The sequence below is a fragment of the Aulonocara stuartgranti genome (assembly GCF_965226115.1).
Source record: "Aulonocara stuartgranti genome assembly, chromosome: 9".
Classification (NCBI taxonomy): Eukaryota; Metazoa; Chordata; class Actinopteri; order Cichliformes; family Cichlidae; genus Aulonocara; species Aulonocara stuartgranti.
In genome coordinates this window covers 19,712,945-19,785,033 of record NC_138960.1, presented here as the reverse complement: position 1 = coordinate 19,785,033, position 72,089 = coordinate 19,712,945, and the positions used below count along the sequence as shown (strand labels likewise).

The window sequence follows — 72,089 nt, the reverse complement described above, 5'->3', positions numbered from 1 at the left end:
TCAAAAAAAAAAAAAAGAAGAAAGAAAGAAACAGCAACAACTACTAAAGAGAGTTTTTGCACGTTCATTGCACATTTGTGGGAATGTTTAAATATTTAATTTTTATTAATTACTTTTCATTATATCTTTATTTTTTAAACCACCGTGGCAATGCGCATACACTCCTGCACGCAAAGGGCTTTGGAGTTGACGTAATGTCGCAATGCATTGTGGGAGCGCAGCACCATCTTGGCAGGTCACGAATCAAAACAAGATTGCTACGAACCATTCTGAAACGTAGCTCAAAAGAAAATGACGGTATAGAGACAGATTCTGTCCAGATGCAAAGAGACGGTACTTGATTGTTGAAATGTGGACCCGTATGAAATATAGCCGTGGAGTAGAAACCCTGAAGACCAAACCGCTATTGACTTAGCATGATCTACTCTCATACCTTGTCTGTGGAGTCAGAGCATACACGGCGCACCAATTTCGCAATTATAAATCTCTGGAGGCGCACATCCAATTCACCAAGGACTGGGTACAAGATTTGGCTATTTTTAAGCCTCCACGTTGTGAGTACGCCGTCATTCAAGCAAAGGTAAGTCAGCTTGAGTACTGCGAGTAAAATGCGTTTGATTCCCCCCAACATTCAAATTAGTGCTAGTAAAAATTCATTCGTGAGGGGGAAATTACAGTGAGAACATGTAGAGGCTCTGTTAGAGGGATAACATAGTGAGTTCAGTGCATTGATGTGACATTGTCCTGAAGGATTTAGTTATTCTTTATGGTTAAAGAAATTGCCCTAATTAATTCATATTTATTATAAATAATCCTAATTACACATCTTGCACACAAGAATTTCACTCACATGTGCTGTACCAATGTACCTGCACATGTGATGTGACAATAAAAAGTGATTTGATTTGTGATTTGATTTGATTTGCTTCCTTGTTTGTGTCCTGTGTCACTAAAAATACATTCATTACATACTTTAGGTTCATTTTTTGCTGATAGGTTTCTAAAAAGAAACATGCAGATTTAGAATATAACATGCAGCGTTCTATAGATGGATACATAAAAACACTTTATTTGTTACATTTATGATAAATGGATTTGAAAGTAAATAAAACACATTTGTGTCGGACTTGGCTTATTAAAGTTCTTGTCTTTAAATGAACTTTGTCTGTGTGTGTTTTAGGTCCTGCACTCTTAAAGACTGAATTGCAGCATTGCAGCCACAGGTCATTGTGAGCATCACAGGGAAGGTTGAAGCCGCCCACTGCAGCTGTATGGCTAGAGTCGTGGAGACTTGCAGCCATGTCACTGCTCTTCTGTTTAATGTAGAAGCAACAGTGAGGATCTGTGGCACAAGGACTGTTACAGATGAACCTGCATACTGGGTTTTGCTGGGTAATATGACCAAGATACAGCCAGAGGTTGGCCATAAGATAGACTTCTCCTCTTCAGCTGCCCAAAAAAAAGGTTCTTGATCAAAACATAAACAGACCATTCGTTGTGACAGGTAAAAGAAGCCATCCTCAAAAAAGAAAAGTTCCACCTGCTACTGTGGAGGAGTTGGATCAACTGATGGGACAATATTTTTCCAAGCATAGTTCTGTTCTGAATAACCCATAATGTTTTAATTTAGGGGGCCATGTAAATACTTTGCATTTACTGAATATGTACTTACTAAATACCACTGTTCAAAAGTTGAATAAAGAAACAAAGAAATGTTTGCCTATTTTTAATTAAAAGCACTTTGTCGAACATCACATCAGTTACAATGTAGAAAAAATGTTATGTATAGTTTACAAATGACAAAATGTTCACATAAAATCATGACAGCATTTGTATAATATCACCCACTACTAGCATTCTGTAATTTACTGTCTCTTTTGAAAACTTATCACTACATAAACAGCACAAGACTTAAAAGTATTTAACAAGAGCATTTTTCCCTGGTTTTACTACCACACTGGGGCACATGTTCACCAAAACGCAGCAAACCTTTGCCATCTTATCCAGGAAGGTCACCTTTTTACCCTCACATGGAAGAAGAAATCTGATTGGCATGGTGGTATGTAGCATGTAGTTTGAAGCAGGGATTTCGTAGTGCCCCATGTGTAGTGTTGGAACCCAGTCAGGATTTGTTTCATTCATTTCATAGGCTGGTTTGTTGCAATAATGCCAAATAATTAGCAACTCTATAAATAGAAGGTAGTTCTGCATGTTTGTTCTAAGTTTGTGCTATTGAAAATAAAATTAACAGGCTATAAATAATAATATGAACTTATTTAGAACTTACCTGAATGAAAATACTGGAGCACACCAACAGATATCTGTGGCTGGTAGAGAACTGAATATCAGCTCGTCTCGCAGCTGCTATCCAGGCTAGACGCCTTCTTTTGGTAACATCCAACACATAAGCTCCCTCATGATGTTTCCAGGTGAGGAAACAATGAAAAGAGAGCCTGTTTTCAAGCTTATTCCTTTGTCGGTAGTGCAATCTAACATTACAACCGACCACACAGCAAGCATTTGTTTGGCCTGCTAATATGGCGCCTTGACCAAAAATCGTGGCTACGCCCCATCCCGTAAGATCACGCTCCAGAGCCCTATTAACGTACGGATCTAGAAAGAAGACGCTGCATTTTTAACTCTGAGGGAGATGGAGAATGAGCCTATTTCCAAAACAGTGGAGTGTGTTCCTTTAAATACTAAATTGTATATATTGTCAAAAACTAAAGTGTACATAGCAGTTGTTGTATCTTGTTTACTGTATCACTGACAGATAATTTCAAAGTCAATGAACGCTACATTATAGTGAGATATTGTGTAATGTGAAATACTGTAAGCAAGTGAATAAACAACCTAATTCGTGATAGACCTTTGACTCTGTTTTGTTTGAATCCAACTGTTTTTTGCAGATGTGCATAAAACATGTTACTTTTAGTATTGTTATCATTATCATCATTATTGCACTAAATATATTTTAAATAAAGGATACTTTGGAAATGTATTTTCTTCACCCTAAAATATGTTTTGAAATGTATTTTGGTTTGAAAGAAATACATTTTCAATTTCAAAAATATATTTTTTTGGAGCATCACAAATACAAAATATATTTACCATATATTTGAAATATATTTTGGCCAGGAAAAATGTATTTTTTTACCGTATGGGTCAGGCTAATGTTACAAACTGGAGGAGAGGAGGTTTAAATAATGATGCAATAAATAATTATTAACAACCATCTCCGAAAATGTTAGAGCACTTATGCAAATATGTGATGTCTTGATAAATCGAGCAGATATTTGAAGCTTACACAGCACCATTCTCGCATGAAAATATCTTTAAAAGTTTATTTTGTGATCCAGAAAGAGTAATATTTCAAACGCCGCCACTCTGCGTTCCTCCGCCACTGCCTCGTTTGAGTTTTGGACAAAACGGATTCTGGGAAATTGCATTTCGTCATTTCGAGCCGATTGGAGACCAAAACAGCCAATCAGATTTTTTTGCATCCATGTCTGTGATCGGCTGGTTTTGTGGCACAAAAATAACGGTGTACAGAAAGAGTTGAACGCGCACGGGCAGAAATGGTGAGAGCGCAAGCAACACATTGCGAGCAAGCGCAAATGCAAAAACTGAGCGAGAGGGGCTGCTATTGTGTGTGTGTGGATAATAGCAAACACTGAAATACAGTTTTTGCACGCAGCAATGAATTTTGTTTACTGAAATTTAGCTTTTCTTCGCTCAAAATAAATTTGTTCTCAAAATGCAACACTTGCACCTGCAATTTTTTTTACATGACCTGAATTTTTTTTTGTGCGCTCAGAATACTGGCAAAAAAATAACGTCATACTCTGATCATTAACCTATCTTTTTTTTTTTTTTTTTTTTTGGCCTGCCCCGTTTGGCTCTTTTGCCATCAGAATTGTTGTCTAAAGGCAAAGAAAGATGCCCAACGGATTTACTTTACCAAACTGACCATCCCAGCCTTGCCGTAATGGTCCATTTGATTCACCTTTTATTGTTTATTTTATTTTCACTTACTGAATACGGGACAGACTTGACTGGGGGAAAGAAGGGGAGAAAGAAAGAGGGAAAGAGAAACAGCTGAGAAGAGGGACGGGGGAGAAGGGCAAAAGACAAAAACCAACAGAACGGGCAGAGAAAAAAAATGCATATATCAATCACCTGGATCACCTGCTGAGAAAGAAAAAAGAAAGCAAGCAGAAGAGAACAAGAGTAATAGAATAAACAACATCACAATGATATATGGGAATATGACAGTAAATACTAAATGTTAAACATTATTGTGCAGCACATAAGATCAACAGAACACAGTGTGCTTTGAGGTAGGAGCCAAAAAGGGTGTAGTTTGTGGGTGTGATCACCCGTGTGTACACCTGTGAGCATGGACGCGCTTGTTTTTTGTTTTTTTAAAAGGTTCCTTCATGTAATAATCTGCTAGAGGGTGTGGGGGGGCCACAGCCCCGTCCTCCAGGGCGTGAAGCAGGTGTGGAGGAGATCAAAACTCCAGACATCCAGAGGCCCCCAGAACACAAGAGACCAAGGAAGACCAACAGAGGGGCAGCTGCGCCACTGTCCCGGAAAGAGCTGAGGAGAGTCCCAGATGAGGGCTCACTCAGCAGCCGCGGAGCAGAAGCCAGGGGGAGTTGCAGTGACGCGCCCGTGAGCTCCGCCGGCAGCCAGCTGCGCCTGAGTGACCGAGCCCCAGGCCGAGAGGCCGGGGGCACCCCACCTCCGAAGTGGCCCGAGCGAGCCCCAGGCTCCAGGCCCCGATAAGCGGCCGCCAAGGAGTGAGCCGGTGTGTACCTGGACGCCCATCCCCGGACACAAAGAACCACCAATGCACCGATGTCTGAGGGGGTCCGCCACTGGCAGGGGAAGTGGTGGTAGGGGGAGATAGGCCTCCAAACCTTGGAGGGCCTGAGATGTCCCCAGAGAGGTGGCGCCTGACACCCAACCTGACATATAGACACAGACATACAGGCACACACAGATACAAACATCCATTCCCACCCTCATGCTCTCATATGCACTTACTCCACACTCAACCAACGTGGAGACAGACATAAAGAGACGTTGTACACACGATCACACTCCCCAAGCGTACTCTACAAACCGGGTCTAGGTGCCCTCGCCCCTGGAGGGGGGAACTGCACCCAGACCCAGGTGGTGTTTCCCTTTTCCCTGCGGTGGGGGGAGGCAGACCGCCCCGACTCCGCAGCAGCAGGAAGGCCCCACACTCCAGACCGCAGTCGGACGGCCAACTCCTCCTCCTAGCCCCCCTGCTCCAGCAGGTCGCAGAGAACGGGGGTGAGAGAAGACTCCAAACCTCCCTCAATCCGCTCATTGTAATGTTGTGCATGTGTGTTCTAAGGTGCATTTAAAACCCAGGAGGGCATGGAGCTACCTGCCAGAGAGCAGCAGGTAAGCGCATGGTCCCTCCTGCTAGCCCTCAATGTCTACGTGTATTTAAAATTGAGAGGTGGGCAACGATGCCAGGGGTGGGGTGTACACCCTGATGGTACTTTGGACTCCGTGTATCGTGCCCACCCCCAAGATCCTATATGTATGTGTAATGAGAGTGTGAGTAATGTGAATGTCTAAGTTGTGGGATAAAATTGAGGCAGAGGCAGCCAGAAGGGGACAGAGGGGGGGGGGGTAGCCTCCTCTGCACCCTGGTGACATACCCCTACTCCAAGGCCCTGCATGTGTGGGTGGTTGTGGTGGAGCGGGAAGAGGGAGGCAGCTGGAGATGGGGAGGGAAGGAAGGGAGGGGCAAGTGACCCCTCCCTGGGGCCAGCTCCCCCGCTGACCCCAGTAGGCACCCCCATACTCCGCGACCCGCTTCCCATTTTGCAATAGGAAGTGATATTGATTCATCTGTTTTAGAAAGCATTCTGTATATTTTGGATAGTAATTTGGGGGGTTTAAGAGTAAGAAATTGAACCACACTTGGTGGTGTTTGTAGTTCAACTTGACCCGGTTTAAATTTCTTTTTTACTATGGATTTAATTTGTTGATATTCTAAAAATCTTTTCTTGTTGATCCCATATTGTGTAACTAGTCCGTCAAATGAAATAAATTCTGTTCCTTCTAGTATATGTTCTAAATATTTGATTCCTTTATCACTCCAATCTGAAAAGTTTATCATATTATTGTTTTGTAATATGTCAGGGTTGTTCCAGATAGGTGTACGTTTGCATGGGATTAATGAAGACGCCGTCAATTTTAGAAACTCCCACCATGCTGTCAGAGAAGAGCTGATGTTGATGCTTTTAAAGCATTCATGTCGTTGGATGTTTGAGCTGATAAATGGTAGGTCTGAGATCTCTAGATTATTGCAGAGTGCTTGTTCTACATCTAGCCAAGGTTCATCTAAGAGGGTGTGTTTTAGCCATCCTGAGATAAACTGAAGCCTGTTGGCTAAGAAGTAGTGCTGAAAGTTAGGCAGTTCTAGTCCTCCTTTATCCTTGGTCTTTTGTAGTGTTTTTAAGCTTATACGTGGGGGTTTATTTTTCCAAAGGAATTTGGACATACATGAATCTAGAGATCTGAACCAATCTTGTGGCGGTTTAGTTGGGATCATTGAGAATAAATAATTTATTTTTGGTAAGACCATCATTTTTATAGCGGCAACCCTTCCCATGAGTGATATGGGTAGACATTTCCATCTAGCCAGATCATCTTCTACCTTCTTTAAAAGTGGGATATGGTTTAATTTAGTTAGATCTGCAAGCTTGGGAGAAACATTAATACCTAAATATTTTATATTTCCCGATTGCAGTGGTGTAGAAGAGGAATTATGGAAGGAGCAATTAATCGGTAGGACTGTAGATTTTGACCAGTTAATTGAGTAATCTGATATTCTTGCAAAAGAGTTTATCAATTCAATCACCTATCTTTGACGTATTTTCTCCGTTAACGCTGTGAAAAGTGCTTCGGCATAGTGATGGGATTTCCGGCTCTTTTTAGAGAACTGGCTCTTTGGCTCGACTCACTAAAAAGAGTCAGCACTTTTGGCTCCCACCCGGCTCTTCAGGTTGTTTTGTTGCTTTAATTAATTTATTATTAACAACAATATAAAATTATGCACGAAAGGAATTACTAATGTAAAAAAAAGGTGGTTTTATTTATATATGTTTATATATAAATATATGCGGTGGCCCCTAGAGACAAAGCACGTACAAACTCCAAAACACTTCTAGCGTTAACTGAACTTCCAAAACAGAGCTACCTAGATCACTTAAATTACACAATTGAAAGCATATGTGTATTGTTTGTGTATTTATACACAAGCACTCATATATATTCAAATAATTTAAAAAAAAAAGTTCATTTACCTGTTACTACCACACACAAAATCTGGTCGTTGGTACTTCCTGGCTTGTGTAGCCACTAGGTAACAAAAAACCTCAACACTGCCCCTAGCATCCTGGAGCACTTCTGTTGTGTTTTGTACGTGCTTCGGAGTTTTTACGTGTTTTGGAGTTTTTACGTGTAAAAGAGTGAATAAGCTCATGTACACGCTAAAAGTGCCCTACACGCTTGTACCTTGGAAAACGTTTGTCTTTTTACAGAAAAGAAACAGAATGGAGAAGTCTTGAGAGAGGAAAAGGTTTAAAAAGATATTCATTAAAATCAAGAAAAGCAAGCCTTGTGTGGAGATCTCGTCTATTTGTTCGCTGGCTGTCTAGCTTCACCTGGTCACGTGTAGTGAGGGCAGCAGCGCCCCCCACCCCCGTGCATGGGGCTGTACGGCGTCAACGCGTTAAATGAGCGTTAGCTAAAGCCCACGCACAGGGCGATTCGCGGTAACTCGTAAACAGAGATTTGCCGCTTTAATGCAGTTATGGCGTTAACGTCATTTTAACGAGATTAACGCTGACAGCACTAATAGATAGATAGATAGAGAGATAGAGAGATATATATAAAGGGATAGAGAGGACATAGAGAGGATAGTGTTAACACAACGCAAAAAAGAAAAGACTTAATCTTAGAGAAGCACTTGTTGCTGCCTGTCAATCTGCCAAGGGTTATGATGCCATTTTCAAACAATTTACACTCAATTGATCAACAGTGAGAAACATTATTCACAAGTAGAAAATATGATGATTTGTACTTGCTTTGCAGCTACAGCACCTGGTCACCTTGCAGTCATTGAGTTGACCATGAACTCATCTTATGCTGCCCTCACGACACGTGACCCTGTGAGGTTAGACAGCTAGCGAACAAATAGAAGAGGTCTTCCACACAAGGCTTGACTTTCTTGTTTTTATGTAACTAGAACATGAGAAAAAATGAAAATGATTCGCTGGTTAACACACATCTTAATAACAACTTGCCGATTAGCCTAGCTTAACATGTACATTACATCAGCATACAGTTCGCTCCATGTAAACACACATAACGACTGTCTCTACACATGTCAATACTCACAAAGACGAACGTTTTCCGAGGTGCGAACGTGTAGAGCACTCTTAGCGTGAACATGAACTAGTCCCTATTTAATAACTGCCGGAGCACTTTTTCACGACATCATAAGCGAAAGGGTACATCAAAGATAGGTTAGTGAACAGGACGCTCCCTCGCTCCATTTCCGCACATAGGATACAAAGATCTCTTGTGGAAATGATGTCTCACTCTGAGCTTATTTATCACTCTGCTTATGTGGCTCAATCAGCACACACACCAACCGCTGACTTTTGACTCAAGGGCATAACACTCCCCGCTTGATATACACACATTATATCACAATAAACATCAATACAACATATTCAAACATCATCTAGCATTGAAGAATATTCATTCAGTCTCTGCAAGCAAAACAACAATCTCTGAAACTGGTCTGAGAAACATTTTAACAGTCCCATCTTTTACAGTCCGCACTTCCACTTTTCGGACCTTCTTGTCGCTGCTGGGGAATGTTTTTACTATTAGTCCCATGGGCCATTCGTTCCTGCTGGCTTGGGGGTCCTTTAGCAGGACCACATCTCCTATTTTGACATTAGGTCTAGTCTCTGTCCATTTTGCACGACCTTGTAAGGTGGATAAATACTCTCCCTTCCACCTTTTCCAAAAAGTGTCAGCGAGGAGTTGAACATGTTTCCATTGTTTCCCAAACAGCTGCCCTGATGAGAAGTTCCCAAGTGGGGCGGACACAGCACTCATCTTCTGCGTTAGTAGCACTGCTGGAGTGAGTACTGCAGGACTGTCAGGGTCGGTGGATATGGGAACAAGAGGCCTTGCATTAATAATTGCCATCACCTCGGCCATGAAGGTGCACAACACTTCATGAGTAAGACGTGTTTGTTCAGTTCGTAACAACATTGCATCCAGAATGCGCCTGGCAACGCCTATAAGGCGCTCCCACGAGCCTCCCATATGAGACGCATGAGGGGGATTGAAAGTCCAAACACACCCTCTCTCTTGCAGGTACTTTCCTACTGCTTTGTTTCCTGAGTTTAGGTCTAATTCCTTACAAGCGCCCACAAAATTCGTGCCTCTGTCCGAGCGCAGAAACTTGGCCGGGCCCCGGATAGAGAAGAGCCTTCTTAATGCATTGATAAAACTATCAGCAGACATAGTCTCTATCAGTTCGATATGCACAGCCCTAGTTGACATGCATGTGAATAACACAGCCCAACGTTTGTTCTGGGAACAACCACCTCTTGTACGACGCGTCACAATAGTCCATGGCCCAAATACATCTAGGCCTACAGTGGTAAAGGGTGGTTCAGGGGTGACTCGGTCTGCAGGCAAGTCTGCCATTTTCTGGATCTGCATTTTGCCTCGCAACTTGCGACATGTGACACACCGATGAATGACAGATGACACAAGCCGCTTCCCTCCAATTATCCAGTACCCAGCACCACGGATAGCTCCTTCAGTTATGTGTCTTCCTTGATGAGCCACTCGTTCATGATAGTGAGTTACAATTAGCATGGCGATGTGGCTGGTAGATGGGATAATCAGAGGGTGCTTTTCATTCTCTGTGAGATCGGCAGCGGAAAGACGTCCACCGACTCGTAAGAGACTGTCTTTGTCCACTACAGGATTGAGCTTTTTGAGTGCATCAAATATGCCACTGACCTTCCTTCCTTCTTTAATGTTTTCAAGCGTCCCTTTGTAAGCTTCTTGTTGGACGGCTCGAATAATGACTGCTTGGGCTCGGGTGAGTTCTTGGACGCTCGGTGTCTCACTGAAACCTTTCCATCCCCTTCGCCCACTTGTCTTTTGTGCAAAGGATGTAACTACATGAATGAGTCTGGCTATGACTCTGCAAAGAGTGATCCAGTTTGAGTACTTTTTGAAACGGTCAGAACCCAACTGTGGCTCTGCTACAGTAGTTTTCATTACTTTTATTTCCGGATGTATCTCTCTGTCTTTTTCAGGTTCGATGAGCGTGAAAGGACCAGTGTGTGGTTCTGTGTGTGGGTCAGAGTACAGAAAGGGTGGACCTGAGAACCAGGTACTGTTCTGCAGGTCTGCTGCTGGAATGAACCGAGTGGCCTGGTCAGCTGGATTTAACTCACTTGGTACATAATGCCATTGACTCGGATGGGTGGATGCTCTAATGCGCGTAACCCTGTTGGCAACATACATGTAGAATCGTCTGGAGGTGTTGTGTATGTACCCCAACACAATCCTACTGTCTGTGTAAAAAGTCACATTGTCTACTTTAATGTCTAACTCGTCTCTGATGAGCTCAAACATTTCCACCGCGAGCACAGCAGCACATAGTTCCAGGCGTGGTACAGTGTGTGCGGGGCGGGGTGCGAGTTTAGACTTCCCCATCACAAACCCAGTATGACACTGTCCTTCACTGTCAACTGTACGCAGATAGACTACTGCACCTATAGCGACAGTGGAGGCATCACAGAAAATGCAAAGTTCTTTCACTTTCGTTGTGCTTAACGTACCTGGGCTGTAGCACCTTGGTATTTGGAGGTTCTCAAGGGCTTGCAAAGAGTCTTTCCATAAGTCCCACCTCTCCTGTTTCTCAGGGGGTAAGAGTGTGTCCCAGTCTTTTCCATCAGATGACAGTTCCCTGAGTAATGCTTTGCCCTGCATTATTATGGGAGCAGCAAATCCCAAAGGGTCATAGAGGCTATTAACTGTCGACAATACTCCCCTCCGTGTGAATGGTTTGCTCTCATTTGACACCTGGTAAGTGAAGCTGTCAGATTGTAGGTTCCAACAGAGTCCCAAGCTTCTCTGAACTGGAAGAGGGTCTACTCCTAGGTCTAAATCTTTCAGGTCCTTTGCACGATCCTCAACAGGGAAAGCTTCCATGACTTGGCTGCAGTTTGATGCCACTTTGTGAAGGCGCAAGTTAGACTCTGCCAACATGTTTTGCGTTCTTGTGAGCAGGTTGATTGCTTCCTCTGGCGTAGCGACTGATGTGAGACCATCGTCAACATAAAACTGACGCTCAACAAACTGTCTTGCATCAGATCCGTGTTCTCGTTCACCCAGCCGTGCTGCCTGTCTCATGCAGTAGATGGCGACAGCTGGTGACGGGCTGTTTCCAAACACGTGGACCTTCATTCTAAACTCGACTATGCTCTTTGTAATGTCATTGTCCTCATACCACAGATAACGGAGATAATCTCTGTGGTCTTCGCGCACAACGAAGCAGTAAAACATTTGCTGCACGTCGGCTGTCAGGGCTATGGGCTCTTTGCGGAAGCGCAACAGCACTCCCAACAGGGAGTTGTTCAAATCAGGTCCACCAAGAAGCACTTGATTGAGCGAAATTCCGTCACATTCTGCACTTGAATCAAACACGACTCGTATTTGTTGTGGCTTCTGTGGGTGGTATACCCCAAACGTGGGCAGATACCAATGTTCTTTACTTAGTGGCAGAGGAGGGGCAGGCTCGGCTTGGTCGTTATCCAACATTTTCTGCATGAATTGGATGTAGTGATCTTTCATTTCTGGTCTCTTTTCCAAAGTCTTTCGGAGAGAGCAGAGGCGTTTTAGGGCTTGTTCTCTGTTGTCAGGGAGCCTCCTTCTCTGTGAGCGAAAGGGTAAAGGTGCAACCCAGCTGTTCTCTTGGTTTTGATAAACTTCACTGTCCATTATTGTCAGGAATGCTCTGTCGTCGATAGACATGGCTTGTTTGTTATCACCCTCAGATCTAACAAACACAGAGTGTCCCAAATCGTCTGTGATGCAGGTTGCATTCATAGTGACCCCATAATTCTCTTTAACGTGAATTGTGTTTGGGCAAGGCTCAAAATAGGATGCACGTCCATTATCTAAGGTGTGTGTTTTATAGACATTGACCTCTGACTGACTGTGCACTTTTCCTAGACACACCTCCCCCACAATAACCCAACCCAGGTCTAGCCTTTGGGCGTATGGTGCATCATTGGGTCCGTTGATTTGCTCACGTACCTTATGGACCCTGATGACGTCCCTTCCAAGGAGTAAAAGGATTGGGGCGTGGTGGTCGACAGGTGGGATGTTATCTGTCACTGGAAGAAGATGTGGGTGATGCTGGGCAATCTCTGGAGAGGGTATTTCAGATCTATTGTCCGGCACAGAGTCACATTCAATTAAAGGGGGTAGCTGGATGTTGACTTCTCCATCCAAAGACTCGAGGAAGAAGTTTACAGCTCTCCTACCTGAGGTTTGTTCTCTGCCAGAGCAAGTCTTTAAGGTGTATGGAGTGGGTTTGGCATTGATTTTGAAAAGGCTGAAAAACTCTGACTTAACCAGTGACCTGTTGGACTGATCATCTATTACTGCATACATTTTTATAGCTCTCTCTTTTTGGCCTGCGGGATACACTTTGACCAAACTGATCTTAGAACATGAACGTGGGCTATCACCTTGGCCACATACCTCTGTGCACTTCGACTCGACTGAAGGTGAGCTCTCGATTTGCTCTTCATTGTCGTTGTTTCCTGGTGTAGTACTCTTAGGGGCAAGAGTAGGACCAGGATGCATTGCAGATAAGTGTTTGAGGCTGTCACATTCAATACACTTAACCATTGCTTTACAGTTTTTTGCAATGTGTTGGACAGACCCACAGCATCTGTAGCATATGTGGTGCTCTTTGAGATAGGCTTGTCTTTCTTCAATAGTTTTGTCTCTAAAGAGCTTACACTTTTTGAGTGGATGTGGTTTTTTGTGGATTGGGCACTGGCGATCCGGTTCCTCCATTTTCTTTGGACTGAGATTATTCTGGTCCGGCTCTGCCGTAATGTCCATTTTGTGTGCTGACACAGTAGGTTTGCGACTATATGACCTCAGTTTTTCTGTGGGAGAAGGGACATGGGTGTTGGCCTTGGACATAGCAAAGCTTGGGTCATTCCTCATTTTCGCTTGCCGCTGGACAAATTGTGTGAAAACTGAGAAAGGAGGAAATGACACACTATGAGTCTCCTTGTACTGAGTTCCTACAGTTGTCCACTTTTCCTGTAGGTTGAAGGGAAGTTTTTCCACTATTTGCCTGACTCCTCTAGCTGTGTCCAGGTAAGCAAGTCCTGGGAGCGCGCCATCTTGTTTAGCACACTGAAGCTCCAATAAGATGTCACTAAGTTCCTGCAGCTTAACATTGTCTTTGTTTGTGAGTTTGGGAAAGTCCTCTACCTTTTTTAAGAGTGCGTCCTCAATAGCCTCAGGTGAGCCGTAGCACTCTTCAAGGCGTTGCCAGACCATCTTCGCACCTGCAGCAGGATTGAGGGTGTGTACAGCACGAATGCGCTTAGCCTGTTCGGATGATGTTGGACCCAACCATTTTGTTAACAAGTCTAATTCCTCTCTTGGAGACAAATTTAGGTCTTTGGTTGCGCTGATGAATGAGGTTTTCCATGCCCAATAGTTTTCAGGTTTGTCATCAAATTGCAAAAGACCTGTGCTGACTAGTTCTTTGCGAATTAGGTATTTTGCAAACTGTTGCATTTCACTTGATTCAGGTACACAGTTGTTAAGGTTGGGGGTGTGCTTTGTGGAGTTGGACCAATACGTGTCGACTACACCAGTGTTCACTGTTTGCTCCTGTTTCCTTTCTCTATTTACAGGTGGTGTTTTCGTCTGAGTGTTGGTTATAAAAGGATTAGTTATTTGTGTACTGTCTTGTGCATCTACTTCATTGCAATTTCCTTTAGGAGGCTGTGCTGAGTCGTGCTGAGTGTCTGGGTAGAGTAACTCACATTGTTGTTGAACATATTCGTTAGTGCGGTGCACTGTACTGATGGGCTCAGCTTCCTCACAAAGTTCTCCGTAGAGCTCCCCGCTCTGAATCTCTGCTTCTTCATAGGCTGAGGCCTCTGCTTCAGCTGCGGCTATTGCTTTTTGGCACTGGAGGACATGTAGATGAGCATCCAGTTCAGCTCTCTGTTTCATTGCATTAGCTTCCTTTTCAGCGAAGGCCAGTTGAGCTCGTGCTGCTTGAGCTTTGGCGTAGGCCCTTGCAGCTGCAGAAGCTGTTGATGAGGATGTCCGTTGAGAACGCCTTGTCGAGGTTCTGGATTGCTGCGACTTGGTGTCGAATGGTTGAGACCGTTGCTGCGTTGTAGCTGGTTGAGTGGCAACGTCTGGTTGCTGTTCACCACCGGCTGCTTCGTCTAGCTCTTCAGCAGCGTAGTCTTTTAGGTAATTTCTTCCTGAGCGTAGACTCATGTTGCTTAAAGTAGCTCTGTATGTTTGAACCCGCTGAGTAGGCGTCTTTTCCTTCGTCTTTTTACTATGCTGCCCTCACGACACGTGACCCTGTGAGGTTAGACAGCTAGCGAACAAATAGAAGAGGTCTTCCACACAAGGCTTGACTTTCTTGTTTTTATGTAACTAGAACATGAGAAAAAATGAAAATGAATCGCTGGTTAACACACATCTTAATAACAACTTGCCGATTAGCCTAGCTTAACATGTACATTACATCAGCATACAGTTCGCTCCATGTAAACACACATAACGACTGTCTCTACACATGTCAATACTCACAAAGACGAACGTTTTCCGAGGTGCGAACGTGTAGAGCACTCTTAGCGTGAACATGAACTAGTCCCTATTTAATAACTGCCGGAGCACTTTTTCACGACATCATAAGCGAAAGGGTACATCAAAGATAGGTTAGTGAACAGGACGCTCCCTCGCTCCATTTCCGCACATAGGATACAAAGATCTCTTGTGGAAATGATGTCTCACTCTGAGCTTATTTATCACTCTGCTTATGTGGCTCAATCAGCACACACACCAACCGCTGACTTTTGACTCAAGGGCATAACACATCTGTATGTCAAAATATCCTAGAGTCAAATGTGAGGCCATCTGTCCAACAACTAAAGCTTGGCTCAAATTGAGTCATGCAACAGAAAAAAATATCACGTGCACGGCAACAAATCTACAACAGAATGTTGAAAAAGAAAAGAATCAATGTTGCAATCAGTGTTGCCAACTTAGCGACTTTGTCGCTATATTTAGCGAGTTTTCAGACCCCCTTAGCAACTTTTTTTCTAAAAAGCAACTAGCGACAAATCTGGCGACTTTTTCTGGTGTTATTGGAGACGTCTTTTTGACGTGAAAGCGCGTATCTGTCATGGTCCTGGGTCGGTGACCCAGCGCTTTTGGTTTGTTATCATTTTCTAGATGATGATTGTTTAAGTTCTGTGTTATTTTCGATCTGCCTCTAAGTCTGCGTCTGTACCTGTCTGTCTATGGTGTCTCCCCATCTGTTTGTGAATCTGTCTGTTTAGTTCAATGTCTTGTCTGGTTCCATGTATCTGAGTTTCCTGTTTTATTGTGAAGGTCCGTGTCGTATGTGAGTGTGATCAGTTTACGTTTCCCCTGTCCCGTCAGCCCAGATTCCTCCCAGCTGTGTTGCCCTCCTGTCTCTCATCCCCTGATTACTGGTGTGTGTATTTAAGCCCTGTGTGTTCTCCTGCCTGTTGCCGGTTCGTCTGTGTTCCTCCGTGTCAGTCTGTATTACTCTGTGTCAGTCTGTGTTTCCACCGTGTCTTCTCCCTGCTGTTCATCGTCATCCTCCTCTGCTTGTTTTCATTCAGGTTTGTGCTCTGTAGTTTAGTTGTTTCCCAGTTTAGTTTAGTTCGAGCCCCGTTTGCTGTTTGTCCACATTCTTTTGTGTTCAATAAATCACCTTCACTCCTCTACGACTGCCTGCGCTTGGATCCTCATTTATTCCACACGGCTCGCCTCGGCAGCCGTGACAGTATCGCTTTTACTCTCAACAAGCAGCGGGTGCTGCCGTGGGCACCTCGCCCGTGCCAGAGCGCTCACAGGCGGAGGATAGTTCTCCCCCAGCTGCTATCAGTAGTGATGTGTGGATCAATCCTGACATATTGATTCCTCCGATACCAATCATTTATGTTCTAGAATCGATTCTCACATTAAAATATCGATATTTTAGTAATTTAGAGTAAATTTGTAGCTTATCATTAACAGGAACACAATGGAAAGAAACTATAACATTCAGATTGTCTACATTCAAAGGAACTACTTCCTCTTCCGCCTTTCATAGTCATGTGCGACATACGGCTGTATAAATGTCTCGCAGCCCCTTGGCGTGTGCACTCACGACAATGGCTGAGCGTAATTGTGCGAATGTATTTTACCTCCACAAACAGCTGAGACGTGGTTTACGATACATGTGGCAAAAAAGTGAGGTGTTGTGGCCATACTTGCCAACCTTGAGACCTCAGAATTAGGGAGACATTCAAAAGGGCTGTTTGGGGGGGGTAAATATATTTTACAGTGTTTATTTATCGGATAAAATATGTTAAATGTCACCGTTATTATTGGCCGGCCCGGAAACAGCGGGAGTGTCCAAATTCAGAGGCTGCTTCCACCTAAGGACCAGCCTTCGCGGTCTAAAGAAAGCCGGGTAGTACGTCATGAGTTCCCTCGGTGGAGTGAAACTCAGCCGTGTGCTCCTTGCTATCTAAAATATAACAGGATACTGACGTAAACTCTCGACCGTCTCACACTTCTATTTAATCAGTTTTCTGTTTGACGTTTATTCAGCTGTGTGAAAACCCCGGAGGAACCCTCCCGAGGGATTAATAAAGTTTAATTTAATTTAATCTAATCTAATAACTTTAATCTCAGCCAAACCGATTTGCTCACGAACAAATACAACACTAAGAAAGCCAAACAATAACATTTTTAAGTTATCAAAGTGACTTATATATCATGTTTAACCCGAGTGGTGAAAGACCGCGGGGGTTTGAAGACGATGTGTCGGTCGGCTCAGATATTTGAAGTTTACACAGCTACATTCTCACCTGAAAATATGTTAAAAGTTTTTTTGCGACCCAGAAAGAGAAATAAGAGTGATATTAGAACTAAGTAGCTGCCGTCATTGTTGGAGACTGGAATTGGCTGGGCTGCGCTATGAATTCTGCGATATGGTTTTTCAACTTTGTTGTCCGGGTGGAAAATCTGGAGAAAGGTGGGATTCTCCCGGAAAAATCAGCAGGGTTGGCATGTATGGTTGTGGCAACATCACTAACCTTGTCAAACACCTCAGAGTAAATCATATCACAGAATATGACGAGCGTATGTTGAGGCGAACTGAAGAGGAGGAGAGGGACAGGTGCTGCTAGGGTGAGTCGCTCACGGAGAGTGCTGCAGGCAGGCAAGGTGTTCAAATAGCGCACAACTTTAGTTTTTTTATTTCTATATGATGAACTCTGCATTATTAAGTGATAAGAACAAGTAATCTGATGTCCTGTAATCATTATGACGCTATAATTTGAGATACAATAAATAAAATCCGTTTTTGTACAAAGTATTGGTATCGGATCAGTATCGTCGATACCACCCTGAATATTACTTGGTATCGGATCGGAAAGGAAATCAGTGGTATCGCACATCACTAGCTATCAGGGCAGGAGATGTTCACACCTATGCGTCCGAACTGCAAATGAATCGCGCATGAGCGAAGCCGCTGCTCCTGCACCGACTGTAACGCAGTCAGTTCTTCTTTTACTGTTATGCTGTTTTGTGGGTCACAAGGTTTAAAACTACTTATAAACACACACACACACAAAGTAACTACACCAGAGTGCCTATTTCGGGTCACTTTTGCCGGTCCAAGCCCGGATAAAAGGAGCAGGGTTGGAATTGTGACATTACAAAAAACAATAATTGCTAAAATAAATTTAATTCGTAATTCTAAATAAACTGTAAATGCATTTAGGATGTTTTTTACTCACTTTATGTCTCTTCCACGATGTTATTTCTCTCTCCAACAATGTAGGTTACAATTATATTAGCATGACCAATTGTGCAAATTAGGCGATGACGTCATTTAGCAACTTTTAGGACAGCCAATAGCGATTTTCCTTACTGAGGAGTTGGCAACACTTGTTGCAATGACCCAAAGTCCAAAGCTCAACCTGACTGAAATACTGTGACATAGAATTGTACATGAATGCCCACAAACTTTAATGAACCAAAGCAACATTGTAAAAAAAAAGCGGGCCAATATCCTTCCACAATTATGTGAGAAAATGAAAAAGTCATACCCCCAAAATTTAAATACTCAAAGTAATTTCCGTTAAAGGTTATTCTATAAATTGTGTCCTTAGGGAAGCAGTGGAAAAAATGGAGATGGGTAAGAAATGGCACCCTCAATTAATGCAAAAGTCAATGGGAAAGTAATTTGACAGCAAATTATAAAAGCAATGAGTATATGGAAAATTTTGCCCACTAAATTAAAGAAAAGAACTATATATGTCAGAAAACTTCAAAGATCAGGCCATTTGTTGGTTTAACACATAAGTTTAGGTCAAAAAATTTTGTAGAAGGCAAAAGTTATGGGAAGGAATTCAAGTTAAATAAACATTGTATTGTAGCTACAACATGACAGAACAAAATATATTGGAAACAAATTAAAGCAACATTTTTATTATTCGGTTTGCAGCACCAAAAACTCATCAGTCATTACAAAAAGTCTCTTCATTTGCATTTGTAAGAAAGATACAATACTGGTAACATTTGGTTGAAATTTACCACAACACAAAACACAACAGAAGCGGTATAAAACAGCAGACATAGATAAAAAAAAAAAAAACAACACAGGAAAGCTCACAAAAAAGAAAAAAAAATCTCATAAGACACAACAAAAGTGTCTTTTGGTGAAACACTAATGTGATGAACCAAGTGGTGAAGTTACATTATTAGTAGGGATGAGAACTGATAAGAAATTAGCAATTATGATTCTGTTATCGATATCACTTATCTATTTGTTCCTTATCGATTCTCATTGGCTCTGCTTTTAGAGTCACCACTCTCACTAAGCATAATATCAAAGACGTTACAAAAAAATTAATTGCATGCTGTGTGGTCAAACATTTGTGCATTTGTTGTAATCAGTGTTGGGGTCATTAATAATAGTAAATTTAAAAAAATACTGCACACTAACACAGAAAACCTTCCTTAAAAACAGTCCACTATGTTACTTAATTACTCCCAGGAGAAAGTAATTTACTACACTAGTCATTACGTTATTTTTACATTTCTCTAAAATGACCTCAAACCATTTGACAATATAAACCTACCTACAGTCCCACACACCAACACAAATCCCTATCCTAATCAGGACATATATATGAGCTTTCTCTTACTATTTAGTTAAGAGCACAAATCCAACAGCGCCAAGCACTGCCCACTGCCACTTTAAAGCGAGTAACAGTGATCTACCTTAGAAACATGAACAGGCAGAAATGGAGATTTCATCCTAACTGCTCATCTCTTTGTTACCTGTTGAAGTTCAGGGTCGGCCTCCTGGGCTGGGGTCGGCATTCACTCAGCTTTAGCATCACTGTGGGTTCTTTGCTAGCTTAGTGTTAACAAGCTGTCTGTGCAGATACTGGATTTGGAGCTGGAGTTGTGTTAGAATGAGATATACATGAGATGTATATCTCATGTATATCTCATGCACATATCTTTCTTTCTACATAGCACTTTAATTCTTATTGTCTGCACTGAAGCACCGCAGCAATTTCCTAATGTTGTAAACCTCAACATCTGGCAATAAACCCATTCTGATTCTGATTCTGATTCAGAAGCACAGTGGAGATGTTTCTGTCTTGTATGTAGTTTGCACTTCACCATCGCGCTCTTGGCCTTTTGTGCAATAAAAATAAAAATACTGTCCATATTCACACTGTAAACTGTGTTACCATTTTCCAAGTGCAAGTGGAACTGATAATCTAATTAATAGGCAAGCAGATTAGCAATAATAGCTAATAGCAAAGATGTTTCTAAAGTATTATATATCTCATGCAATTAAAAACACATTACCTTGTATCTTTTTTTTCCTCACAACAGGAATGAATCCTCAACTTTTTTAAGCGTGTCTCAGTGCTTCAAGTGCTTTGGTTTCTGTCACTTCAACAGCTATTCTGTTTTATTATTGTTTCCCAAAAACATGTTTTATATTATTTTGTTTTTATCCAACTTTTTTAATTTCAACTTTATTTGTATACACTTTTGTATTAAAACTTGTATTTTCTCAGGGCCACTGCAGTTACCAAGCTGAAAACAGTTTCTCATGGTAACATTTGTATCTGTATGCCTTTCTGTCCACCCTGGTGTATTTTTTTTTTTTTAATAAAAATAGGTTTATAGAAAGTTTTTCTTTAACTCATACATGTGCTTTAATACCAGAGGTGCTACACTTGCAAGAAAAAAATGACAAACTCTTGTTTACTGACTGACTCCTTTTCTATAAAAATATTTTCTATGGTTCCTGTTTTTCTTCACAAATTTGATATATTAATTCCTTCAATGTTCTCAGGTGTTGTCCTATACGTCACACTGTGCACTCTGTCATATACAAATTGTTGCGTGTACACAGCTTGATGTGTGATTACAAGCAGACATGGGAGATTGCTGCAATCAAGCATCTGAGGAGAGTTGCAGCAGCTGAGCCACCAGGTAACCATTTTTGTTCTATGCATCAGCCGAACCCATTGAATAGCAAATGCTCACACCGGCACCAATAATGCGTACTCCGTATAGCTAACCTCACTGAGGTGAAGCATCAAACCCTGCAAAGTCAATTTCTCTCAGCTTATTAAATCGCCCACGGCACAATCAGCAGCAGGGTGTTGGAAAATAAACATCCTGCTGATGGTGTGTGATAGAAGGTGTTAGCAGACTCCTGAGGAAGGGATTTTCTGAGTGAGGAAACACATGTCGCCTCTGTGTTGTGACAAGGGAGAAATGCTCAACGCGGAGCATGATTTCAAAAGTATTTAGGAAGGTTTTTGTTGTTTACTGAACAGTCAGAGGCCGCATAATGAAGAAAATAAATCTTTAATTATTTTTCCATCAAATCATGAATGATTGGGCTCATTAGATGCTTCATAGCAATGCACTTTTCAAATACAAAAGTTATTACTTTAAAGCTAACCGCCACAGAAATATTCCATTAATTATTGACAACATATCATTAATGAATGAAATAATTTGATTTAGCTGAAAGACAACAGAAAACATGCTATTGCAAATAGGGATGGGTACCGGGTTCTGACATAAATGGTAGTAACCAGACCGAAAAGCAGCACACATTTCGGTGCTTTATTTCGGTGCTTTTTTCCCCTGAGATGTCATACACTTTGGATTCTAGCCAATCATTTTACCTTTCCAAGGATAGTAGGCGGGCCCAGGTACGTACGTTTTGTTAGAGCAGAGCTACAGATTAAAAATGGCCAAGGCGAAGCGGTAACACCTCGAATATGATGAAACACCTGGCGACGCACAGCGTTTTTTTTAAAAGCCGAGAAATGCACCGTTTTTGATAGCTTGCTGCAAGACCTCACACCGAGCACATCTACTGCGGGTGTGGTGCCTGTTAGCGACCCGGAGTTAGCAACATCCCCCAAGAACCCGAAGAGGAGAGTCCGGGCCCCTAGCCCTGCCAGTGTAGCAGAAATGATGACGGATGATGATGGCAGCAGCAGCCGTTCTTCTCTGGGTGAGTAGCTTAATGTTGTTTGTGTAATTTACATTGAGTAGGCTAACCACGTTATTAAATTAATGCATGTAAGGTGAACTAGGAAACACCGTCGTAGTTACATGCGGCTGTCTTCTTGTTTGATGGTAGATACTCCCTTCACCCTGGCCAAAAAGGCTAAATGACCAAAGAAAAAGTGGAAAACAGCCAAACATGACAAAGCTTGTGTTTTTTCCGTTGTTTAAGCACTGCTTCCAGCCAAGAGTGATACCATATATGCCCTATAGCTGCAGAAAAGAGTAACATTGTTATCTTTTTACAAAAAAACCCGCTAAACATGAGAGGTTTTTGGACAAAGTTTGTGTTTTCCATTCTTTCTTTTTTTTCATATTTTTATTGAGAGACAAGTGTACATTAGTTTACAATGACAATACAATCTGTTCCCCTCACATATTTGTTAGTTTTTCTTACATGAACAGATACAATAATACACACACAATTAAATAAAATTGAAAGAACAAACAAACAAACAAAACAAAACCTAAGAAGAAACCCAAAACAAACAACAAACCCCAAAACACACACACACAAAAAGGGGGGGGGGGGGTGATATTAATCAGCTGGTAGAGCGTTTAATGACTTAGTTTAGTTTACAAAGGGGCCCCAGATACGATAAAATTCTCTGTATTTGCCCTTCGCCACAAGGCCTATCTTTTTGCGATTTAAGAAATGACATCACATCTCTAAACCAAAAATAAACTGAAGGTGGCTTTGAAGATTTCCAAAGGAGTAAGATGCAATGTCTAGCCAAAAGTGATGTAAAGGCTAATATTTTAAAGTGTGTAGGGTTGGTTAGACCAGTGTTGACTGGAAGCCCAAAAACAGCTAGAAAAGGGTCCATGCAGATTTGGGTCCCAAGAGCCTTGGAAAGAATAACTGAATACTGACTCCAGAAGCCATGGAGTCTTGGGCACAGAAAGAACATATGACCTAGGTCACATGGGGTGGCATGACATCTCTCACACTACTATAACGGACATTGGATACTGCTTTCTCCCATTGCTGATCCGAACAAATTACTCCTAACTCCCGCTCCCAAGCCCTCCTAATTTTAACAACTGAATGGACATTTAAATCCATAAGTTGTTTATATATTAAAGATATAATTGACTTCGTGTTTTCCATTCTTTAAGCACCAGTTCGAGCACTGTTTAAGCACCGGCACCGTTTCAAAAGTACCGGTCTGGCACCGGTATCGGATAAAACCTAAATGATACCCATCCCTAATTGCAATCCACCTGTTTTGTTGTTTACTTTTACTAATATTTTTCCCAATACAGCCACTTGAAGCTGTGTGATTCCCTTAAACGTCTAAAGTATAAAACAACTACAATCTCTAGCTTTGCTGTGGACCCTCCTCTTTGGCAGGAAAACTCAATTAAGAAGCAATTTCCTTCCTCGAGAAAGCACCACAGGCAACTAATCTCAACGTGATGGAAATATATGTGTTTTCTTGATTAATGTGCATAAGAAAAAATATGTATTTTATATTTCATTTTCCAGTTACCATAGATTGCCCTTTGATGGGTCAAATATCTAATGCAGTTTGTACAGGTAATCACCCTGAAGGCTTCATTTTCTTTTTAAGGCAATTTGCATGAGTAGAGAAATTTACATCAACTCCACAGAAATGACCTGAGTTGATGCTTTTAATGATGGGTATGAACATTCACTTTGTTCTATTCACCAATCCAACTGCTTCCACCTGTTCAACTATTAAGGGATTAAGGGATATCCAATTAGCTAATGACATGGCAGCAGCCCAATGCATTTAGGCATATAAATATGGTCAAGATGTCCTGTTCAAGCCAAGTCCAAGCCAATCATCAGGAAGGGGAAGCGAGGTTATTTAATTGACTTTCAATGTTATTTGGTTGTTGGTGCTAAATGGATGGTACAAAGAGCAGCAGTTATCAGGGCAAAAATGCCTTGTTGATATCAGAGGTCAGAGGAGAATGGCCAGATTGCTTTGAGCTGATGGGAAAGCAAGAGTAACTCAAATAACCACTAGTTACATCCAAGGCATGCAGAAGAGCATCTCTGAATGCACAACTTTGTCAGACTTTGAAGCAGATGTACTACAGCAGCAGAAGACCATACTCTGTCCCATACTTGGTCTTTCCTATGATAGTCAGATAGAAGGTTTAGAATTTGGTGGAAACAACATGAAAGTATGGATCCATCTTACCTTGTATCATCTGTTTAGGCTGTTGTTGGTGGTGTAATCATGTGCTGAATATTTTCCTGGCACACTTTACAGTCACCAGATCCCAGTCTGGCGAAGTACCTTTCACGATGCGGTGGAGCAGGAGATTCACATCACAGAGTACACAACTGGCAAATTTGCAGCAGCTGTGCGATGGTGTCATGTCAATGGGGACCAAAATGTCAATGGATTTTTTTCCAACACCTTCTTGAACCTGTGCTGTTAAGAATTAAGGCAGTTTCGAAAACAACAGGGATCTAATCCATTACTAGCAAGGTGTTCCTAATAAAATGTCTGGGGAGTGTATATTACATCTGCTGCTTGGCTTAAGTAAAGAACCAACACTGATAGTAATTGTAAATAGAGCTCTAATTGGCACTACTTATTAGCTGACAGATGTTCCAGCTAATTTGTTTATTCACCTAGATAACATCAGGATTATTGCAGAATTGGATTAATATTGTAGTTGCGACATGTGACTGCCAAACACAGGGATTATCTTGTTAATTATAGAGCTAATGAAATGAAATCATTACTTTAGAGAGAATCGCTGATAATATCCAGTGGTACCAGGAAGTCTTCATGACTTTAGAATTTTGAAATGGTAGAAATTTGTTCAATCGGCACTGGAAAAGAACTATCATCACTATCATATGTCAATTTTTCAGCTCTGTAGCATTTTACACGTCTACCTGTTGTAAATACTCACATTTAATGAGTTTTAGTAAAAACGGACCTTTGTGTTGACATTTAAATTAGGCAAATCTGTCAGTGATGTTGCAAGGTTAACAAGCCTTATTTATTATGTACACAGCCAGCAATCCTTAGAAAGGAAGGCAAGTAATTAGGTAAGCTCTGATCCTTTCAGCCCCCCTATTACACTACAACTAGCTTGTCGAAGAAACCTGCTTTTGATAGAATACTGTATAAAATTGATTGATACTGACTGATACTATAAATAATTCTTCAAATTATATCTGTATTATGTCTATCATTGTATACACACATGTATACACAGACTTTTTCTCCCTTTTTCATGGGGCAGGTATATGCAAGTTCTAAGGAGAATTGGAGGAAATGATGCACATGGTAAATCGATAGTGTATTGAGCACAAGTCAGAGGTTAATGAGTATAAACATACGTCTTCCTACTTAATTTTATACTTGATGATTGGATTGTTATTTCATGTCATGTAGATTTAGTGGATTTTGTTTGCGTACATATATGTGTGTATTTGTATACATATTTGTACATGTATGTGCAGGTATGTGTGTATACATATGTATATGAACATATTGGTTTGTTTGTTTTATATATCCAAAATAAAAGGTCATCATTGTAAAAGTATGCATATACAATGAGTATATGTTCTGAGTATTAGATGAGCTGATACTGCTCTCTTGCAATAAGGTGAAAGCCTGTAAGCATAGCTTATCTTTAAGAATGGAAACAACAGGAAACGCTAATTATTTTATTTTAGAGCTCAATATTTAAAACAGCATATGTCATATGTGTGATATGTGAAAAGCCTAAAGTTAAAACAACAATTTCCTGTTTATTTAATGAGAATTGTGGACCTGACTGGCTTGAGGTTGCTTTGGCCAAGAAGTTCTTTGGCAATATTTAATAATCTTAATAAACTAACACTAGGCCCTGTAATAATGCTGGATTTGTTGGATCTGCATGCGGCAAAATTGTGATGTTTGTTGCTACTTAGTCAGCGAATCTGTGGGATTCACTGACTAACAGTGAATCTGTGGGATTTTTTAATGGGAGCTTGCCAAGTTGCCCACTCGGTAATATGACCTTGGAAATGATGGTTTCAAACTGTCACTGTCACTGCAGCTGTACTTATTGTTGCTTTTTGTTTTCCCACAAGACTTGGGAAGAACACCCGTTTTGCTAATTGAAAAGCAATTAGCTGATATGATAACTAATTCAGACACAAGGGTCATTTGCAGGACAGCAATCATTTTTTTCAAACAGTTTGGAGTGGACAGACAAACACTAATTCTTTTTTATCATCTGTTTGTGGAGAGGGTTGTTGTTTAATGTTTGCCCCATTTGTGGTTGTATTTATGTCACAGTTGCCACAGACACAAAGAGAATTTCCAAACAGGATAATGAATGGAAACTTAATAATTATTAACTAAGATTGCAGTTACAAACAACAAATCCCTCTCAGATGTTACACATAAAGGCCTACAATGCAAAAGCCTCAATAGAAAGAGAGAAGTTTAGTAATAGATTCTGATTAAGTTAACCATCCTGAAAATAAGGCAGCAGAGTGACACCTCTACTATAAATATTTGGATATGGGCGAGACCATAGTAACCTGGTGAAGCCCTATGTATTTGTTATGCTATAACCCACTCCACCTTTTCTTGGCCTCAAAACCTTATTTCGGACCTGACTTTCCTCTGTTTGTAATAAAGCGCCTCTCTTGATGGGCTCAGTACCCGGCAGTGAATCTCCTGGACAGACAAAGCCCCTGGCACAGATTGAAGTGAGCCAGCAGCAGAGGCATTGGAGCAGCAGACGGTGGCTAAGCCTCGCTGCTGAGTGAACAAAATAGTTTCATTTAGTTTCGGTTCATGTGAATGGGGAAAGACGCAGACACAATGACACATTCAGAATCAGCCTCTTGGTGTATTGTATCACAGTGGAGTAGCTTACATTGTTTTTAATTTGCATTCATGCACCATCCATTTTTCTATTGTAGATGGCTTTGGTTTTGTACCTCCACATCAATCTAAGGCTAAAGATGACAAAGTTAAAAACCTTTCAGGATAAAACTCTTAATAGTATATATAACTACACCACTCCAGTGTATTTCTCCTAAATACCAACAATACCTCAAGGACTTTTTATGGTATTTTTACAGCTGTTATGGTTGACCACTTAACACGTATACTACCTTGTGCATTGTCAGATAAAAATGACAGTGTGTGAATGTGTGTGTGAATGGGTGAATGACTGAATGTAGTGTGAAGCGCTTTGGGGTCCTTATGGACTAGAAAAGCACTATACAAATGCAGGCCATTTACCATTTACCTGATGCATACAGATATGCCCAGACAATGGATCCTCAATAGAGTCTTGGAAGCCTCTGTATTCTCTACTAGATGCATTGTTCTCACATTCAAGCACCTTTAACGATCCTTTGATATTTATTCTGACACCAGAATGTCTTTCAAAATGCTAACATGCTAAATGGTGTATATTACAGCATATTACAATGTGAGCACCTAGCATGCAGTCTGTCTTTACAATCAGTTGTGAAAGAATAGGTCACTCTAAAGAGTTCATTGAATTTTTGACCACCTACAGCAGTTTCCCAACCTTTTGGAGCCACTGCACACATTTCACTTTAGAAAAATCACAGGGCACACCACCAAACAAAAAATGTCACAAAAAGCAAATTGATCATTTTCAACCGCACACGTGGTATAGTGGAATTGGCTCGGATTGTCCCCAGTATACCTTTTTTGCTTTCTTCTGACCACTACTCATGCTAGAGCCACCATCTGGGTCGGAATTTTCTCCAGGACCCAGGTCACCTTGATTACTTTTTCTTTTCAAATATTTATCTATTGCTATTGCACTGGATTGTCTCGCAGCTCAACTATTATGTAATTTCTTCTTGTCTTCTAGTGATGGGATTTCTGGCTCTTTTGGCTCCCAACCGGCTCTTCGGGTTGTTTTAAAGTGAAATAACACAAAACACTGCAAACCACAACACAATTAAATATAAATTATAATATGAAAACAAAAAGAACATGCACATTCTCTGTCATATGGGCCTGCATGAATAAACTTTCTGAATCCTTTATCATCTGCAACTGAAAATAGTTGTGGATGATTACTATACCCTTCTAATGTGACGTTGTTGTCCCTGGCTTTCTTTCTCTCTCTTTCCTTCCCAGTGCAAAGCACAAGGCTCGTGTGCGGAGTGAAGTGGGAAAAAAAGTGCGAGAAAGAGGGTGAGAGAAAGAAAGAAAAAAACCACGCTCGCTTCGTTCACTTCATAGAGTCGGCTCTAAGAGCTGTTTCGTTGGCGACCAACACATCACTATTGTCTTCTTCTGTTTTACTGGCAGTTGGCAACCCATTTAATGAGAGCAGGTAGTTGTACTGCCCTCTAGTGGAAGAGAATGTAATTGTTCTGCCTGTTACTCACACTGAACGCTTAGAGTACTAATCAGGTGGAACCAGATAGTCTTCCACGGCACACCTGATCATTTCCGGCTGCACATTTGTTTGAAAACACTCTTCTGCATAATCCACAGTTCACAGTTAACAATACAAAGTGGCAGACCGTTTGGCTGACACAAACCAAATCTCCTCTGGGATTAACCTCAGTACAAAAACTGTGTACCGGGAGCTTCGTGGCATGTGTTTCCATGGCTGAGCAGCTCATGTAGGTGGCCTCGTAATTTTGTCCATATAATGTATATTAAAAAGTGACCTGTCTAGGGATTATGAATGCAAATTAGCAATTATTCTGCTTCCTTCCAACATATTCAGTATTTATTACTCACAAGGTATGATGCATTTCCTTTTTATTGATATGTCTAAATAAAAGTTATTTTGTACTTCTTGCATACAAATGTTTTTTTTTTAATCCTTTCCTTCCATTCAGTGTGCATTTGTACAGCTGCAGTGTGAATTCCCTCCCTTTGGGATCAAGAGTCTTACCTTATTCATTATCTTTTATGCTTGACTGCAGTGTCAGGTGGTAATTTAATGGATTTTTGAAAAATAAATTGCAGCATCAAAGTCCAAGGTAAACAGGATGCTTGTTTGTGCAACCTCACAGAATAAATTCAGATTCATAAAGGGAACTTTGCAATAATAGGATTGCACATTTTCTATATTTCACCATGGCAGATGTACCCAGGGGCTGAAACATATTCACAAAACCGAGCGCTGAACCATATAAATATTTGAAAACACATTTTATGGCTGTGAATTTAGAGATCTCCTGAGCTTTTGAATGCTTCACAGGGTCCAGAGGAAGTATCGGTGTGAATTTGATTGAGGATTTTTGTGCTCACAACAGTAAAGATTCCCCCAATCCTGCTGCACAGATGGTAACAGCAGGCTGACCTCACCCTACCAACTTCATTTTTACAGGCGTTAATTATGCAGAGAAATGTTTGCTGAGCACACAAGCTTGTTCACAGCTTCTCCCTGATAAGGTTACACATATTTACACTTGGGAGCTGCCCGGTGCAACCACAGTCTTCTGCTTATTGCCCACCAGAGCAGATCATGGCCGAAGGTTTTGCTCAAGGGCACTTTAACTTTAACTCACTCAACCTCAACAAGCAGATTCTCCCAAATTGTGGGAACTGGCACGATTTGAACTCTTGACCTTGGACATAAAAGCAGGTATCTCTAGGCTACAAATGTCCCTGATGTTCAGCATCATCTAAAAGAGAAGCTATTATTAGGGAGACCTCATTCACCTCCTCCCACTCCTCATCATGTTACTCTTCGCTGGCCAGAAAGACATGACACATGATCAAGTGCTCATTAAAAGCTAAACAGTACAGCCAAAGAGCAAAAGAAGCTTGGGAGAACTTCACACGTATTTCTCTCATCCACTGCTATTTTAATGTAATATATGCAAGATGTGTCCCCATTATAAACATTCATCTGTCACATGAGGAGGTTCTTGCAATAGCTAAAAGCAACATAGGGAGGATGCTGCAGTATATATACATACATTTTCTTTTTTTCTTTAACAAAACTGGAAAATATGCAGAAACTAATACAGATTTGTGAAAAAGCCTATCATGAAAAACATGAAAAATATACAAATAGATCATTTTTTTTGTGATGTCTGACTTTTTGATATCAATATTCATTTTCTTCTTTGCTTCCCCTTCTATTATTACATGGAGTACTGCAGCAATCTGTTGGTAACCAAAGCAATCCCAGTGATTTTTTTGGTGCAGCAACCTCTTTGAGACCAATGTTACACTGTGACTGCAAGAAAACTCCTGCAGTCACTTAACAACTGGTTGGGGAATACACATTTTTCCCTAGTGACCTGTGGTTCCCAGGGGTTGCCAAGTCTCGTATCTCTATCTCTAGTGGTCTCTGGTATGAATGTTGCCTTGCAGAGCTACTAGCATAACTGTATGCTGTTAGTTGCATGTGAACTTGTGTGAACTTCAGTCATTAATGTGAACTTGAAAGGAGTTTCATGCTCTTTGTTTTTGGCAGCAAAAGCAACTTAAGGCAAAGGAAGAAATGCGGAAAAAATATGAGTTCAGTCTTGACTGAACAATGATTGAAATAACAGGGTAAATGCTACTACTCTGGAACCAACTGGCAGTCCGTCTGGGATAGACCTTACCTCTTGCCCTGTGACAGCTGGGATAGGCTCCAGCATTTGCTGCAAAACACTCAAGACCACTGTGACCCGGATTACAGAAAACTTGCACAAATGGGTGGGTGAATGGATGTTACCAGTAGGCAGAAAAAATAAAGAAATAGTTCAGCTTTTGTGGCTATGTTAGTGACTTCTGGTCAATCTTTGTTCATGTGAAATAAGATCTGCTGATTCCAAGACATGAAAGGAGAAGAAATTGGTTCACAAGGCTCCAAAACATGAAGAATGCAGAGGGAAGTATAAATCCTGCAATCAAAGCACCTTCTTTCTAACAGAACAAACCTTGGATTATGAACGAGAGTGCTATTGAATTCAGTTTCCCCTACTGTGCTTTTGAATTTATCATCTATACCAGACACAATAGCTAAGAACCCCATGAAAATGACTTTTCCATTTTCAGACACAATCATTTGTTGTCTTAAAGACTTGGTTCCAAGACATTTGTACTGTTGATTCCAATCAAAATCTTGCAAATATTCATCAGCTATTTCTATTTCACTGCCTTATTTTCTTATAGTGCTTCTTAGGTTCATTTAAAGAACACTACAAATTCATAGCACAGCTTCAAATGGACAGCTGTAATTTGTTAGCTAGATACTGTATAGCCAGTGAGCTCATTTTTATCTGACGATGCACAATTCATTCTTTGCCCTTGAAATAATACTTTCCCCCCATTTCAGCACCACAGGATCCCTGCAGAAAAGATCAAACAATCATGTGAACTCTCAGGATGTTTCATTTTTGGGGTAAACATTCCAGGTAAGATTTTTCTGTGATATAAAAGGCCTGTAGTAAATGGTAAGGTGTGTGCTGTCCTATGAGTCAAGCGGGTATTATGAATTTGGGGGTAAAAGATAATATGTTACTTTTTGATGAAGTATAAAAACTTTAAGGAACTTTACCACAGTGTATAACCAGCAAATCACGTGACCACAACTGACCACAACTTGGTGTATTTAGGCATCTAGAAATGGCCAAGATGATCTGCTGAAGTTCATGTGCATCAGAATGAAGAAGAGAGGTGATTTTGTACGTGGCATGATTGTTGGTGCCAGATGGGCACTATTCATAGTACTATTGAGATTAATTATTTAAAGAACTTGCATTATACTGAAAACCTTTAATTTTTAATGAAATTAAGATTCTTTCATGATCAAATGTACCTTTATGTACATTGCCTGCTCTTTTTTTAACCTTCAACATGAGGGCCTTGAAAGGGGATATCAGAGCATGTGAAAGCTGGGGAGTAGAACACTCATAGAGAGAATGGGGAGCAGGAGGCAATTTAACTATGAACTCACCCTGAAAGAACCTTCAGTCTGTCAATCAGCTGAACCGCCGCCTTCAGAGAGCCTTTGCTGGCAACACTGAAACTCTGATGCTTAGTGTCCCGCTCCAGCCCTGTAATGAGATCTCTGGGCAATCTGATTGAATTATTCTGATGGTTTTCAGTACATTTTTGCTCCGGGCCCTGACAGCACACACTGATAAAGCCTAGCAATGAAAGAAAATAAGCCAAAGTAATGGATGTACAAATACAATAGGAGGATTGACTTCACAGAATTGTAGGGGATCCTTACTTGAATAGCTATACCATAGCTACACCAATGAAGTTTCATAAATTAAACTTAACCCAGCAGTGTGTTCATTAGAACCTATCATGTTTTTCCTCTATATATATATATTTCTTATGGCTTTATTTTTATAATGTGCAATGAATTATTTGTATATTTCATCTCTGCTGCCAGGTGTTCAACCTCTGCACTGCCTTTTAGCATCTAACTAGCATTGATAATGAGTCTCTGGAGACCAGAGTGAATGACATAAAAGTTAGTGTTGCTTGATAAACACTGAATAGCAGCCATCTGCTGGCTCACTGTGAATGCATTTTGGAGGCTGGAAATTGTAAGGAGCTTCAAAAATGCAAATGAACAGAGGCTCACAAACAAACTTAATCAACAACTAATAACGCAGCTGTTTGAAAGAATGAGTATGCAAGCCAGAAATAGGTTTTTGCCTCTTTAATTGGAGCAAATTAATGATTTAGCTGAGCATTAGCTGACTCAAAGCACTCATTGTGACTAATCTTTATCAAGCTATGCACTGATGGATGTGGAAATGGAAGTATATGAAAGAATGGATGGCAAATGCATACTGTAGATGCACATTTCGAAGTTGGATGTATATCCATGTTCAGTCTTGGCATGTTTTATACTTTGTAATTCCATTTGATTTATAGCCGAGGCAATGCACTGTTCTCCAGCTACTATATTAGAATCTCAGAGTTAATTGAAATAACTGTAAATCATTTTTTGCTTGCAGAGCTACAACGGTGTCCGTCTCCCTGCAGCTACAGAAAACATAGGTTCTCTTTATGGTTATTTATGTTGCAGAGAGCGTTGAAGCTAAACAATGGAAGTCTGGTATTCAAGTCAGTCTAAAAAATCATTTGACAATACGCCCTAATTTTGAAGTCCAGAATATCCACGAGAGAATAAAAAAAGCAAAGAAGCAAACAAATAACAAATAGTTGTTGATCTAAACATCTGAAAGAGATTTATGTATGTGATTGTTTTCAAATGATATCATTTGTTCAGAAATTAATACATTTAATACACTAACTGGTTACTTTTCAGGTACACCTTGATTGTACCATGTCGAACCCCCCCCCCCCCTTTGCTCCCAGAACTTTCTTAATTTATCATCACATAGACAGAAGATCTGTCCATATTGACATAATAGCATCAAGCAGTTGCTAAACATTTGACAGCAACACATCTGCGACATAAACACCACCATGCCGCCGCATCCCAAAGATGCTCTGTTGGACTGAAATCTGTTGAGTCTGGAGGGTATTTCAGGGGGGTGAACACACTGTCTTTCTCAAGTTGATTTCAGCTTTCAGCAACAACACTCAGGCAGGCCAAGGTATATAAATGATGCTGAGTTGACACTAAGAGGACAAAATTGTGCCTCCCACACCATTATACCACCACCAGCAGGTGAACCACTGATACATGGTTGGATGGATCAATGTTGTTTACATGAATTTCTGATCCTGCCACTTGAACATTGCAGTTTCCTGTTCTTAGCTGACAGGAATGGCACCTGGTATGGTCTTCTGCTGCTATAGCTCATTTGCTTCAAGGTTTGATGTGCTGTGTGCTTGGAGACGTTCTTCTGAATTCCTTGGTTGTAATAAGTAGTTATTTGAGTTACTTTTGCCTTCTTATCAACTTGAAGCAGTCTGGGCCGTCTCTTCAGACCTCTGGCCTTAGCTTAGCACTTTTGCACAGAGAACTACTGCTCATTGGATGTTTACTCTTTTTCAGATCATTCTTTAGAAACCCCAGAGATGGTTGTGCAGGAAAGCTACAGAAGATAGCAGTTTCTGAAATACTCAGACCAGCCCTCTGGGCATCAGCAACAATGCCACAAAGTTATTTAAATCACCTTTCTTTCTCCATTATGATGTTTAGTTTGAAATTGAGCAGACCATTTTGACAATGTCTAAATACCTAACTCCACTGAGCTCCTGCCATTTGATTTGCTGATTAGATATTTGCATTAATAGGCAGTTGAACAAGTGTTCAGTGAGTTGATATTGCTTTGAGTAGGTTTTAAAACCCCTGTGGACTGAGTATGCATAAATGCTAGAATGTAAAAAACAGACAAAATAAAGCAAAATAAGTTAATAAAAAGTTGTGATACAATTTTGATTGTAATTTGACATTAATTATGATATTCATTACTGAGTCATAGTAATGACTCACATGTTGTATCACCAAGTCTCTCTCTACTGATCGCCATTTTCCCCTTTATGCAACAATGAATATGTGAGCAATTTCATTCACCTTCAACATCCGACGCTCAATTTCCAACCGCTTTGGAGTTGGTTTCAGTGAGTGAAACTTCAGAGGCACAAATCCAGTGTTTGATCATATGCAGAGAGGAAGCAATACTTTGGTGATAATGGGATTGGATCATGGGATTCGACACATTCCCACAGAATAGAGTTCATTCAAGGAGTGGGAGGTGAAATATCTGCACATTCATTGCTTTACCTGTGATGCTGAAATGGATTAGGTGTTGTGAAGTCATGTTTTAAAGGAGCAAACCTCTATTTTGATGAGATTCAGACATTTCGCACAGTTATCAGTTACTCATGAGCAAGCCGGAGGCTGTAATTGCTTTCCAAATTGCCTCTTTGAGCAGTGACTGACCCAATTAGTTTTGGGATTGTGTTTGTTACAGTATCACTATGTGTTGCAGCTCATCTCTTTGAATATTTCAAACTCACATCGACAGCCAGTTACATCTGTATTTGTAACGTGTCGGCCAGAATGATTAGTTAATTATGTTTGTGCTCTTTGAAAATGACACTGCCAAGTGTCTTTTGGCCGATTCCCTGTCCCTCATGCTATACTTCTGTCTTACATTCATGCATACACTCACACATCCCCCCAATATTTTAACCTGGAAGTAAAGTCAATACCCAAAATGAAGCTTTATTCATATCTCAACATTTGGGCTGTGGCTCTTTCTAAGATGTCGACAATCCATTACAGGAAAATTTGTCAGAATGGAAAAACAAATGAAACGGAAGGAAGAGCTTATCACAAGGAGATGGATGCTGGTGGATCCTGGACAGTAAAACAACAAAAGCAGTTTTGTCTTTTTAGGAGTATGAAAAAATATGTAATTGGTACAGTGGGGCAAAAAAGTATTTAGTCAGCCACCGATTGTGCAAGTTCCCCCACCTAAAATGATGACAGAGGTCAGTAATTTGCACCAGACGTACACTTCAACTGTGAGAGACAGAATGTGAAAAAAAAAATCCATGAATCCACATGGTAGGATTTGTAAAGAATTTATTCGTAAATCAGGGTGGAAAATAAGTATTTGGTCAATAACAAAAATACAACTCAATACTTTGTAACATAACCTTTGTTGGCAATAACAGAGGTCAAACGTTTACTATAGGTCTTTACCAGGTTTGCACACACAGTAGCTGGTATTTTGGCCCATTCCTCCATGCAGATCTTCTTGAGAGCAGTGATGTTTTGGGGCTGTCGCCGAGCAACACGGACTTTCAACTCCCGCCACAGATTTTCTATGGGGTTGAGGTCTGGAGACTGGCTAGGCCACTCCAGGACTTTCAAATGCTTCTTACGGAGCCACTCCTTTGTTGCCCGGGCGGTGTGTTTTGGATCATTGTCATGTTGGAAGACCCAGCCTCGTTTCATCTTCAAAGTACTCACTGATGGAAGGAGGTTTTGGCTCAAAATCTCACGATACATGGCCCCATTCATTCTGTCCTTAACACGGATCAGTTGTCCTGTCCCCTTGGCAGAAAAACAGCCCCATAGCATGATGTTTCCACCCCCATGCTTCACAGTAGGTATGGTGTTCTTGGGATGCAACTCAGTATTCTTCTTCCTCCAAACACAACGATTTGAGTTGATACCAAAAAGTTCTACTTTGGTTTCATCTGACCACATGACATTCTCCCAACCCTCTGCTGTATCATCCATGTGCTCTCTGGCAAACTTCAGACGGGCCTGGACATGCACTGGCTTCAGCAGCGGAACACGTCTGGCACTGCGGGATTTGATTCCCTGCCGTTGTAGTGTGTTACTGATGGTGACCTTTGTTACTTTGGTCCCAGCTCTCTGCAGGTCATTCACCAGGTCCCCCCGTGTGGTTCTGGGATCTTTGCTCACCGTTCTCATGATCATTTTGACCCCACGGGATGAGATCTTGCGTGGAGCCCCAGATCGAGGGAGATTATCAGTGGTCTTGTATGTCTTCCATTTTCTGATGATTGCTCCCACAGTTGATTTTTTCACACCAAGCTGCTTGCCTATTGTAGATTCACTCTTCCCAGTCTGGTGCAGGTCTACAATACTTTTCCTGGTGTCCTTCGAAAGCTCTTTGGTCTTGGCCATGGCGGAGTTTGGAGTCTGACTGTTTGAGGCTGTGGACAGGTGTCTTTTATACAGATGATGAGTTCAAACAGGTGCCATTCATACAGGTAACGAGTGGGGGACAGAAAAGCTTCTTACAGAAGACGTTACAGGTCTGTGAGAGCCAGAGATTTTCCTTGTTTGAGGTGACCAAATACTTATTTTCCACCCTAATTTACGAATAAATTCTTTACAAATCCTACCATGTGAATTCATGGATTTTTTTTTCACATTCTGTCTCTCACAGTTGAAGTGTACCTCTGGTACAAATTACTGACCTCTGTCATCATTTTAAGTGGGGGAACTTGCACAATCAGTGGCTGACTAAATACTTTTTTGCCCCACTGTATATATTTGACTGTAAGATGATAAAACAGCCAGTTGTAGTGACGTCGTATTTAGCACACACACAAGGCTAAATCAATCCTCTTGTCGGTGTCTTTATATCAACACAGATAATCCCGTTTTATCTAATGAGAAACTGTTCCTTTACAACATAGCATAGTGAAGTTGCCGTATGTATAATTTCACAGTAGATTAATGCCATTTTTCTGGCTTTTAACTTTTACTACTTAAGATTTAGTTCTCTCAGCATGACCAACATAAAGACTACAAATTACCAGCTACAGAACAGTTGTGGTCTGGAGCCCCCATATTTTTTTTTCTCGCCTTGTTTAACAATTCAGTGTGACCCAGATCTTTCTTACCATTGTGATATGCTGCATTGAAATGTATCCTGTAGACTGATTAGTAGATTCTTTGAAAAACACTTTGAAAATGCTGACAGAGGTGATGTTAAATCATTAGTTTGCAGTTCTGTGAAAAAGTACTCCCCCCCTTCACAGTTTCTTTGTTCTGAATTTTTGTCACACATGCATGTTTCAGATTGTCAAATAAATTTTGATATTAGACAATTAAAGATGTCTTAATTCATTATGGAAAAAAAGTTAACCAAATTTACCTGGTCCTTTGTAAAAAGTAATTGACCCTCTAAACCTAATAACTGGTTGTATCATCCCGTGCAACAAGAACGGTAGTGGAGCATTTGTGATAACTGGCAATGGGTCTTTCACATCACTGTAGGGGAATTTCTGCCCACTCTTCTCTGCAGAATTGTTTTAATTCAGTCACTGTGGGGGACTTTGAGCATGAATGGACAGTTTGAGGTCACATCCTAGCATCTCAATCAGATTTAGGTCTGGACTTTGACTAGGCCACTGTAAAACCTAGTTTTCTGGCCATCTGGTGGACTTGCTCGTCTGTTTCAGTTCATCGTCCTGATACATAATCCAAGTGCACTTGAGCTTCAGGACATGAACTGATCCTTGTGGATTATGACAAGTTGTCCAGGTTCTGAAGCAGCAAAGCAGCCCCAGTCCCAAGCACTACCACCATCATATCTGACTGCTGTTATGATGTTTATTTTTATCCTGTGTTTTATGAAAAGTGTAACAGGACTCAAACATTCCACAAAGTTCAGCTTTAGTCACATAAACTTTGGAAAGGTTTACCAACGTTCTAAGTTTTCTCCATTTGTGGATAATGGATGTGTTTGGGTAGCTTTTATTTACTCCCAGTATTTACACAGGTTATCATTTTTTAATATTAAACATTTTTTGATAATCCGAAACATGTACATGTAAGTGGGACAAATATGCAAAAAAAAAAAAAAAAAAAGACAGTGTGTGTCTTATATTTCACGCTTTTGTTCTGCTTTATTTATGTTTCATATTTGTTGGCAAACTTCCATTTCAGTGGAAATGTTGGACCACACTGAGAGCAGTACAACAAAACATGGCAATCTTGCTCTATAATATCATAGAGTAATCTAAGCTGAATCAGCCATTTCTGTTGAAAGGCATTTTTCAAGAGAAAATGCCTTACCAATACCATCCCTGAAACCTGTAGTGGCACACGTTGATCTTTTTTTTTTCTGAAAAATGAATCAGTAGTTTGCTTCATTGTTGCCAAAGGGCGAACCAAGAGAAAGTACATACAGACCGGACACAGGAAGATGACATCCTGTCATCCTCTATTTCACTCAGAAAAAAAAAAATACAAATACACACACATACACACTCTCAACACACATACACAGGCCCCAAAATGATTCTTAATTCCCCCTGGCTTTTCACACAATATTCAATAATGATTAAAAAAAAAAAAAAAAAAAAACGAAACCAACAAACAAACAGTTTTATTATTTCTATAACCCCTGGTCATAAAATTTATAGCACTTCACATTGTTGCAGATTCTAAGGTTGCAGTTGAGCGCCACTGGCTCTACATTTAGTTAAACACAACAAATCATTTCATTCAGTTTATGCTGGTGATGGTGAATTAAAAAAAAACTGAAAAGCAATAGGATATTCAAAATTAATTTGCATTCATAAACAGTTCCTCAGTGTTGAGGCCTTAATGTGGCAACAAGTAGGCCTGCAGTGTGAGAGCAAAGTGCTCTAATAGGGTGATATGGTACTACAAGGTCATTAAGATAAGATGGGGCCTGATTATTTAAGACCTTGTATGTGAGGAGCAGGATTTTGAATTCAATTCTGGATTTAACAGGAAGCCAATGAAGGGAAGCCAAAACAGGAGAAATCTGCTCTCTCTTTCTAGTCCCTGTCAGGACTCTTGTTGCAGCATTTTGGATTAGCTGAAGGCTTTCCAGCGAGTTTTTTGGACATCCTGATAATAATGAATTGCAGTAGTCCAGCCTGGAAGTAATAAATGCATGAACTAGTTTTTCAGCGTCACTAAGAGACAGGATATTTCTAACTTTAGAGATGTTGCGCAAATGGAAGAAAGCAGTCCTACATATTTCTTTAATATCTGCATTGAAGGCATGTCCTGGTCAAAAATGACTCCAAGGTTCCTCACAGCGTTACTGGAGGCCAAGGTAATGCCATCCAGAGTAAGAATCTGGTTAGATACCATATTTCTAAGATTTTCAGGGCCGAGTACAATAACCTCAGTTTTATCTGAATTAAGAAGCAGAAAGTTAGCGGCCGTCCAGGTCTTTATGTCTTTAAGACATTCCTGCAGTTTAACTAATTGGTGTGTGTTATCTGGCTTCATAGATAGATAGAGCTGCATGTCATCTGCATAGCAGTGAAAATGTATGCTATGTCTTCTAATGATGTTGCCTAGGGGAAACATGTATAGTGTAAACAGAACTGGTCCTAGCACTATAGCACTATAATTCAGGTGTCTGTATTATCACTAGAACCCCTTCTACTTGCCACATCACTCCTGTTCTGCAACAGTGTCACTGGCATGAAAATTAAAATCCACATCAACTTTAAAATTCTCCTACTGACATCAAGGCCATCCATAACCCATACGTATCGTAACCAGAGATGGGCAGTAACGCGTTACTTGTAACGCGTTACTGTAATCTGATTACTTTTTTCAAGTAACGAGTAAAGTAAGGGATTACTATTGCAAAATCGGTAATTAGATTACCGTTACTTTCCCGTAGGAATGCTGCGTTACTGCGTTACTAAAACCGTGATTTTTTTTGCGAGAATGTCTCATGACAGTGACGTAAGCAAGTGCGACGTTGGTGACAGCAGCTGTGTGCAGATCAACAATGGATAATATATCGAGTGCGGGAGAGAGTATGAGCGTGCAGCGTTTAAAGTGTGGAAGTACTGACCTTACTTTGAGTTTGATTCCATAAAAAGTGACAAAAACATTAGCGTCCATTGTGCGTGGGAAGAAAACTTCTTTTTACAGCGAAAAAAACCCCTAAACTTCCGAGCAAGCACCGAGTAGCTACGATGTGATGGGAAACTCACAGAGACACTCGCGCGGATTCTTCAACTGACCGCAGCACACCTGCACCAGGGTAACCCTCCGCCTACCCTGCTCCTGCTTTACAGGTGAAAATAGAGCAAAAGGACCGCTGAGTCTTTGACTTTATTTATTTTCTGCTGTGTTTTACTTGCATCTGTTTGAAAGAGTGAGTGAAAACACAAAAAATATTTTATTTTATGTGCTGGAATGTGTAGAAAATTGGTTTAAATGTTAAACTAATTTATTCAAGTCAGAGAATGTTGCATATAATTAAATGTTTTGCTTGATGCATAAAGTTAAAAGATTAAAACTGATAAAACAAGTTAAAAAAAGAGACTTTTCCATTTGATTACATTTTGTATGATGGATTATGTAGAAAAAGTAGAATTGGGCTGAAAGATCTATCACTTTATCACCTCTTCAGGTTGTAAATCGTGTTTTTAAAAAGTAACTAAGTAACTAAGTAACTAAGTAATTAATTACTTTTGAAAATAAGTAATCAGTAAAGTAACGGGATTACTGTTTTGGGGGAGTAATTAGTTACTGATTACTTTTTTCAAGTAACTTGACCAACACTGATCGTAACCCATATCTATCTGACATTCTCCATGCTACCACTTCCTCTCCTGCACGCTTAGATCCTCCTCCTCCCTCAACCTGACAGTTCCCTCTGCTTCCCTCACAACCATGGGGCTCAGAGCTTTCAGTTCCTCTGCTCACTATCTCTGGAACTTTTGATTCACTACCACTTTTCAAAACCCGGCTCAAAACCCATCTATTTAAAACTTCTTTTTCCCTGTAATCACATTTGCACTGCCTAATTTTGACTTTTCTTGTTTTTTGTTCATTTATTGTACACTGTCCTTGGGTGTTTTGAAGGCACCTACAAATAAAATGTGTTATTGTTATTAATGATAACAAAGTGGAAGATGTGGACTAACATCAAACAGATTTTGGTGTTTTCAGGAGATCTGCTAAGAAAAAAAAAAGTCACATTGAAATGTAATTGTACTATACAAATGCATTACCCTAGCATGCATAAACAAATAACAAACAATTAAATACATCTGACAGCAACAAGCGTTCAGCAATCAGAAGGTTTTAAAAATGCCAAAATGTATTACTAGGGCACAATCAAGCCACCTCAGGTAGAATTTGCAAAAAAATTATCTGGTTCAGTTCATTTCCTGAAGCTCATCTGCATAGGTATTATGACTTCTGTATTCGGGTGCATAGTGCTAAATTGTCAGTTCTTGTAAGTGTAATATACACACATGAGCTCACACAGGCGCTTGCTGTAACACTCGAATGAACCCATGCTTATTGCTACATCAACAGAAAACAAGTGCTTGACTGACAGCATGTGTACAAAGCTGTAGTGCAGAAACATGAGTTCTACACGAACAACATGACTCCAGCACGAGATATTTTCCGAGTAGTTCCATTTCCTTGAACTGATAAGTGGCATTTCTGAAGTTAATATTTCATGTCATTACCCACATAAAGCTATTTTCAGACCTTGGTGTTTCAAGAAAGATGAGAGATCAGACCATTAGGAAGACATTTGGAATAGCTGATCCCTGCTGAACCAGTATGAGGCTGACCCAAACAAGTATGCTCAACTGTAGGCAGGTAATCTAGGCAAGACTTTATCTGCTTTGCTGCTTCCTGGCAGCATCTGGATATCTACGCCTCTTTTTCCACATTATTTTTTTCCCCCTTCTTTCTTTGTTTTGCTAAACGTTACATTTAGCTATGTCAGATGTGCTCTCAAAAGTCATGTATCAATTTTGCTGGCTCTTTATTCCCTTTTATTTATCCCACAACTGAGGCGCAATTTCTAAGATTAAAATAATGCATAGATAAAAGAATCACTTTGTCTTGACGTTATTTAGGTGATTTATAAGTACCATTTTGGTTCCACGGATTTAAAGACTGTTGAGAAAGTACACGCATGACATTGAAAGCCTTTTAACTTCAATTATTTCCTTGCATCTGAATTAATCCTGAATAAAAATATAAGTGATGGGAGAACTTTTCAAGATTTATAATTTGCAGCTCACTGACCACAGCATGACCAATCGTCAAAGCAACTTTGGTGTGGCAATATAGTGATTAACCCTTTAAAGCCTGCACCAGGGGCGATTCTAGGATCAGAGCTTAGGGGGTGCTGAGCACCAGGAGAGCTGCCCAGCCAGGCAAGATGAACTTTACTTGTCACAGAGACCTCATCTCTGTCAGTCCCTGCATCCCTAAATGTCACCAGTTGTCCTTTTTTTTTTTTTTTTTTTTTTTTGCCTGTCCCATTTGGTTCTTTAGCCATCAGAATTGTTGTCTGAAGACCAACAAGGATACCCAATGGATTTACTTTGCCAAATGGATCATCGTGGCATTGCCGTATTGGTCCATTTGGTCGATCTTTGTTTTTATTATTTATTATATTTTATTTTCAGATGTTACAGACGGGACAGACATGAGTGAGGGATAGGAAAGGGAGAAAGAAAGAGGAAGGAAAGGAAAAACAGAAGGGGAGAGGGACAGTGAGAAAGGGGGGAGAAAAAAAATAAAAATCTCCTGGATCACCTGTTGAGAGAAGAATAGAAAACAAGCAAAAAAGACAAAAAAACAAAACAAAGCAACATACTAAACACAACACCATCGCATTAATCTAGCTAAGTGTAAACAGCAGTAAATACTAAATATTCAATGTTGTTGTGCAGCACGCAGGACAGATGTGCTTCGGAGTAGCAGCCAAGAAAGGTGTAATTTGGGTCTACGAGCAGTGAACACCCGTGTACATACCTGTGTGGATCAGCGCGCTTGTATTCCAAAGGTTTCTCCATGTAACGATCTGCTAGGGAGTGTGGGGGGGCCACAGCCCCGTCCTCCGGGGTGTGAAGCGGGTATGGAGGAGATCAAAACTCCAGACATCCAGAGGCCCCCAGAACACAAGAGACCATGGAAGACCAACAGAGGGGCAGCCGCGCCACTGTTCCAGTAAGAGCTGAGGAGAGTCCCAGATGAGGGTTCACTCAGCAGCCGCGGAGCAGAAGCCAGGGGGAGTTGCAGTGACGCGCCCATGAGCTCCGCCGGCCCCCAGCTGTGCCTGAGTGACCGAGCCCCAGGCCGAGAGGCCGGGGGCACCCCACCTCCGAAGGGGCCCAAGAGAGCCCCAGGCTCCAGGTCCCGATAAGCGGCCGCCAAGGAGTGAGCCGGTGTGTACCTGGACGCCCACCCCCAGACACAAAGAACCACCAACGCACCGACACCTGAGGGAGTCCGCCACCGGCAGGGGAAGTGGTGGTGGGCGGAGATAGGCCTCCAAACCTTGGAGGGCCTGAGGTGTCCCCAGAGAGGTGGCGTCTGATACCCAACCTGACATATAGACACAGACATACAGGCACACACAGACACAAACATCCATTCCCCCCCCCCATGCTCTCATATGCACTTACTCCACACTCAACCAACGTGGAGACAGACATAAAGAGACGCTGTACACACGATCACACTCCCCAAGCGTACTCTACAAACCGGGTCTAGGTACCCTTGCCCCTGGAGGGGGGAACTGCACCCAGACCCAGGTGGTGGTCTCCAGTTGTCCTGAGTTCTCTCTGACTGTCTCCTTGGTGCATTTAAACCCCTGTTCCTCCCTGTCTCCGTTATCAGTCATCATAATTTTACCATCTCTGTGCAAGTCTGCAAATTTCTTTATTAAATCATAAGATTCTTAAATCCATCAAGTATCTCTGTGCCTGGGTCCTTGTCACAAAACATGAGATCACTGTTTTGTACATTTTAACACAATTTATTAAGCATATGCTTCAGCCAATACCTTTTGATTAGCCTTGTCTTGTGGTTTCTTGCTTTGTGGTAATCTTTATTCTGTTTTCACTGAGATATTTGAATGCTAATCAATAAATCAATATTCAATTCTAAAAAAAAAAATTCTAATCCCCACATTTGTGAAAGAAAAGCAAAACACTTTTTTGAAAAATTTGTAACAAAACCACCAAATCTGATAAAGGTTATTTAAATGCTGCAAAAGAAGAATGGAGTGGAATAAAAAAATACATATCCTAACCTTAACTACTGAGGGAGAATAATGAATGATGCTCATAGTGAGTAAGAACGGAGATTCACTTTTAAAGTGTATGTATAATATAATACAGATACATAAAAATACACTCCAAAAATAGAAGAGTCCTTTAAATGTACAAATGTACAAAATATTAATTAAAAAATTATAAAAATGGAGGCAACTGTGCCTATGGTACAATGTATGAAAAGATCTTTACTGCAGATACTTCTAAAATGGCGTTGCAGATTTTTTCTTTTATTTTAATCTATGTCGCCTCACCTTGAGGTTGGCAAATCTATCACTGTTTGGTGGTCAACTCTCTCAAGCAGTTTACAGTTTCTGTTGTGCCTGTCACTGTTCCCTGTCTGTTTTCTTACCTGGTTCTTCTTGAACTTGTACTTTCTCCTCACGTTCCCCTCTTTCCTCTCTCCCTCTGTGGACTGACAATCATACACAAATAGATTGTATTTTTTTTTAAATAGAGTTTATTGAACCAGCTGGCAAATTTGCTTAATTTATTTGTTTGTTGCCGTTGAAGGAAAGGACATAAGAAAATCTACTAAATCGTGAAAAATAAAACACTTCCGAGAAAACTAAGCAAAGACACAGAGCTTTGATGTCAGTGCGGCTTCCGCTGTACGCTGTGTGTACTCTGTACTCGCAGCATGTCAGCCTCGTCACAGCACAGGTGGCAGATTCAACGTCAGCATGCACACAGAACACAGACAGGGAGCAGTCACTGTCGGCCCCGTAATGTGTCAAAACAACAACCACCTTCAAAACAAGCCAGTCATACTTACGGATAACTTTGGAAAGAATAAACAGCCATGATTGTTACTTCCTGAAATATTTATAGCTGCTGCAGTTGGAGCAGTGAGTTCTGCAGTGCTTCCTGACAGATCCTTACTATTTCCAAGTCTGTCAACAGTACAGAGTGTGAGAAAGACTGCTGCTGTCATCTGCATCAGTGGCAGCTCGCTTCCCCATGAGACCCAATGCAAGCCTTTCACGCTAATAAAGATTTTTCCGAGGGCAAATATGATAAACTGACAAGTGTAGGTACAGTACACGGGAAATGCGTGCGCGCTCGCTCTGAGCAAGACAAATCATTCCCCAGAATGACATTCAGCCTGATCTTGCAGGGGATGCTGCTGTAATACGCTGTGAAATTGATTCCATGAAATGAATCATGATCTAATCTTGTCTACCAAAACAAGGTGGCTTGTTCCATGGAAAGAACATCAAGACAGAAACAGTCACAAAATGTACCATCCCATTTCTGCTATTACGAAGCTCTTTTTGAGGATACACAGAAAGCAGTCTTGAAGGGTTACCCGAACAGCTCTTAAAAGTTTGCACGGATTTCCTGTTAGGTATAACATGTACCAGAATTATCTCTCTTTTTAAGGTGAATATAGATATGCTTCCTCTTTTGAGTGATTTATTGTTTTTTCTTGGATGCAGTTATCACAACATGATGTTCACTTTTTTGGAAAGCAATATGAATCACAGTGACTAAAGCTTACATCATGAATGTCTAATCACAAAGGTCAGTGACATGCCCTTAGCATATTTTTTCCTACTGAGCTGTGATCACACCAGTGACTCACTCACTGCAATCAAATACTGCTAGAAATGTAATAGAAATAAGCCTGCTCTGCTTTTGAGGACCATTTGAGAGTCCAAATAAAGTGATAATAATCAGAGTATTTTTCCAATAGTTTGTAGACCTCATGTCTGTGGAGGGGAAACATTCATCACTATTAAACGAGCCCTGGTTGACCCAGCTGTCAGGAGGCAATGACGTTTGACTGATAGCTCTGCTGCTTCTGTTTCTCCAAGTTGTTCTATCGCCTCATAGTTCTTCATTTTTCAGGCTGGGATAGGGCAAAGAGCGTGTGGGTGGTGGTTTGGAACGCTGGTCAGCAAAGTCATTGTAGCCAAAGCCCTATCTGATGCCTACCTAAGTAAGTTTAATGCAAAGAAAGTTTTTTGTTTGTGTGCGTAGCTTTTGTTTTCTTTTGAATGTAATCCCCCCCCCCTTTTTTTTTTGGTTAATCTTTCAAGATTAAAAATTAACGCAACTCAAAGAAAACCCAAAGTCCTCTGAGACCCAGTCCTCATGATTACATCCAGCCTAATTGCGTTGAGTAGATTATAACTGCACCTCCACGCGGCACGAGTGTGCGTGTCAATAAATGCATTACAGTAATGGATGCAATCCGATCATGTGGTGAAGGCACAGTGATGCTCAGCTATTGTAGCTTGTTAATTGGAAACATTGTCGGCATCTTTGCTCTGTTTGGGTCTGTTCTGGTTGACCACATTTTGGATCAAGTGTAATTAGTCTCAAGTCTGTTCCATTTCTGCTTTATTGAGATTAATTTATGCACCACGAGCATCTGACGGTAACACAAGCAAAAAAAAACAAAACAAAAAACGAGGCTTACTTTATTAGGAAGAAATGTGATTGTGATCTTAATCAGATGCCAGACACTTTATTAGGTACATCTTGCTAGCATCCTGTTGGATCTAATGCATCATGCAGTTGATTCCAATTTCACTGCAGGTGCAAAGTTGCATGTGACAAATAAAGGTTTGATTGATTGATTGATTGTTGGACATTCGGAGATGCTCTTGTGCATACCTTGGCTGTAAGTGTTTATTTGAGGTATTGTTGCCCTCCTGTCAACAAAGGTGTCTGGCCAACCATTTTACCCCAGAGAACTGAAGCTCACTGCATATTTTCTTGTTTTTGGTCCATTCTCTGTAAACTCTAGAGATGGTTGTCCATGTGACTGCCATGTGATTGGCTTATTGGATATTTTTGTATACAAGCATTTGAACAGGTATAATAGTGGCTCGAGGGTTTAGTTAGATCAAAAAATAAAAGCAGTTAAATGTGAGAAGTTAATCAGACTATTGTGTCATTTACATATGACAAAAAAGTACGATGTTGATTAATTTATGTGCAAAGATGCAATAAAAATGTTATGTAACAATAGTTTAAATTGAAATTTTCAGATTTGGAAGATAAAAACAAGACAATCCATTCAGTTATACATCAGTTGTGTTCAATTGTTTTTTTTGCTGACATATCCTCTTAGAGTATTTGTGGGAATTACTGGACCAGATCCTTAGATAATACTGAAGGATTCCTTTAATGTGAAAAAAGTCATAATCAACAAGTAGACTACATTTATGGTAAAGTCTGTTTCTCAGTATTTGATCTAAAATTAGTTGAAGTATAAATACTCAATGGCAAGATATTGGTGATAGCTCTGTGACAATAATGGCTCATTTCACCAGGGTGGTTCCACATAATGGGCATTAAAAAGCCTCCCAGACAAACCCTATTCTTCAGATATGGGTTTAATTGTCCAGAATATGATTGCTAAGTGAGAGGTCCCCTCACTTATCAAATTAACGGCTTTAAAATTGGGACAGTGAAGTACTTAGCTCTTATTAAAGTGGAAAGGGTCATGCCAAAGGTAAGCTGTTTATCTCATGAAGGAGAGCATAGAGGAGAGGAGAAACATCCCATTGACAGAAAACAAGTTAAAAAAAAGAGCCTTCTTTAAACCTGAAAGTCAGTCATGCTTTAAGCCAGACTGTGATATTAGAACACAAATTGGAAATAATTGCAAATTTTCATGTGTGGAAGAGAAACAGGAATAGTGATGAAGATAGACACAGTAATTGGAGAGATTCACATGTATTTCTTGCAGAAACTGTCCATATTTCTTCATGTTTTATTCATGAGAGTAAAGATAGTGTATAGCCACACATGAGCTATCACATATCACAGTGCTCATTTATAGCTCTCCTGCATGAGTCTGGCTTAGCCTAGATAACAGTGAAACCGCCTGGAGGCCAGACACAACTCCCCAAAGAGTAATACAGGCCGTCATGACACCCAGATAGAAGCATGGAAATGCAGGTCAACCCAAACTCTTATCAAAATGCCATACACCTTTCAAAATAGTGAATGAGCAGTATGGACTGGCTGCCAGTTAGTCTGATAACAGTGGGGACCTCTTATGTTCAAGTGTGCCATGTTTAAGGGACACTGGCTTATTATAGGCAAGGAAAATGAAGACATTTAGTGCAGTGATTTTCATTCAAATCTATCATAGCATGGTTTCTTCTTCAGGTCTGCACATCCAACTACTACTGCATCCAAAGAGCTACTGAATAGCACACACTGTAAGTTGTAGTGCTTTGAATGAAGCAATATTAAATCAATTTATTGGTACCATGTAGAATAAGGATAATGTCATTTGCAATGTAATGTCCTGCTGGGTTGTTACTTTGACACACATCTACCCTCTAAATATTTTTCTGGCCAAACAACCCACACCCACTTCTTTAATTCATTCATGCTTGAGTCATTTTAAGCTGTGCAGTACGTTTCTTCTACTGAGCACAAGGTTGCTAATTGTGGCGACTGAGGCATTTAAACGTTATGGCGTGACATCAGGGCAAAACTCTTGTTTAAAAAAAATGGAACACTGCGCAGAAAAATAGCATTAGTGGGATTTTCGTGAGAGTGTAATTTCCATATTTTTCACACCCTTCCCCAAGATAATCATAGATCAATTGCGCTGGGATTTGTGCAGACAACACTTGCTGGTTAAGTAGTTTGCAGAAAAGAATTTAAGACCTTTACTTAACCTTCAGAAGCAACATGCAAATATTTCAAAAATTATTCCTTGTAATACATTTGAGTTCTCTCACTCATGCAGTCGCTGACAATAATTCAATACAGCCACTAATCTCTTTCTAATATTACAAACCATGTGTTAACAGAGATAAGTGTGTTTGGCAGGGTGGTCATTTGGAATCTCTAACACTCGGGGCAAGTTTTGCCTTGTGGGTTGTCCTGGAGCCATTTGGCTTAAAAAAAATTAGTCTCCGAAGTTTCTGCAGATGCCTCAGTGTCACAACTTTAATGGACACAAAGATTTGGATTTCTTTTGCCATCCAAAGTCAGTAGCAAAACGGGACCTTCAGACAGCAGTAGTAATGAACCAAGAAGAACTAAAAACAAACCAATATTTTCCATCCTTTCTCCTGTTTTCCCACATAAATGATAACTGAGAGAGTAGAATATTTTTATCTATCAGCATTTGAAACAGAATATAAAAAAAGAGCTCAGAGCTGTACTCTTTATCAAGCAGCAATTATAGACAATTTGTTCAAAAAGGACTTGCAGACTTTTCGGCCACCCTTAACACTTTTTTTCCATGTGTATACGTGTTTTGCTCTTCCTCATAAACACAGAAGGAGGCATGTGGGACAAAATAAATATTCTACAGGTTGCTTTAATGCACAAAGAAACCAATTAATTTACCAGCATCAGGCTGGGAAAAAAGACAAACAACAAGGTTGTGTTGCCAACTGGGCAAAGTAGACAACTCCACAGGGGTAAACTTTCACACCATATGAATTCTGTTTATGCAATCTTATTAGTATCAGCTAAGACAGGTGCATAGATATCTTAAAGAGGGGTCTCTGTGACAAATGGTAGTTTTAAGACCTGCCAAGTTTCTCTGCCAGCGTGAGAGGGGGGAGGAAGAGGTTTAAGGTTATGTGAAAAATTGGCAAAAGAAGAATGTTGCAAAACATGGGAATAGGCCATGGAATAAAATATGCTCTCCAAGAATTAATTTACATTGGTCTTATTTACTCTTTGACCTTGGACCATCTCTTAGTTAGCTGCTATAGTCTCATGCTGCTCCTCATGCTTTTATATGTCCCTACTGCATGTTATTAGCTTTTGTCCACTTTCTTCCAAAGTTTGTCTTTATATCTGTATGCTCTCCTTTTCTTGCTTCTCTTACTCTGAACCCCCTCAGCTGGTCATGACAGATGGCTGACCCCCCCCTCCCTCTGGATCAAAAACTGGTTCAGAAATCTTCAGGTTCTTTCCTTTTAAAAATAATGCGCTGCAAAAAACGTTTAGTAAGAAAACCCAAAAAAATGACATACAAATCATGAGTTAAAGGACTGTTCAGTTGTTAGTTGTTGGGGAAAATCAAGAAGTAGATTGAAAGCAGGCCAAAAACGTAGAACTGGCAGCACAGAACATGTCTGAATAGACTCACAATACAGGCACAATAATTAGAGTGCTTAATATCCCTTAATCTGTACTCTTAGAATTAATGAGTGTGCAGAATACAAACACAATCAGGTGATCGACAAAAGGTGGGAAATGTCTGGGAGAATGTGGTGGACAGGTAGGAAATGGCAACGTCAAGGTCAATCAGTTCAAAATCAGTTTTATAATAATAGGCTGATGGGTTGAGAAATGATAGGTTTATGCACTGCTTTGTTTTGGATCTTTGATATCCAGAAATAAAATAGATTTAGTGATAGTTCTCTTCAGATGCAGTCCCTGAGCTGATCCTTATTCTCCTGAATTTGCCAGAAGTTTTCAATTTCATGATGGTTTTACAGCAGCAGAATTGCTCTGCATGGATAGGACTTTATAGGCCACAGATATGAGTAAGATTAGAAAAAAAATGATTATCTAAGCAGCAGCACACAGCTTCAGAAAAAATCTATTATCTGTGTGAACAGGGAAATGAACCCAGCGGTATCACCACCCTTTTTCCCTCCTCTTCTTCTTTCAGGTGCAAGTAAGAGCATCTGGCTCGTTAGTTGTCCCTCAGCAAAGTGTCAAAGCAACAGTGCAGGAAACTGAGTAAGTCAACTGCATACTGGAAAGACAAGATTAATTTCCCAGAATGATTCTCCAATTGGTCTCACCTGAACCGAGGGTTTGGTATAGAAAGTGTTTCTCTTGCAACAAAAAAATGTAAGATTTATTTGCTTGAAGGGATTCGGGGACGATTTTTTTGCACTTAGATATTGAGACGAAGCCCCATTTAGCTAACACGGAAAGTTCTCACTCTTGTTTGATAGATCATGATCATGTCTAACAAGATAATTTTGGTCTACTGGAAATGAAGGAAGGAAGGAAAGAAAACAACTAAGGGATCAAGGTCCAGGTTTAAGGCAGGTTTTAAGATTTAAGGCAAACTTTTATTTTAATTATTTCATATTTACTTTTAATTTACCCGTGTTTTCATTTTCATTTTCTTTATTCCTCAGTTTTAATTTTCTTTTGCTTGCAGTATTCCTGTGCTTCATATTGTTTCACTTTAATCTTGAATGTTTTATTTGCTGTTTGTTATTTCTTTGTAACTCAAAGGTGCTTATAAATATATAAATATTATTATTATTGTATTTTCTGTTTGTGATTAGTCTTATGGTGTGTTGTTAAATGGAAAAAGGAACCTTCGCATTCAGATTTTCAAATGCTCATTATGCAATTCATTTGACCATCTGTAATACTAGAAGGCCTGCTGTACTCAGCCAAATTTCAACAGTAACCGTAACAACCCAGTACATAATTCAGCGGCTCGTATCCCCTGCAGCTATTTAAGGCTCTCACAAACAAAAAAGAATTTGAGAAAGAGATTTACTCTGGAACTAATTTCGCCACTGAAAACAACTTGCTAGAGTTGCTATAGAACAAGATTTTTAGTTTGAATAACATGGAGTTTTTATTTAACTTTGAATAACGCTGTGATTAATAATTGATTGGTCAAAGGGTTGCATACTTTCTCAGCCATCTGCCTCTGCTATCCTCATGTTGCCTGTCTAAAATAATTTGTTGTGGTATGAGAGTATTCAATCAAAATACAAAAAATAATAAATAAATAAATGATAAAAATGATAAAAAAAAAATATGGACACCTCAACTCAAGAGAAATGATGAAATTATATATATTGTGATTAGGTTTGGCCATGTATGAAGAAATCCATGCAGCATTATAATCATGCGTGTATCTGTGCTTCTTGAGAAAGTAAGCTCAAGTCACTGTGTGCAGATCACAAACACATCTTCAATCTTAACCTGTTAAGCAATTTCAGTGAGTCACATATGTCACTGCTTAGATCAAAAACGGCTCTTAGACTTGCACGTTCAGGGGTAAGTAGCCACTGGACAGATTTCCTTAAGAATGTCTTTAGCAGCTTTTTAAAATATTTTTAGTGTACAGCTTCCCAATATGTCTGTGAAGGTTGTCAGTCATCCAGGTCATTGTAGTCTAGTCTCAGTAAATCACAAGATAGGGTGGGGCTAGGCTTCACAATGTGTTCACTCGAAACCTTGGTTGATTGTGACCTAGACCCGTTTTCATACCTTGGTTTGTGCAAATAGGTAGAGGGTCAAAATGGGGTCCATGACCCTCTTGGGGACACTGCCATTGGGCTTAAAATCTGGGACTATCCACCAGTTGCTCTTAGAACTGAAGAAGCTTCTTGGATGAGAGGTGAAACGTCTTTAAGGAAACTTAAAGAAGTCCAGACGCTTTTCTTTCCAAGCTCCTAAGGTGAAACGAATTTGGGATGCTTGATGGTACTGACATAGTCTCCAAAACTGTGTAGAAAGAGCTATTTATGCCTTACAACAATCAATAAATAAACAGATAAATAAATAAATAAATAAATAACTGTCTGTCATTCTATTTCAGCTTATTAATTTTCTATCTAGAGTGCTTCACTTTGTTTGGACAGCCCAGGTAGGCAGGAAAATAATGCTATAATTTCAATCATATATGTATAAACAGCCTCGACTTCACTGTCAGTCCCTTATTGTCAGTTGTATTGTGGTGTTCATCTTTAAGTTATCTGGCTCCACAGCTAACGTGAAAGTTCTTCTATAATGTTTTCATCATGTCCTTAGAGATGGTAGACATTGATTACTCAGGGTTTTCTTTTGTTAGAAAGTTCACATAATCAAGATTCTTTAAGAACCTATTACTTCTGAAAGAAGTGCAACCCTACTTCCAAAAAGTTGGCAGATTTGTGCAAAATGTAAATAAAAAGAAACCAAAAAATTTAATTTGGAAATCTCATAAAACTATAATAGAAGATATAGCTTAGAACAGCAGTTAAATCAAGAAAAGCTACCATTTAAAAATAGATTGATTGATGGCAACAATACATTTCACAAAATTTGGGAAAGGCCCATGTTTATCACTCTTCTTTTAACAATAGTACATAAATTTCTGGGAACTTTGGAGATCAGTTGCTGGACTTTTGTCCCATTTTCTAGCTGATCAACAGTCCTGGGTCTTCTTTGTTGTATTTTTGCTTTATTGTGTGTCGAATGTTTTCCACTGGTGAAATGTCCAGATGGACAACTAGCCTTTCCTGAAAAAGATGCTTGAATGGGTGCATCTGTTGCCCAATGCTGAAAGGTAAATCTGCGTATTGACATTTCATGCTCACTTCTTTGCATGATAGAGCTTTAACCTACATTTGAGGGTCACACCATTTCTTCTTGCCTCTCATCCACATTTACACATTTGGCTTTAGCAAGCAATGCAGCAGTTTGTGTAAGAACAAAGCGACTCTCTTCAACCCTTTAAAGCCAGTCGGAGCGGGCACGCTCCGTTTTGCGTAACTATTTTTAAATCCCTGTAGAACCGGAACCACGTAAAAATTCAAAACATTTACAAAATTCAAAACACGTACAAAATACAAAACACATGCAAACTCCAAAACACTTACAAATTCCAAAGCAGTTACAAATTCCAAAGCACTTACAAACCCCAAAACACAGGCAAAACCCCAAAACACATGCAAACTCCAAAACACAACGGAAGTGCTCCAGGACGCTAGGGGCAGTGTTGAGCTTTTGGTACCTAGTAACTACACAAGCCAGGAAGTACCTGGCTTGTGTACTTACTAGGTACCAAAGGCTGCTCGAAATGCGGCCCTCAAATGCGACCTTCATTTCCCTGAATTTTAAGGATGGGTCGGTGTAGCCTTCATGGCCCAACATATCCCAGACTTCATAGCGCGGTGGTGGGTGTGGATAATTTTGCCGAAAAAAACGGTTGAAGCGGGGCGGCTGAACAGTAAACTTTCAAAAGTAAGTGCTGAATATTATGTCAGTTATTTATGCGCAAATGTTTAATAATGAAGAACATTAAAACATGTTCGCCACATGTCGGGAAAGTTATGTGCCATTAGCGATGTTTGTACTAACTTGGTTTTAAAGCCTTTACTTGAAAATATGCACCGTTCAATAGTTGGCCTTAATCTTACAGAGAATGTGATGATTTTATGGATAATTAAAGTCAGTCATATATCCACAAACACAACAAGCTGAAAGTCAGTGATGCTGCTCGGTTTGCAGTCCTGAATATCACGGCACAAGCAGGATTCACTGCACTGTTAATGTTAGCTATGTTATATTGCTGCCTCTGTTCGGTGGTGTCGAGCCAAACTGACTTTAACATGTTTGAACGAGCTGACGGTTCACTCGTTAAGCTGAAAGAAAGATGCTTTGATCACAGGAGTCACACATGTGTCCACTGTACCATCTGGGAACTCTTCTTGTTTAGCACTCATAATAACACAAACACTACATCTTCCTTCCCTTGTGCTGTTTTGTAGCAGCGTATACACCTGAGACTGCCACCTGTCTGTCTGTCCTGCACTCTCTCTCTGTTTCTTTCTCTCTGATTGTGGAATAAAAGTATGAACATGTATTAATAAGTTACACTTGTGTTTGAATCCTGCAGCTTATCACACATTTGATTTCCATGTGACAACTGCAAGTGTCCAGAGTGAGGACAGACTGAGGGACCCACTGCTGCACATCATCTGTGAGATTTTGCACCCCTGATGATCCGCCAGGACAAACTCAGCAGTGTGTGAGGAAGAGGAGGAGGAAGAGCAAGCAGCAGTTGACAGATGGAGAGAATAGACAGACTGTTCCCTGTTTGTGAAGGACTGCTAGAAAAGTTTAACAAAACCTTTTGTCTGTCCTGAATCAGTCTTATTAGGTAATGTTCAAATCATTTTTTCATTCCAGTGTTTTCAGTGTGGGAGAAAGTACTCAGGGCCTTCAAGTTACACACTATGAAAGGCAGAAACAAGTTTAATATTCAGAAACCTAAAGTATGTATCAGCAGCAGAATGGACCTAAAAATAAATGTTTGTTTCAGTTCTATGAAGCTTTGAGTATTTTTGGATTAGTAGTACTGCTGTGTTTGTTGCATCATATTGCTGTAATTGTTTATATGCTTCATATATTCTGAGGTAAGTTGATCTATAGTGTTACATCATATTCTATAAGGATGTTATGTGTTTGTATACTTTCTGCCCAGTTTGACCCATTTAGAAGACGTCAGCCTGTTTAGTTTGAGGCTCTAAAATATTCACTGCTGTAATAACTAATAATGATTAATATAATAACTATAATATTGGCCATATTATATTTACATTACCAAAGTGAGAAGACTTTAGTCTCATGAACAACATTAACTAATTGTTATTTACTAGCTAATCTTTAAATGACTGTTCAGTACAGAAATGAAGCCCAAAAATCATGTTTTACAGTCCCGTGGTCTCAGCCTCAGATACTTATTAAATCACACAGCTCATGTACAAACAAACAAACAAATGAACAAAACATGTTCTCCTTCATTTCTGTCAAACAAAGCTGTTTCCAGCGGTTAGTATCATGGTTGCTAGGCAACCTGGGCAGCGCCACGGAGACTAGACCGTCCCATTTCACAAGCCTCGCGCTTTCGGCCTTAGCGGTCTTTGAGTACGCGCCACTTGTGGACCGTTAAGGCTGCGTACTTTAACCTCCTAGGACCTGGCGTTTACATATGTGGACATCACATTTTGGTTTGTCTAGACCACAATACAAATTTTTTTTTATATATTTTTTCTGATATCCGAGGATATTACGAGGACATTATACTGCCTCCTGGTGGTGGCAGAATATAATTTCTCATTCCACATTAGATTCAAGATGGCTGACAACACACCCTGAAGTTCAGATGGCAACTCCCGAGCCAAACTTCGACCAGGTAAAAAATTCAATCACATTTCATGGCTCATTCTTGTTCAGATATGGATAAAAGTGTTCAATGTTTGTTATGGAATTCAAATTTTACAAAAGTTAGTAACTGTAATGATTTACCATGCTGCTAAACATGTGGTACATGTGTGTGAACAGAGGGACTTAGTTTTGTTAGCTTTGTTTACAATGTGGAAAGAGGGAGTTAGCAACATGTGCTAGCAAATTGTGACAATGAAATAGTATTTTTGGATGATTTAGGTAGAAAAAAATAGTTTACTACAGTACACGCAGATATAGCAAGTTTTACAAAAAAAAATCTCCATAGGTTTTTATTTGATCTTTCTTATGATGTTTTTTCCAGAGCGTTTTTCTTTCGCAAGAGCAATGGAGTTACTGGGGTTAATTGGAGACAACTCAGATGTGGAAGATTTGTCAGACATTGATGATCCTGTTGGGGATGCTGAATATTTTGATGCCTTGCGTACCATATCCTGCAATCAGGATGTACTGGTCCAAAACCTTGAGATTCCCTGCCATCACCAAAAGGTTCACACGTGACAGATTCTTCAGGCTCAGGCAATCACTCAAAGTGCTCATTGACGATGATGTTCCAGAGGATCTGAAAGAGCGTGATCAATTCTGGAAAGTGAGGCCTTTTCTGAACCGCATTCTGAAAGGCTGCAAATCTCAAGCTCGCCCAGAATGCGTTTCCATTGACGAGCAGATGATTCCATTCACAGGAGCTTGTCCGTATCGACAATATCTGCCAATGAAGCCAAACCCAGTTGGCATACAAAACTTTGTTTGTGCAACAGCAGATGGTATTGTGCTGGACTTTGAAATTTATCAAGGGGCACCTGCACTCCTTGAGCAGGTTGAAGAACCAGGGGATCTGGGTTTGGGAGGCTTGGTCATAGATCGTCTGTCTCAAACGCTGCATCCTAATACAAAGGTTTACTGTGATCGGTTCTTCATTTCCATCCAAGTTGTGGAACGCATGATGAAGAAGCAGATATATGTAACTGGTACAGTTATGAAGAATCGGGTCGCTGCAGCAGTACAGAAGCTACCAAATGACAAAACAATGAAAAAGAAAGGAAGAGGGACCTCAGCACAAGTTACCACTGAGGATGGAAAGATTTGTGTGGTGAAGTGGTATGACAATAAACCCATACCCATAGATCATGGCTCAAGAGTTGGGAGTTCGCCTTGTAATCGGAAGGTTGCCGGTTCGAGCCCCGGCTTGGACAGTCTCGGTCATTGTGTCCTTGGGCAAGACACTTCACCCGTTGCCTACTGGTGGTGGTCAGAGGGCCCGGTGGCGCCAGTGTCCGGCAGCCTCGCCTCTGTCAGTGCGCCCCAGGGTGGCTGTGGCTACAATGAAGCTTGCCATCACCAGTGTGTGAATGGGTGGATGACTGGATATGTAAAGCGCTTTGGGGTCCTTAGGGACTAGTAAAGCGCTATACAAATACAGGCCATTTACCATATTGATGATGTCTGCTGTTCATGCTAGCGAGCCAGAAGACACCTGCCAGAGATGGGACAAAAAACGAAAACGATATGTGACCATCTCGCGACCAAGTATTGTCTGTGAATACAACTCCAAGATGGGTGGAGTTGACCTTGTCGATAGAATGATGAGTTACTATCGCATGAGAGGCCGTACGAAGAAATGGACACTGCGGATGCTAATGTACTTTATGGATCTGGCTTTAGCCAACAGCTGGCTACTGTACCGTAAAGACCTTACTGTATGTGGCACACCAAAGAAGGACATCATGCAGTTTCTTGAATTTCGCATGGAAGTGGCCATGACCTTCTTGGCTCAGTTCTGCCAATGACAGCTCTGACTTTTCAGTGCAGGAAGATGACCCAGACGTGTTAGTCCAAGGGAAAAGGCGTCCAGTGAAGGTAGTGCCCCATGTCTCATTCCGCAGGAAGGCTAATGCACATCTGCCAGAGGTGGCAAAATTGAAGAATGCAGCACACTGCAGAGCAAAAGGCTGCTCAGTGAAAATTCGAGTACAGTGTGTTACATGCAAGGTGTTCCTCTGCTTACAGGCAGATCGGAACTGTTACACAGCCTTTCACACATAGGTGTAAACATGGGGGAAAAAATTTGAAGTAGCAGTTTTGAAGTGTTAGGTTTCCTGCTACATCCAATGTTCATAATTCTATTACTTTTTGGACTTTGTTACAGACATCTGTCTTCCTGTAACTGTTAGCAGAACTTCAAATGAGCCATATTGGTCAAAGGGGAACAACTGTTGTTTCTAATTTTCTTTTTGTACTCAGGAAAATTGCTGCTGTGTTCAGACAAAAAATAAAGAGTTTTGCACATCATTACTTACTTGTGACTTTATAGTGGTCTATTGGAATTTAAAACGAATGTCCTAATATGTGGCCATCATTTTTCTCAGAAACTACATCAGGTAAAAAGATCATTCTTTGTTTTTACATTCATCAGGTCCCAATCAGCCCAAATAGCAAAAAGAAATTAAAAATGCATGTCATGAAAGAGTTCGGGTCATAGGAGGTTAAAGCTGCAGACCCTGAATTGTCAACATTGCGACATTCAATATATTTGAATGATACGGTAAGCGCCCAGTTAGCTCAGCAGCTCTGCCTCCTTTTCGACTACCGGGACATTTAAACAATGGATAATCCGTTTACAAACAAATTCATGCTTTTCTCCTCAACAGAGAGCGTCGTACAATAAGAAGAATGGCGCCTAATTACAGAGTTAATAATACAGACTTTGTAATATCTCACGTGTAGATTCATCAGCCAGATTAAGTGTTTACTGACAATTGACAGTGTAAGCGGACATCATCATCACTATTCCAATCAATCTTCTCCACACAGACAAGCATAAACACACTCGACTATCACTAAATCAAATTTAACACACGTTTGTAATGACGCTAATTCAGTTTACAATAGGGTTCATTCGCTTGGTAAGCAGGTGGCAGTATCCTCTTATACTGGGGAGTAAACTGCCATTAAACGAAGAGAAGAAGAAGAAAACCCCTGCACATGCGCGGTACGGATCGGGTAGACCTGATTTGTACGGTCCGACTTTGCACATGCGCAGTAAGGATCGGGGAGTCCTGATCCGTAACTATCTTTTTATTTTTCGTTTTTGTCTACATTATTTTGAAATGCTTCATCATTGGAAACATGTTAAGAGATACTTATTATTCTTAACATCTTAACAGATACTCTGACCCGTAACTATCGTAAAACGCTTGTGTTTTACGATAGTTTGCATGTGTTTTGGATTTTGTACGTGTTTTGGAGTTTGTACGTGCTATTTGGAATTTGTAAGTGTTTTGGAGTTTGTACATGCTTTGTCTCTAGGGGCCACCGTAGTTTCCTGTCTATAAATCAGTTTTCTTCATTATTCGCTTGCTTGTTACGCACAAGTCTACCGTTGTTTACAGCGCCGTCGGCCGCTGTTTTTTCCGTTTACTTACTTCCAAAAAGAAAACCTAATTTCTGCCATTCAATACTGAACAAATGTAAAAAATTTTAAATTTATGCAAAATTGCAAAACGCTTAGTTGTGTCTCTAATCAAACCTCTGTAACTTTGCTCTTCTTCACTTCAGCAGCATCAGGTAATGTTCATGTGTTGATTAATGGTTTTCTTTTGTTGAAATAGAGGTCAGCGCCAATGATCGCATGTCCGCCATTACCTGCCCGAAACCGGAAGTGATGCCATTTTCGCGGAAAATGTAGTTTTTTACTTGTAGGCCTTAAAAGCCTATACTGGTGTTTTTAAAAGTCATGTTTGATTTTATGCTCTGCTGAATAGTTTCTGGGATGCTTAGAACTCAAATTGCACTGCTTTAAATTGTTTATTTTGATGCACATGCTGTTTTCTTTGCAAATGTGTATTATGGGATTGTTTTTCGTTTTTTCTGCAGTATAGGTTCTTTGTGCGCTGTCCTCTTTCTGTCTTGCAGTTACACATGAGCTGACAACAAGCTGGCATATAAACTGATCATGAATAAAGCAGAGTATTTGTAATGTAAAAAAAATATGTAAGAGAGACTGGGGAAGGGCCACAAATAAAATACTATGTGTCAACACACTGCTTAATTACGTGCAATCATTGCCATGGAAGTGTGAATGTGCGGACTGTCTTTCCATTTTGTGGCTCCCCCTCCCCCAATTTTTTTCTGCCTTCAGCCAAAATGTGCAACTATATATAGAATTTAAAGTCTAATAATAATAACAGGTAGAAATAAATCCATATCAAACATAGAGGTGTATTCTAATTGCATACGGGGTTACAGTTGCACTGAGAAGCTGATGAGAAGTGCAACTTCTTTTGATGACTGCATTACATTATAAGCCTAAAATAACTAATGTGATCAGCTGGAATGAGAAAGTTATGAAACTAAATTAATAAGACACAAAAAAGCAAAAATGACAGATAAGTAACTTCAAGTTTCTGGCCAAGTGGTCAACTGGGTCCAATAAATTATTCATGCGTGCATTTTTTTATTTTTAAAAAGTGTTCTTTCTTTTAGCTGGACTCACAGCTTCCCTCAGTCTATGCAAATTTTAGTATGAAGGTCAGACCAAGATGCAACCTCCAAGCTGAAGAGTAAAAAAACATATTTAGAGTCTGGATCAAAGAAATGCTATCGATCCACGCTCTATGGATAGTTTCCCCTTCATAACATCTCTAACTGAAGTGTGAACTCTTCTCGATTGACAGGTGTCCCGATTAGCCTTTCCATAACCTCATCCACTATTCCTTCACTGTAAGCATGCTGTCGTAGCATTTTAATAGATTATCTGGCTATTATTATGACTTGATGTGTGGTGCAAAATTTTGTGCTTCTCTTTCAGTGTGTGAAATTCCAAATATTTTATTTTTTATGCAACTTTGCATAAGTAAAATAGGGTCTAATTATTGATATTCTTACCTGCTACATGATCTGCAACATTGCAAAATTGGAAGATCCATCCATCCATCCATCACTCATCCAGGTTCAGGTTGTGGGGACAGCAGTTTAAGCTGGAATCAATGTATGCTCGAACCCCAAACCTCCCTCCCTCAGCCCTTCCAAGGAACACTGAAGTGCTGCAGAGCCAGCTGAGAGATATAGACTCTCAAGCAATGTCTTCGGGTCTTCCCTGGGACGTTTTTTCAGTAGGATTTTCCCAAAACATCCCGCCTAGGAGACAGGAAGCATCCTAGTCAGATAGTGGAACTGCCTTAACTGACTCCTTTTAGTGTAGGGGTAACAGCTCTAAAGTCCTTTTGTAAATGTGAGGATCAGGTCATCTGCCTCTGACTGCTGCCCAAACCACAATGAACCAAAGCCTTATGCAGGTGATGGGCCAGGCTAACTCTGACTGGAGTTTTCTGAATCACTCTTCATCTGGGCTTTCACCCAGGACAAATTTGATTTTGAAGACACCCTCGTCGACAACACGGTGGCGATTCAAAGAGGGGAAAAGTGAAAGATTCACTAGCCAAAAATTTGCCTTTGCCTTTTACACTGGAAAGAAGTTTAGTCTGCACTGACTAATTAATGGAAGATGGAAGCAGCGTGACTGTACATAATAGCAAAGAATTAAACAACCCTGACATCTGTCAGACTTTACCTTGGTGTCCAAGGATTTTCAACAGCTTTTATATAAAGGACTTCACTCGCCATTAAGTTTCATAATTCCATTTGCTCTGGCATGCAGAGATCTTATTAAAAAATGAAACAAAACAAAAAATGTATGTGGTATAGGACAATCTAATAGTAATGTTTGTGATGGGATGAAAATAGTCGCAGCATAATTTCTCACAAAAGCTGAAGTTTTAGTTATGCACCATTAATAGAGAATAGGAAAGGCTATAAAGCAGAATTTAAGCAAAATTTTTTAATATCTAACACCAAAAGTCCTGACTCTTCATTTTTGCTATGTAATCGGGCATTTTACAGTGGCATGCAAATGTGGATGCTTCTGGTACTGGATACAGTGGAGAAAGTCAAGACGTCTGGACCTCAGAGACAGCTAGTTTTTCTTCTTTCCTTCAAAAGAAAACTCACAAGGTAATGAAAGTATATAAAGAATTCGAGGCAACTCCAGGTATAAAAAAAAAGATTAGGTAACAGTTTTCATTGTTCACGATAAAATATAAAATTAAAGCATAACTAGAGAAGCTCAGATAACAATTTCCAACAGGTAAACATTTGATATTTACTTAAAACCCAATACTGTTATGATTGCAGAGAGATTGAAGTGAGATTCAAAGCAGTAATTTTTGCAGTAAAATACAAAAGAGCAGATGCACAAACTTAAAAAAAAAAAGCCAGCGATGATAACCACAAACACTGCTTTGATTTTTTTTTTTAAAACCTAACAAAGAAGTAATAGATAAGAAAACGAAGGACTTTTGATTATGTGTCAGGACAATTTTGTGCTTTTGGTATTGTCTTCTCTCATATAAAAACAGAAATTTGTTGTGGAGTGGAGAAAGAGGGTGGGGGAGGGCAAAACTTCAGCAGAAGTTTTTTTCTTTGCTTTTTTTTTTCTGATTTTCATCAGAGTTGATGTGTAATGTATCTTTTAAAGACTTCATCTATTCTGATAAACAAGTGAGGAATGTGCTATGAAACCATCAAAAAGCTCCACAGACAGAAGGCGGTGCATGTGTCGGTGTTTTGCAGTCTCTTAACGTTTACATCAAAAAATAGAAGGACATGTCCTCCTTGTCTCTTCAAGGAGCAGCCAGGTACGGAAACAGAAGATGACAACCAATCACATGATGACATTTCATTTACATATGTTTATCTCTGCTGCGGACCTTAGAAACATACACTGTTTTATTCAGAACATTGAATATTTTACACACAGACACACAAAAAGTAAGATACCACATAAGATAAGTTTGCTCAACTTAGCTGGTCTGGCCACTTGCAAATGTTAACATTAATAACGGAATCTGCAAAATCACTGTTTTGAACAGTAGCCAACATGAGAGACAACATTTTAAACACAAACATACTGCAGGTGTGTAAATTTTGTTGTTCAGCAAGGAAACATATAACCGATATTGCAGAGCTAGTCATATATAGGGACTGGTGTAGAGCAACTAAACACATCAACTTAAATACTTTGTATATATAATATAGTTTTTTGGAGGTTTGCACTTTTCATGAAAAATGCACGTATTACATACTGTTTTTTGTTGCTATAATTTAAATCTTTTTAAATTTGATATAAAAATAAAAAATACCATTTCGTGCTTTCAAAGATTTTAGCTGGAGACCCCTTATAGAAAAGACAAGAAGTGGACAAGAAGACACGTCTTCATTGGCTACAGTTTTTGCAGCATCTATCTATCTCCCTGAAATTTATATTTCAAGACTGCTTTTAGTTAAATTTGCTTATGCTATATTTGAAACTACAATGGGTAATTTTGCACTTTACACAGTAACCAAACCACCAAAACATCAGACATCTCATGCCAACCCTGTATCACGGCAAAGCAGGCCGGTCCACCGTGTCCATTTCACACTTTGCGTGCAGAAGTTGCAGTAAGCTGCAGTACCAGAAAAGGGAGATATTTTATTTCAAGCTAACATGAAAATAAACACAGGAAAGTGTTTAAAGAGATTTTATCAACCCATATACATGTAAATACATATTAGCCACCTTTATTGTTCGTGTCATAGAAGGACACTAGCAACTTCTTGGCTGTAAATATATTATCTCTTTCTGCTGGTACTGCAATGTGACATGGACACGGTGGACCAGCACGTCTATTACACGCTTTGCCGTACTAGTGGGTTGCTCATGCAAATAATACAGTTACTGCTAAACTTGTCCAATTTTTGTTTAAAAGGGCATTTTACTGGGTTAATAACTTGCACGCAAACCAATTGTGTATACATGGTGTTAACACTACACACAGTGAAAGCCCTGCAATTTTATGCAACAATAAGGCAGATCAGGCAGATCACACAGAAGGCAGATCTTGCCTTCTTTGTGGCTCAGATCACAGACTTCATCTACAGTTATATAGCCTTAGATATATATATTTTTTTTGCCTGCAGGGCTTGTGGTTTGCAAATTTGAAATTATGAAAGTGAGTGAGAAGCTGAGAATAAACTCAGTTCAGTTTGTTATGCTTGGCAAATGCATTTTCCACAAATATTAATGATGTCACAGATAACATGTAACATTTCAAGTTCAATAATGTAACATTGTTGCATTAGTACTAACTCTACCAGTGCCGTTTGTTAATGCTGGTCACATGGGCCATCATAATCTGCTCTCAGGTATCAAACATTCATGTACTTGTAATATTGCAGAAAAACAAACTCTCTGTTTTGCACTCTTCATTTTGCCATTAAATTGAATTAATGACACACGGCGCTGCCCGTAATAGTCAACCTTCTAGGAGCCTGTCATTTAATTTCCTTAATTTCTAACCCTTCAGGTGCTAACAGGTGCTAGCGACTCTTCACATCTTATCACATGCACAGTTGTGATGAAGTGTGTACATTTCATGTCCATTTTCTGACTATATTAAATCTGCTTTCACAGCAGGTTAATCCCCTAATGCATCACCTGTTAAGAACACAGACTTTTGAAAACCCCCACGAGGCTGCGCTTGATTTAAGGGCCACGTGTTGCTGCAAATGCTTGTTCACAGCAGGAAAAAGGAATCTAAGCCATTTGCAGCTTAAAAGGATTTCAGTAATCATCACTGTTACTTGCATCAACTTCTTGTTTTAGAAGCCTGGTGTGAAAAAAAGACATTTTGACAAAAAAAAAAGAAAAAAAAAATCGAGAACGAGCCGAGGTAGAAACTCTGTGACAGGTGAAACGGGAACATGCTACGCTTTGGTCTCAAGTCTTTGATTTTTGATTCACTTTTTATATGGAACCGTCTAGACTGTAAACTTCACTTTTCTTTTCATCGCTGTCAGATCCTCTTTGACTTCTTTTAACCCTTGTATGGTGTTCGGGTCTGTGAGACCCGTGTTCAGTTTTTTTCAAAAGAAAAATTAAACAATTAATTATTTTTTCACGTGTAAATGTGTTGTGTCTTTCCACTCACTCCACTTGATTATAACTGATTTATTTATAACATTTTATATAAAAGAAAAACGAGAAGCACATTAATTCATAAATGTGATCTAACAAAGGTAAAGGGAAAAAATTAACCATGTTTGCTGTTCATATGTCTTGTAATTGGGATGAAGTAAACATCTGTTGAGTAATTTAACATAAAATTGTTTGATAGTGTTAATTTGGAAAGCCAAAACTCTAGCGGGTCCACCAGACCCATGAACACTGGCTGAGTAACAAAAATACGAACACCACACAAGGGTTAAAATGATAACAGGTGGAATCAATGCCTGCCTTGTTTTTTCATTTATTCCTGATTGTTCTGCACACTTTACCTTAAATTGCCTCATCAAAACTATCATTTAAATCCTTACAATAACATATCTGGGATTTTTTTCTTTTGGGTGCAGACACCTAAAAAAAAAATAAAATCTGGCCCAGTGTTAGGTGACTGCTATTCTTTAAAATGTGTGAAATCAAGTCATAAAAATGAGATTATCCCATGTGACTTGACACTTTAAAGTAATACATTTTTGAATAGTAACATTATTGTAGGAGGCCAAAATGTGGCAGGCACTCAACTGATGAAATGCATTGCTTTTTTATAGTTACACTACCATAAAAAACACTAAGTAGGTTTTCAATCATTTTATACCTGCTGAACTGTTGAATCCACACCAAATGACTGCCAAGACACGTAGACCATTTGTAGATCCTCTAGGACACTCTATTTTTTATGAAAGGGTGGCTGAGTAATATATTAACAAAAGTGAATTAACATCTTTAATGTTTAGCTATGTTCATCCATTTCATTCATCCATTTATCAATCCGTTACCTTGGCACATTTTAAGGATTTATCACAGTCTAGTGCCTAAGAGGGAACCAAGCACGATGGCAGTATTTTTCCTGGTTTTTGTTGGAGTTCAATAGGTGATCCCGGGCCAGCTGGGAAATGCTGTCTCCTGGATTTGCCCTCAAGTTTTCTCCCATTTATACAAGAGACCTCGGGGGAATCTTTACATGATGGAGAGATCAGCCTGTTGATTTATAAATCCTCCTGGGTCATCCACACAATGGTATGTGTGCCAGTCAAGGCACCAAATTCAGTAGTCAGTTTAGCATTTTGTATTTTCTTTTAAACTTTGATCAAAAGACTGCTCAGGAAATGGGGATTTCTTCTTTGAGACAATATTCAATGACTTCAGCTACTGCTAGCAATCTCATAGATTTTTACATGTGATTCATGACACACACTGACAGAAAATGATTACTACCAAGGAGGATCAGTTTGGGCAGATTTTTCAGAATGGGCTATAGAAATGCACAACAAGCAGCTTGGGTGAGAAGTTGCTGAGAAATTTCAGCCTTGAAGGCAGATTTTGCGATTTCCTCCTGTATCTGAGATCATTGTTTTCTTAGATTTAGTTCAATTTTCATATGTGAGTTAGTACCTTTGAGTGTGGGGTATTTCACAACCACTGACTACAGGTATGTGTGCAGTCTGAGTTAATTATGCGCAGCAGAGATCTCTGTGTGTTTGCACTTTGAACAGGATGCAAAGAAGTGAAAGACCACAGCTGCCCTAACTTGCCACTATTGGTAATTTCACTTTCTTTTTTATGTTTCTGTAATGATTATTCCACCATTATGCTCAAGCTCTTTAATCAAAATTATATTTTTCATTCTAGAATATAATTGGTGTTGTTATCCACTAATTTTCAAATTTACTGCTTTACAAAAAAGCGAAAAAAAAGTAAATCACATTGTCATTTTTTGATTGTAGTTACAGTTTCCTCATTGCATTCCTGAACAGTCAAATTAATTTTAGTGATTGAATGCTGTGCTTGATTAATTTTTGATGTCTTAAAGAGGTCCAGAGTGCTGGCTCAAATTTGGGTATAAAAACATTCATTCAGTTCAGTGAATGCAGCAAAGTTATTGAAAAAGTTCTATAATGTGTGGTTTTTTTACTGACATGTGGTCTAATACATCTGTAAAACAATGTATATTAAAACCAGCAATATTCATTTTTATATATAAAAAATCAAAAAAAGAAAAACAGGCACAGTCTGTTTTTAGACATGCTGACTGTTTAATATGTTCAGACCTTCTTGTTGTTTGATTGTGCTAAGCAACCTTCTAATGATTTGAGAATTTTACAGGACCTTCCTTTTAATGAAATTAATTTTGTCATTAAACATGTCAAAATATGGCACTGTATAAGATGTCTTTAAACTTGCCTGCATGACTCTAGTGGATCTACAGACCAGTATTCCCATAGAAACCCTGAGACCATTGTCTTCGGCCTTTTTTCTCCCCATTCACACAGCATATATAGAAAGGATTAACAAGCTCCCTTGGCTCTTACTTTATCTGATAAAGACTGGTCTATTCTTCCGTGACCAGGACAAAATCTACATTTTATTTCCCCCTGAAACAGAGACTCTGCCAGGCTCTCCCCCCCCTCTCTCTCAGGAAACCTTGACAAAGTATCTCCCAGAGATACTTTGTGCATAGTTCAGGACATATGTATGCTACTCAGGTGAAATGATGGAATAGTTTGAGTGTTGTTTCAAAAAATAAATGCATATATTTGTAAATTATGTTTGCAAAAGCACTGGGTTGTTTACATGAGTGAACCGTCTTCTCACAAACACACATCCATATTCAACTCACATGCTCAGCAGTCTGAACTGAAAGTATACTATACAAATTTGATCAGGTGGTAGGCAGTTCTTTCTTACTTGTTAAAAAACAAACAGCTGTAGACGTACGCCATCTTTAGTAAACATGCACTTGTCATCCAAGAGTAAAAAGCATATGTGATGAGTAACAGCTGCTTCGCTCACAACATGTTTTGTTTCTTGCTGCTGACTGGATATGTCATGAATCTAGCTAGCCAGAAATCATGAGGTTTTGTAATTTAAGCTAAAGGAGACATTACTGCTCATCATCAAAGTGAGCACAACAAAGATCGTGGTGTGTCACAGAAAAGACTGTTCACCAACACACAATGACGCTTCACATCAGACTGAGACTATGACGTGCAGTTTTTGCATCTTGACTTAGTGTATGTGGACTTTTTGTTTCAGTAAAATAAACGCTCACTGTTTCTTTTCAAAGGGCTTAAGTTCTGCAGCTTGGGGACCGACATTATATCACAAGCAAGACACACAAGCAACCGAGTCTTCTGCTTGTCTCTGATGAAAAAAGCAGTCAACAAAACTTTTCTTTTTGTGTGTGTGTTTTGGGGATTTTTTTGCATTCCCTTACCAGTTTGGTATTTTTGTTTCCATCCTCAGGCACAACTGATACAATAACAAGGAGACGTTGCTTTAAGCCTTACAGTTTATTTTATTTTATTTTTTTTGGGGGGGGGGGCTGCTTGTATGAATTCTAGTCTGGTAAAAGTCTCTCTGTATTCGAGAGTTGCCAATTATTTTAGCTCAATGGGAATTCATTTATTTCTAACTCTATTTTTGTGCAGGCTTCAAGAGGACCTTGGGCATTTTCAAGTTTTTTGCCAACACAGAAGTCAATAATTTACTCGTGTTTTATTTTCTAATTGGAAAACGGATGCAGTCACAAACATAAACTGGAGAGGTTGGAGACAAATTATAAAACAATGAGAGGCAGCATATTTCAAAACCAAAACCCTTTCACACTTTAACCGTGCACAGATATGGCCCTTATCTCTTGACTGGCTGCCTCTAAGCTGTAAAATTGACTTTAAGGTGCATATAATTGTTTTCAAATCACTTCTCAGATTACATCAGTGACCTCTTCAAAAGTTTATGCTGTTAACAGATGTGTGCAAACACACACTCACTGTTTCTCACTTCAGTGCTAAAGCCTCCCTACAGTCTCCCTGTAGATTTCAGGGTGTGTGCTTTTCTTTGAACTTTTAAAAGAAAAGAATATTTTCCCACTAGCTTTTACCCAGACTCTTATACTGTACCCATTCTCACCAAAGTACTTCTCTTAGATTGGATATTTAACAGCCTTGCATTAAGCTGGTTAGTGACCAGAAAATGACCAGAAAAACAGAAAATATCCAGTAAGCAGCAGTTATCTGATGACACAGGAGAATAACCAGACTACTTCAAGCTGATAGGAAAGGAACATTAATTTAAATAAACACGTTTTCCAACCAAGGTATGCAGAAGAGCATCTCTGAATGCACAACACATATAAACCATGAAGCAGATAACCTGCAGCAGTAGACCGCACTGGGTGTGGCTGGGCTGGGGAAACTGGCAAACATTGCCTGGTTTGGTGAGTCTTTATTTCTCTTGCAACATTCAGGTGAACGTGTCAGAATTTGGTGTAAACATGAAAGCCTGGATTCAGGTGGTAATCTAAGATGGTGTGGGACATATATTCTCTGCACCGTCTGGGCTCCCTTATACCAATACAGCATTTTTGTCCTCCCATTCCTTCAGGACCACATCTTCTCATGGCTGCTTGCAGCAAGATAATGCACCATCTTTTTGAACCTCTTTTTTTGAACATGACAGTGAGTTCACTGTACTCAAATGGCCTCCACAGTCACTGGTTCTCAATCCAATAGATCACCTTTGGAATGTGGTGGAACAGGGGATTCAATTAATTAACAAACAGCCGACAAATGCAGCAAATGTGCGACGCAATCATGTCAATATGGACCAAAATCTCTGAGGAATGTTGCTAGCACCTTGTCGAATCTGCACCATGAAGAATTAAGAGAGTTCTGGAGGGAAAATAAGGTCCAACTTGATACCAACAAAGTGTGCTTAAAGTGGCTGGTGAATGTATTTCCCAATGTGTATGAGTTCAGGAACATCTTTTACTGTGTTTGTTTGCTTTACTCTTTCTTGTTTTTACAGTTTTCTTCACATATGTTAAAAAAGAAAGAAACAAACAAAATCTAACAATCACAGTTGATAACTCTTAAAAATATTTCATCTTTCAAAGGAAAGAGACATTGGGGCCTTTGCCTGTGTTTCCCTCTCACATTCTCAGTAGGGGTTACAGTAAGTGGAAAATGACAAAGTTTGACATTGGAACATTTATAAAAAAAAAAAAAAAAGAACAGTGCAGAATAGGAGCAGGCTGCTGCAGTGGAGACAGCCTCTTGATGATGTACACTAGAGCATCAGTGACATTTCACACTCCTGCCTGGATTTTCTGGCCTTCCATTCTTTAATGTGACACTCTCAAGATGATAGTACGTGTGATGTACAAGGAGCTCTAACCTCTGTCTTCTCTACCTGATTTGGTGTCAAATCCATGTTCTCCCAATTTACTTTATGCAGCCATCCCTTCCCTTCCCCCATATAATAATTGCAGGCCTTCAGGTTTCCATGGTAACATGTGGAGGAGCTAATATAAGGGCAGAGGTTTTTTTTTGTTTTTTTGTGATTTTCTGGAGATTAATATAGACATAACATAAGCTCCGCATGGGATAAAGAGAATGTGACAATGGAGGCGGAGCTGACTTAACTTCCTTATTGTCACTAAGATGACAAATATTGGCTCATAATTCATTACACTGCTGCAAAGCATCTGTTCAATATTTGTCATTTTAAAAATTAGAATCATTCTGACGTGAGATGGCAGTAATGGCAGACACATTGTACACATTATATTTATTTAGCTCAAGTGTATTGATGTACTGTAGCTGGTAATGCTCATTAGTCTTAATTACACTGTAAAAAGGCCAACAAGCTAACACTTCTGATTTAACTAGTTAGAAAATACTGCTGCTATAGTGCATTGTAGTGAAAGTGATGCAAATGTCGATTTTAATTTGAAGTTATATTCATAAAGGTCTAGGTAATGACTGATTCAGTCCACTAAAGTGATATTTTTGAACTGTTGATGATTACAATAAAAATCTTAAACACACAAATTTAGCACACACTCAAGCTCAACCACATCTGCAATAGCACAAAATTTCCTACCAATTCTTCTCTGTAAACACCACAATGACGACACAACACATCCGAGATCAATGTTGGATTAGCATTAGCAATGCCTTTGACACTAAAAATACATTCTTCTCCTGTCTGACTTAGAATTGCTGGTGGCCTCTCTCCAGTGACTTCATTATTGTGACATCCATCTTTTGTACCATGTTAATTCACTTATTTAATCCAGGTAAGTGAAGAAGTAAGCAGTTTGGTGCGGTGTTAGTTCAAGTAAATTAAATGAGCATGTTCACAGTCGAGCAATATGTTTACCTTACATAACACAAAGTCACTTTGAACAAAAACACGTGAATTGTAAAGGAAAAAAGAAAAAAATATGGTATATTTTAGGCCAGTAACAATAATAACAATAATGCAATTTGATAATAAAACTGAAAAATAATAAATAACTAAAATAATATCAAAATAAGAGTGGAGAAATGAACCAAGAACAACAACAACAAAACTATCCTTATTGCATTTGTTTCTAAAGTACTTTTTGATCTTCTGAATCGACTTGCTTATGATGATGTGACCCTTCACAACTGCAGCTTCAAAGAGCTCAATCCCCAAACTTCAGCTTTAAATTACCATAGAAATGACAAATCATTCCTGAAATCTCCTGCAGCTTTTCACCCAACAGTCCCGAGCACACGGAGTGAATGCTAGAGTGATTTAGCCTACGGTCA

The 72,089-nt window shown here is 39.9% G+C and overlaps 1 protein-coding gene and 3 long non-coding RNA genes across 10 annotated transcripts in view; 2 read left to right on the top strand and 2 right to left on the bottom strand.

Moving 5' to 3' along the window:
- LOC309714284 overlaps positions 1–4 on the bottom strand; it is a 2,048-nt gene extending 2,044 nt beyond the window's left edge. For all 5 annotated transcript variants that reach the window (XR_014278887.1, XR_014278888.1, XR_014278889.1 and 2 more), the window contains exon 1: positions 1–4. This exon is cut by the window's left edge and continues 268 nt beyond it. This is a non-coding gene — a long non-coding RNA (uncharacterized lncRNA).
- A 151-nt stretch (positions 5–155) lies between these two features.
- Positions 156–1,405, top strand: LOC309713680. Its single transcript, XR_014278643.1, has 2 exons — positions 156–580; positions 1,181–1,405. It is a non-coding gene; the product is annotated as an uncharacterized lncRNA (long non-coding RNA).
- A 6,784-nt stretch (positions 1,406–8,189) lies between these two features.
- On the bottom strand, positions 8,190–15,247 carry LOC309714598 (uncharacterized protein). The gene is made up of 3 exons (XM_082547147.1): positions 14,968–15,247; positions 8,452–14,811; positions 8,190–8,295 (listed from the first exon to the last, which is right to left on the bottom strand). Exon 2 carries the CDS (start codon positions 14,644–14,646, stop codon positions 8,818–8,820), a length of 5,829 nt encoding a protein of 1,942 aa, XP_082403273.1. The 5' UTR covers positions 14,647–14,811; positions 14,968–15,247; the 3' UTR covers positions 8,190–8,295; positions 8,452–8,817.
- A 1,756-nt stretch (positions 15,248–17,003) lies between these two features.
- On the top strand, positions 17,004–55,508 carry LOC309714285. Of its 3 annotated transcripts, none has more exons than XR_014278892.1 (4): positions 17,004–21,967; positions 30,448–30,674; positions 30,779–31,375; positions 55,066–55,508. It is a non-coding gene; the product is annotated as an uncharacterized lncRNA (long non-coding RNA). The 3 variants fall into 3 exon arrangements; XR_014278893.1 differs by lacking the exon at positions 55,066–55,508 and adding an exon at positions 51,097–51,167; XR_014278894.1 differs by lacking the exon at positions 55,066–55,508 and adding an exon at positions 33,949–33,993.
- Positions 55,509–72,089: the final 16,581 nt, after the last annotated feature.

Coding starts and splice junctions, on each gene's coding strand:
- LOC309714598 (XM_082547147.1), bottom strand. CDS start 14,646: ATGAGTCTACGCTCAGGAAGAAATTACCTAAAAGACTACGCTGCTGAA.